Source organism: Triticum aestivum, chromosome 3A, assembly GCF_018294505.1.
Source record: "Triticum aestivum cultivar Chinese Spring chromosome 3A, IWGSC CS RefSeq v2.1, whole genome shotgun sequence".
Lineage (NCBI taxonomy): Eukaryota > Viridiplantae > Streptophyta > Magnoliopsida > Poales > Poaceae > Triticum > Triticum aestivum.
In genome coordinates, this window is record NC_057800.1 from 597545860 (window position 1) to 597617948 (window position 72089).

The 72089-nt window shown below is 44.9% G+C and overlaps 4 protein-coding genes across 4 annotated transcripts in view; 2 read left to right on the plus strand and 2 right to left on the minus strand.

Moving 5' to 3' along the window:
• Nucleotides 1–1907: 1907 nt before the first annotated feature.
• Nucleotides 1908–4015, plus strand: LOC123062472 (exocyst complex component EXO70B1; the record flags this gene model as incomplete). Its single annotated transcript, XM_044486005.1, is given in 1 exon segment — nucleotides 1908–4015. A coding segment is annotated over 1 exon segment (1779 nt), but the record flags the coding sequence as incomplete, so codon positions are not given.
• A 1362-nt stretch (nucleotides 4016–5377) lies between these two features.
• Nucleotides 5378–7458, minus strand: LOC123062473 (GDSL esterase/lipase At2g31540). Its single transcript, XM_044486006.1, has 3 exons — nucleotides 6509–7458; nucleotides 6132–6387; nucleotides 5378–5601 (listed from the first exon to the last, which is right to left on the minus strand). Exons 1-3 carry the CDS (start codon nucleotides 7319–7321, stop codon nucleotides 5414–5416), a joined length of 1257 nt encoding a protein of 418 aa, XP_044341941.1. The 5' UTR covers nucleotides 7322–7458; the 3' UTR covers nucleotides 5378–5413.
• Nucleotides 7459–22963: 15505 nt separating this feature from the next.
• On the plus strand, nucleotides 22964–24001 carry LOC123058737 (abscisic acid receptor PYL4-like). The gene has a single exon (XM_044481429.1). The coding sequence runs from the start codon at nucleotides 23192–23194 to the stop codon at nucleotides 23810–23812; it is 621 nt and encodes a 206-aa protein (XP_044337364.1). The 5' UTR covers nucleotides 22964–23191; the 3' UTR covers nucleotides 23813–24001.
• Nucleotides 24002–71387: 47386 nt separating this feature from the next.
• LOC123062474 (thiol protease SEN102) overlaps nucleotides 71388–72089 on the minus strand; it is a 1379-nt gene continuing 677 nt past the window's right edge. The window contains exon 1 of the mRNA XM_044486007.1: nucleotides 71388–72089. This exon is cut by the window's right edge and continues 677 nt beyond it. Coding sequence (XP_044341942.1) covers nucleotides 71580–72089 — 510 coding nt within the window. The 3' untranslated portion in view covers nucleotides 71388–71579.

The following is a 72089-nucleotide window of genomic DNA, read 5'->3' on the forward strand; positions in this document are numbered from 1 at the left end:
TCAAGAAGTATAATTGTACTGCTCACGAAAACACAGACCGTGCTTTGCCCTTTACGTCTCGTGGAAGCACATGTCGTGCTTCTTTTTTTGTCGGAGAAGGAGAATCATGTTTTTCCCTTTTAGGGAAGCATGGATGCATTTCTCGTGGACGCACAAGCTGTATTTCTCCTTTTCTCTTGGAAGAATAACTATGCTTTTCACTTTTCGAAAAGGAATAAATACAATTGTGCTTCTCATGGAAGCACATACTATACCTTTGTTTTCTTGGGAAGTATAATTGTGCTTTTCCTTTTAATAAATCACACTTTGCTCCTCGTGAAAGCATACGCTATCCTTTTCTTTTCTGGGGAAGCAAAATCATGTTTTTTCCTGTTTGAAAAGCACATGTTATGCTTCTGGCAGAAAAGCATGGCTTTTCAATTTTTTCCAATCAAAACCTTGGGAAAACCAAGAACAAGCTTGAAAAGAATTAAAACATATGAATAATAAGAAGAAATCTGAAGGTGAGCAAGTGCGTGACACGTGATGACAACTGGGCGCACTACTTGACGCGCTTCGATAAAATCTTAGACTTGAAACTATCGATCGCATTTTCTTGAATTTGTTTTAGGCCTTCCTGTGATGTGCGTTCAGTAAGGAAAGACGTTTCTATCAACTCACGAAGTCGTCAAGTTGTGACGACTTCGTCAATCTAAGATGTTGTGTTGGCTCAATATTTCAGAGTGTGCGTACGTATGTTCAGAGAGTACGCCATGATGGTTTCGGAAGTGAAGCGTCTTATGAGTGAAAGGGAGTGTCGTTTTGTTCATATTTCTCGAGAGCAGAAAAATGTAAGTCATGTGTTGGCTAACTTTGGAAGAACGGAAGACCGTACTGTGGTCTAGCTCTGCTCCGGCCCAAAAAATATCCCTAGCTTGTGTAAGGAGGTCCTTTTTAGCTCTTGAGTAATACAAATCCCTTTTATCCTCGCAAAAAAAAGTGTGCGTGCGTGTATGTGAACATGTGATCATCTGCGTTTTTTCCGTATTTAAAAGTAACTGGTTTTATTTAGGGCTTCTGTCGCGGCGTGCCCGTGGGTACGTTGCCAGCGGGCCTGCATTCGATTTGGGCTATGCGCCAGTCGAAAGCACAACCTGGGCTTTTCCTCCCTACGCAGCAACCCGAGCCCAAGTTAAGCAGCCAAATTCGTCTCAAAAAAAAAAGTTAAGCAGCCAACCACCTCCACTTTCCCGTTGATCACGCCATCCCCGCCGCACTTTGTCGCTAAAACCTTTCCGTGTCGACGCGACCAAATGTCCAAAACCCTAACACACCTACGCATCGTCGGCCGTGTCCCCACCTGTCAGCGAGAATTAAAACCCCTCACCGTCTCCCCGAGCGGTGTCGCTGCCTGCATTTATTCATGCTTTGCGGCCCGATCTCCCATCCTTTCCCCTCTCCCGAGGTCACCAAATTTTTACTCGACCGTTCACCCGGCGAAACAACACCCTAGTCCGCCGCCCACAACGAATTTACCCTCCTCTCCCCACGGTAATTTTTCATCCACACGTCGCAATTTACAGCCGTGCTCTGCTAGCAGGTGAGCGCCCAGTTCACGAGCTGTCGCTGTCCGGCACAGAACACCACCGCTCTCCCCCACCGCAGCCACTCCAACGAGTTCCCTCCGCCGACGGCGTGACCAAACCCTAGCTCGAGCCTCGCCGGGAGTGCCGTCCGGCGTCGGGTCCCTGTCGCGGCCGATGGCTGAGGACGGCGAGGAGAAGCTGCTGGCCACGGTGCAGCACATCGCCAAGACGCTGGGCCGCACCGGCACCATGACGGAGGACATACTCAAGGTCTTCTCCAACTACGACGGCCGCCTCTCGCTCGACAAGCTCTACGCCGCGGCGGCCGCGGCCGGAGGAGGAGGAGGAGGAGGGGCCGTGGAGCACTCGATGTCGATGCCGGCCTCCTCGCCGCCGCCCGTGCTGCCCTCGGCCGCGGCGGCGGCGATGCCGGCGCCGGTCACGTCGCTGGAGCGGACCGTGCGCACGCTGGACCGGCAGATCTCGCAGTTCGTGACCATGGAGAGGCTCGTCTGGGCCGACTCCGCCGACGCCGACGCCTTCCTGGAGGCGGTGGACGACCTCATCGGCACCGTGCAGGAGCTGGACGCGGCGGGGACCAACCGCGGGCTGCTCGACCGCGCCGACGAGCTGCTCAGCCGGTGCATGGCCCGGCTGGAGGACGAGTTCCGGGCGCTCATCGAGCGCCCCGACGACGCGGCCCCGGCGGCGCCCGGCGGGTTCGACTCCGAGCAGAGCGACGACGAGGACTACGACGCGGACGACGGCTACGGCGACGAGCCCATCCCCATCGCCAAGCCGGTCACGGATTTCGACGTGGTCATCGACGCCCTGCCCCCGGGGTCCGTCTCCGACGTGCACCAGATCGCGCGGAGGATGGTGGACGCGGGCTTCGGCCGCGAGTGCGCCGAGGCCTACGCGGCCGCGCGCCGCGGGTTCATCGACGAGAGCGTCGCGCGCCTCGGCATCCGCTCGCGCACCTCCGACGAGGTCCACTCCCTGCCCTGGGAGGAGCTCGAGTTCGACATTGCGCGGTGGATCCCGGCCTTCAAGATGGTGTTCCGCATCCTCATCCCCAGCGAGCGCCGCCTCTCCGACCGTGTCTTCGAGGGCCTCGCCCCCTACGGCGACCTCGCCTTCGTCGCCGCGGTACGCACCCAGGCGCTGCAGCTCATCTCGTTCGGCGACGCGGTTGCCGCTGCCAGCCGCGCGCCGGAGCGCCTCTTTCGTGTCATCGACATGTACGAGGCGGTGCGCGATCTCCTCCCCGACCTCGACCCTGTTTTCGCCGACCCCTACTCCGCAGCGCTCCGCGCCGAGGTCTCTGCTGTGTGCAACACCCTCGGCTCCTCCATCAAAGGTATATTCATGGAGCTGGAGAATCTTATCCGCCGTGACCCGGCTCGCGTTGCGGTGCCTGGCGGCGGCATACACCCAATCACTCGCTATGTCATGAACTATCTCCGTGCCGCATGTGGTTCAAGACAGACACTGGAAGAGGTGATGGAAGGTGACCTGGGTGCTCTCGGCGTGACCGCCATTGCCGTCGATCCTGACCGCCCCACTTCGTCGCTCGCGGTGCACATTGCGTGGATCATGGACGTGCTTCACAAGAATCTGGAGAGCAAATCCAAGATATACAGGGACCCGCCGCTGGCCTCCATCTTCTTGATGAATAATGGCAAGTACGTCATCCACAAGGTGAATGACAGTGAGCTTGGGGTTTTACTCGGCGATGACTGGATGAAGCAGATGTTGAGCAGAGTGCGCCGGTGGAGTATGGAGTACCAGCGCGGGGCGTGGGCGAAGGTGATGTCGGTGCTGCAGACCGGAGGCTCTGGGTTTTCTGGTCTCCCACCGAAGGCCATGCTTCAGAAACTTCAGATGTTCAATGGCTACCTGGAGGAGATTCGGGCGGCCCAGTCCGAGTGGGTGATCACGGATGATCAGCTGCGCGCCGATGTTAAGGCAGCAATAGCAGATTCGGTGCTGCCTGCATACAAGGGCTTGATTGCGAGGCTGAGATCGTCTCCAGATCCTCCGCAGGATCTGTTCATCAAGCATACCCCAGAGGATGTTGAGGCATGCATCCAACATTTGTTTGAAGGAATTGGGAAATGATTGGTTATCTTGTACTGTAGCATCTTATTGGTCGTGCCTGTGATTTTCGTATCATCATTAAAGTACTGTTGTGGCCGATATCTGAAGTTCTGAACATGGATAATGGGGAAATAATGGTACCACTTTGGGTTTGATGGTGTTTTGCCATGAGGTTAGGCTTTATATTAGACGCGCAAATCATTGTCTTCTCCAACTGTGTAAATTATTGTAGGCATTTCTCTGTCAGTTGTTAATGGTAGTCTTATTCAAAACATTATCTGTCTTCTTATTTATCGTGTTTCAGTGCCTGGTTGTTCAGGTGATGAAGGAGAAACGCTTATCTTAAGTCAGATCTGCCAAGCTTGGCTGTTGTCTGTTGTGATTGCGTGTGTGTGACCCAACTTTTATGATGGTTAGCCTAGTAGTATGGTTATTATAGAAAGCATGCAAGTTAATCTGGTCCCTCTCTCCTATGGGTGTGATATGCCCTGAGCAGATGGGTCTGTATTTCTCTTGTATTTTTTTTTCTTTTTTAACAATTTGCAATGATATTTTCCCTTCAATTTCTGAAAAAACTCTGTCATAAAGTTATTCAAATGAAAGGTTGTGGCTAAGGCCACAACTCTTGAAAATTCAGTTGTCAACACAAGTGTATATTCTTTTTGTAAAGCCCATATGGGATAACGGGTCTTCTCTTTATCATTTACTCCCTACTAACTTTGTACTAAATCAACGACACTTATTTCTGAATGGAGTACAATTTTGCGCTGTTTGTGGAAGCATGCCTTTTGACTCTTGAATGACTGGTGTTCCTTCTCTAAATTAATCACTTGATGCTTTCAAATTACTCTTCATTAAACTGTTGAATGCTGCTATCCTGAAGTAAGTTCGTTTTGACCCTTCGACAAATAGAGTTTGTCATTTACTGAATACCTCGTCTGTGTGTACATATGCTGATATCATGCACGACCGATGCTCCTTTTGCTAAAATGGTGTTCTGAGCTTGTGCACTATTTTGGAATATCAAATAACTGCACATGTAGTTATATATCTTAGTGCCACAGTAGGTGAAGAATGTTCTGTTCCTCAGTCTCTGAATTTGCCTTCACTGTGGTTTGTTTTGAACTCATTCTTTCAGAATGTGAGACATTTTAACTAGTCAACTTTGTCAGCTGCAGATTATTGATTGGACTGGATACCACATTCCTCTTTTATATGCTTGCACGGAGGAGTTGGGACTTGAGAGCTCCATTCATTCACAAGTTACAGATCTATTTGAGGTGAGAATGGTTACTCCCAATCAGTTCCCTTCTCTAGCTTCTCGAGTTTACATAACCTGATCATGGTGTTATGCCTTTGACTTTTTAGTTTCCTTTCATAAATTAATTGCTGAGAATGCTGAGCTTGCTATATTGTGTATAACATAACAAATGAAACACATGTTATGCCTTTGATTTCTTGATCTTCTTTCTTAATTAATTGCTGAGAATGCTGAGCTTACCATATTGTGTATAACATAACAAACGAAACACATGTTATGCCTTTGATTTCTTGATTTCCTTTCTTAAATTAATTTCTGAGAATGCTGAGCTTATCATATTGTGTATAACATAACAAAGGAAACACATGCCAGTGACTCTTTCTTACAAGGCAGACTTCAAGTAAAAGCCAAAAGATCGAACCAAACGCATTAGGTTAATTCGTTAATGCAATGAGAAAAAATATATCTTATTTGAGCATTTGATTCTTTAAAACTGTGGAATTACATTTTTCACTATGTAATCGGTTGCTATCCTATAAACCCTCTCTGTTGGGTGCACCGCATCATAAAATACATAGGATGACGCATTCCTGCAGATAGGGGTAAATCTGTTGCAAAGTATTCCGACCTCTGTGAGCCCAGTCCCACAACATCCCAGTGTTGTCTCTGTAAATCCTGTTATCATGGCAAAGTCGATGAGAACTGGTATAATTACAAGAAAGCATGTAGGGTGACAAGAATAACTCAAACTGATAACTCTGCTTTCTGCCATTAAACTGTTAGCTTTTTGGCTTTCTTCTAAAAGCTTCTAGTTGTACATGGCCAAGTATATCACCATGCTTTAATAATTCTTCTTTGGCTAGGATTATGATGCAATCTTGGTGTTTTCCAGCTGAACTAACTATTTGTAGCTTGCTAATTCTGATTTAGCTACTATTACTCAGTGTAGTTAGTTCTGAATAAAAACACCAAGAAAGCAGTAGTTAGTTCTTGGTGTTTTTATTCAGAACTGATTACTGCTTTCTTGGTGTTTTTATTCAGAAATAACTAATCAGTGTAGTTAGTTCTGAATAAAAACACCAAGAAAGCATATTAATCATAGCTAAAGCAGAATTAGCAAGCTACCGTGGAGTATTAGTGATCTTAGAGGTGTCCACTGTTACTAGATATAAGTTGGGAATCATGACATTTACTTGAAAACGTACCATATTTATTGGTGCCCTGAAGGATCACCGTCAAAGCTTCGTAGGCGTTCAAGTACACAATTTTGCTTCCTCTGAGTGAGCCTTGTAATGTTGGAATCAACTTCTGAAGTTTGGAGTTGTAGACCTGGGCCTCACTGTTCTGCTCATCGACACAGCCCCTCTCAAGGTCTCCACTCAATGTGATCTGCAAGGGTATGCAGCCAAATGGAGGAAGACCTGCCAAGATGAACTGCCGCCCCCCGAGGTTATACAGCTCCTGCATTCCAGTTCAGGTTTTATTATTTTGAGAAAATAAACATAGTTGTGGTTTATATGTTACAGAATACTTATAACAGAAGCAGCTTGGTAGACAAAGACCCAGAATTGCCTAATTTTACCTTGACATGAGCACGCACCAACTGGAGCACAGTATCTTGGTATTCACCAATGCCCAGCCTCCTCCTCGATGAACGGTAGTAATGAGTGAAATCATTGGTTCCCGCGTTGATGAACATCAGAGAGCTGGCAATGATCCTGGCAGCCTCCTTGTCCCCGGCGATGCTCCTGAGGCGAGGAAGGTACTCGTCCCTGAAGAGGTCCACCTGCGCCGACAATGGCATGGTGTTGGCCAGGTGCGACGTCCGGTCGTCGAACCCGGACCCGGCCGACGCGAAGTTCACCCCCGTCATGATGTCCTTGTCGGACAGGCTTCTGTCCAGGAACGGCGGCGCGAACTCCTTGAGCTGCAGCCTCTCGTTGAGGAGGTCCGGTACGAGCCGGCCATTGGAGAACCTCCCCGTCGGCCTGCTCCCCGGGAAGTCCCTCCCGTATGGTGGGTGGTTCGCCAGGCCCAGAGTCGGGATGTGGTTGTTGTTGCCGGTGTCGAAGATGGAGTCGCCGAAGTAGAAGATGGCCGGGAACTTTGGCTGCTGGGTTCTCTTGGTGGATGAAATGGCGGGGGAAGCAAGGAGGAGGAGGAGCGCCAGGAGGAGGATGGCAGGGTGCGCCATGGGAGAGGTTCTTGCCTGGGCTGAGGTTCTAGGCCTCTGCAACTGGTCCTTAGGTATAATATTTCGAGAGCATCGTGAATGACTGGTAATAACTCTGCAAAAGATCCTGCTGATTCGTTGTGACTCGCTCACATCTTCCTGGAGTAATATAGTAGCATTTCTTGCACGAAATGAATATTGGATACTCTTGTTTTTTTGCATGAAACTAATACTCCTGCACTAATAAGGTGCTCGATCGGAAGTTTTTCGCAAAGAAAAAGAGGCGCTCCTAATGGAAATCCTTATCTTTCTGGGTACTACTCCTTATTATTGGCCCATGATGTTGTTGTTTTCGGCAGGATTGGAGACTTTGTAACCTACTCCTCGTGGGGTGTATGCGACGCAGGTCGTTGTTGGTTACTGTACAAAGTGGGGAATTTGGCACAGAGCTACTCCCTCCGTTCCGAATTACTTGTCTTAGATTTGTTTAGATACGGAGGTATCTAGCACTAAAATAAGTCTAGATACATCGGTATTTAGACAAATCCAAGACAAGTAATTCAGAACGGAGGGAGTAACATACAACATTGCTCCCGAGGAGCAACTTAGCCGAAGTAGGAGCGTACACGAAATGTGGTTGTGCGTGCCAATCTTTTAATCGGGCTGCAAATGTTCTGCTGATCCACGAAACATTCTTGTTCTGGAAAAGGGATTGTGCGCTGCACAAAGAAACAATGTAGTACGTGCGGACCAGTGTTTTGCTGCGCGACAAACTGTTATCTGTGTGCCGACTTCTGATGGGAGGATGGTGGGTTTGGCGGCATACGAGTGCCGTGTCGATGGATTGGGCAGGGAAGACGGGGTTGGTCATGCATGGGAACAAGACGCAAGTTCACGGGCCGGTGGAACTTGTAGCGTACAATCCTTCCAGAAATTTTTGATACGTGATGGCGACACGGCAACAACGAGTGATCCGGCAGAAGTCAGAAGCGGGCGAAATCGAGTTGCGCGGGAGTTTTGGTACCTACTTTTTTTTTTGAGGGGAGTGTTGGTACCTGCTTGGGACTCGCCTGAAGCGCTTCCGTCAATGGGCCGGCCCAACTATCGGATTGCAAATGTTCCGCTCGTTGCAATTATATTTCTATCTTCTCTCAAAGCAATATATTTTTCTATCTATACTGGCTTGATTGGTTCAGTTTTCATACGGTTTTTGTCGGTTTTCTATGTTAGTTTATTTCTTCCCCTTTTCAAGTTTTCTTTACGGTTTCCATTGGACTTAGAACCTTTGGTTGTTTTTTTTCTACAAGTCATGCGTACCGGTTTTCTGTGTTTTTCTTGCATTTCTTTCAATGATTCTTTTTGTGTTCCTTCATCTTTTTTCTACGAGTCACGTGTACCGATTTTCTCCCTTTTTAATCAAGATTGTATAATCATTTTAATAAAAATGTCACACACATTATTTTAGTTGTATGAAACACTTGTTTTGAATTACGTCAAGTTTTTTCCCATCACATAATTTATTTCAAATACACAATGAACATTTTTTTCCTGTATGCAACACTAACATTCTTTATACACATTTAACATTTTTCACATACGTAATTAACATTTTTTCAAATATATGTTTTGACATATACTTTTTATCATACAATTTTTACATTTTTCATGCACATTACGAATATTTTTTATAAAATTTAATATTTTTCAAATCCATGATTAGGATTATTTTTGAACATATCTTTTCATGTCTGCTTTTTCATACAGGTTTACATATTTTGTATGTATTGGGAACATTTCTTATATAGGTTTAATATTCTTTAAATACATGATTAAAATTTTTTTCAAATATATTTTTTATGTCTACTTTTTTCGTACACCATGTGCATTTTTATACAACTTTACCCCTGTTTAAAATACATATTTGTTCATATATATTTTTTCATCCACGATCAATCGCGGAGCTAGAAATTTTGTGAAGCCTGTGCAAACTTGAGCCTAAATATCTGGTCTAGAACACAATTGGGTGTTACAGTACACAACGTATAAAATAGCTCCAAACATCTGAGTTTGGTCCAAGGAAGGAGAGAGGGGCATAGGCCCCCTCAACCTCAACATAGCTCCGCCAGTGAATATGAAGTCAAAATATAAACATAGTAGTCGTGCAAATGTTGTTATGACTACTATGTTTATATTTTGCATGACTACTATATCATAGGACCACGGCCTAGCACTTCCTCTGCACCAAGGCCTGCCTCCGCTTGTCGCCAATCTGTCTCAAGATACGTACAAACGGACAGCTAAAGTGCGGACAAGGGTTGTGACTGCTCGTGTTCCTCTCAAGTAATTATTCTGGAAAGAGCAAACTTAGCACCCTATGACTGTTGAACATTATGCTTGATATAGGCCAAGTTTTTTAAAAAGCATAAGTGTGAAAAAATAACTTACATAATATTCCGCTTCATTATTATAAAAACATCATTAAGTTTGTGCTAACTTAAATTTGCCACTATGATTGCCAATAAAATAAAATAGTAATAATTTCACCAGAAGAGATCTTAACTGCAAATTCTCTTTTGATGTATATTATCATGATTTTCGAAGCAAGTCGCCTCACATTTAACTTCAAGAAATCAAATTATCATGTTTAACAAATAAATAAATTTTGTGGTGTTTGGCGACTTTTTCTCTTATGCATCAGATTTTTTTTCTTTTTTCGAAAAGGGGGACTCCTCGGTCTCTGCATCAGAACCATGCATACAGCCACATTTATTAGCAAGTAAAAAGGTTCAACAAGGTCTTTAAGTCTGTGAACAAAAAGGATCGGCTAGCTCACACAGAGCGTCAACGCCAAAACAGAAAACCTGACAAGCCACAACCGGCTGGCAAAATAACAGATAGGTAAACTAATCGCCTATCCTATTACATGACCGTCATCCAAACCGGTTGAAGATATCCCGCGCTACCATCTCCCACTGGACAGATCCAGTAACCAAACGCTCCCTGGCCTCCGTCGGAGTGAGTAAGGACCACATACGGATCAGCGCAGTAGCCCGGAATATAACCTGCAAAAAATGAATAGTTGGTGTTCTGTTAAATGCCAAATCATTTCTGCAATTCCAAATTGCCCATAACAACGCACACACTTCTACACGAATGTGTCTAGCTGTTTCTGGCTCTATCCCAGCAAGCCACGTCCCGAATAAAGTGTTGACCGAAGTCGAAGGAGTAATGTTAAAGGCAATTTGCACAGAGCGCCACAACCCTCATGCCAACGGGCAATCAAAGAAGAGGTGCTTGATAGTCTCTTCCCGATCACAGAAGCTACACCTAGTAGAGCCTGTCCAGTTTGGCTTAACTAGATTGTCCTTTGTTAAAATTACTTGTTTATGAACAAACCACATAAACACTTTGATCTTCAAAGGGACCTTGACTTTCCAAACCTCTTTGGAACTAGGAATCACACTAGAGTTAATAATATCGATATACATCGATTTAACTGTGAACTCCCCAGATCTAGTAAGCTTCCACCGCAACTGATCGGGCTGAGGAGTTAACTGAACCTCCATCAGTCGACGAACCAAGTGAAGCCATGCTTCCCACCGATCACCCACAAGCACCCTCCTAAACTGAATGTTAAGTGGAATGGACTGCATGACCGTAGCAACAAGAGCCTCGCGACGCTGAACAATACGATAAATGGACGGATACTGGGTCGCCAAAGGCGCGTCACCAAGCCACGTATCTTCCTAGAATCGAGTGTTGTTGCCATTACCGACAATAAACCTAGTTCTGTTAAAGAAGGTAGCTTTGACTCTCATGAGCCCCTTCCAGAACGGCGAATCAGTTGGTCTGACAGTGACCTGGGATAGGGTCTTGGACTGCAGATATTTACTACGTAAAGTCTGCGCCCATGTTGCCTCTGTCTCAAGTGACAACTTATACAGCCATTTACTAAGCAGGCATCTGTTCTTGACCTCTAAATTTTCAATACCAAGGCCCCCCTGGTCCTTTGGTCGACAGATAATATCCCATTTGGCTAGTCGGTATTTTCTCTTAATTTCATCGCTCTGCCAAAAAAATCTGGATCGATAGAAGTCCAGTCTTTCCCTAACCCCAACTGGGACCTCAAAGAAAGATAATATGAACATAGGTAAACTCGTGAGCACCGAGTTAATAAGAATCAACCGGCCTCCATAAGACATGAGTTTTCCTTTTCAGCAACTCAGTTTCTTCTCAAACCGATCCTCTATGCACTTCCACTCGCTGTTTGTTAGCTTACGATGGTGAATGGGAATACCTAGATACGTAAAAGGTAAAGCTCCCACTTCACAACCAAACAATTGTCTATATGTCTCTTGTTCGTCTTTGGGTCTACCAAAGCAGAACAGCTCGTTTTTATGGAAATTAATCTTAAGCCCCGTCAATTGTTCAAATAATCATAACAATAACTTCATGTTTCTCGCTTTAGCCAAATCGTGTTCCATGAAGATGATTGTATCATCATCGTACTGCAGGATGGACACACCACCATCGACCAGATGAGGCACCAAGCCACCCACCTGACCGGCTTCTTTTGCCCTCCCTATCAGGATCGCCAACATGTCAACCACAATATTGAATAATATTGGAGACATAGGATCGCCTTGTCTCAACCCCTTATGCGTTTGGAAATAATGACCTATATCGTCATTCACTTTAATTCCAACACTCCCTTTTTGCGTGAATGCTTCCACCTGGCGTCGCCAAGCTTCATCAAAGCCCTTCATGCGTAAGGCCTGTTGAAGGAACGGCCATTTGACTTTATCATATGCCTTCTCGAAATCCACTTTAAAAATAACTCCATCAAGTTTTTTCGTGTGGATCTCATGGAGCGTTTCATGAAGGACCACAACCCCTTCCAGGATGTTCCTGTCCGGCATGAAGGCTGTTTGAGTAGGCTGCACCACGGCGTGCGCAATCTGTGTTAGCCTAATCGTCCCAACCTTGGTAAAAATCTTGAAACTGACATTCAGAAGACAGATAGGCCGAAATTGCTCGATTCTCACGGCCTCTGTTTTCTTAGGGAGCAGGGTTATTGTTCCAAAATTTAGCTGGAAAAGCTGCAAATGTCCCGAGAACAAATCATGGAACATCGGCAACAGGTCCCCTTTAATAATGTGCCGGCACTTCTTATAAAACTCAGCCGGGAAACCATCCGGACCGGGTGCCTTATTATTTTTCATCTGGGATACGGCCTCGAACACCTCCTTTTCTGAAAAAGGGGCGGTTAATATATCATTCTCCACAGCCGTAAGTTGAGGTACATCGTCGACTCTAGACTCATCCAGAGACACACAGTTCTCCTCTGGTGGTCCAAACAATCGTTTGTAATACTTAGTAATGTAAAGCTTCAAATTTTCCTGACCTATAATCGTACCCTCATCTTGTTCTAGCTGGAAGGTTCTCTTCTTCCTATGTTTGCCATTGGCAATCATGTGGAAGAATTGAGTGTTCGCGTCCCCCTGGACCACTCTTCGTACCTTGGCCCGCAGAGACCACTTTAATTCTTCTTCACGAAGAAGTTCCTTCAGCCTCATCTCAGCGTCAAGCTTGGTATGAAGCTCGGTGGCAGGCAACACCGTGGTTTCGGCTTTAACATCTAAGGACTGAATAAGGGCAAGGAGCCGTTCCTTTTCAACCTTATAGATCCCACTGAGATGTTTAGCCCATCCACGTAGGAAACTTCACAGATGCCTAATCTTATTCTGCCAATGCTCAAGCGCATTCCTACCACCTGCATCCTTAGCCCACTCTCTGGCTACGAGATCCAGGAAGCCTTCTCTTTCAAACCACGCAAGCTCGAACGAGAACAAATTCTTGTTGCCCGAGTAGGTAGCCCCACCAGAGTCAAGAAAAAGAGGCCTGTGATCAGAAATCCCGCGAGAGAGAGCCTGGACTGTTACACAGGGAAACTTCTGTTCCCATTCGACACTAGCGAGTATCCGATCCAACTTTTCAGACGTTGGATTTGGCATGGCGTTAGCACAAGTGAACTTCCTACTTGAAAGCTCAATCTCTCTCAGATCGAAGCTTTCAATGATAGTGTTGAACATGAACGACCATCTCCCATCAAAATTATCATTGTTCTTCTCATCACGTCTCCTAATAATGTTAAAGTCTCCCCCAACGAGAATGGGGAGCTGCTCAGAACCGCAAACTCTAACTAGGTCGGCCAAGAACTCTGGTTTTAGTTCTGCCTGCGCGGCCCCATACACCGCCACCAGAGCCCAGTCAAAACCGTCAACCTTGGACCGCACCCTGAACTTTACAGCAAAATCTCCCATACCACACTTCGAACTTCGAGAGAATCGCATCGAACACCAAGTAAGATTCCTCCCAATCTCCCTCTCGGTGGCAAACAATGCCAGTCAAACTCAATACCCCCCAAAAGAGTGTTGAGAAATTGTGGCGAGAAATTCGCTCTACCAGTTTCCGACAGCGCAGTAAAATCCAGACGCTGTTCGATGGATGTATCTGCAAGAAACCTTCTTTTAGCCAAGTCCTTAAGACCTCTGCTATTCCAAAAGCTTCCTCTCATATCTCGTCGTGGAATTTTTTAGCCGTGCGGATCCTAGCACTCCTACGCACTGCGAACATTGGGTAAATCTTGCGCTTCCATTTGCGCTTAGGGATGGTCCTCGCGTCCGCCCGGTCCACTCTCCCCGTTTCAGGGGGTCTAACACCATCCATCTTGACACTCTCATCCTCCTCCTCCGGCTCCAGGAGGGGAGGCGCGAGATCGGCACAAAAATCATCGAGCACCCGGATTCCCAAAGCATCAATCTTGAAATCATTCATGGGTTTGATGGCAGCTAAGTTTCGAATCACATCTAAAGCCCTCTCAGCTTCTAGATCTAGCAAATCATTGATGGAATTAGAAATTTCACCATCGTTACTACCTAGTGAAATTCCTAATTGGTTTGCATTATCAATAATCTCATCGTTCGAAAAATGCAAGATGGAATTAGAAGTGTTCACTGACATACCAGTAGTGACCTGGACGTCATGAAGCTTGGCCGCCCTCACAGCGCACCGCTGCTGCATGTCGTCCACCTCCGGACGACCCTGAAGACGACAACTCAACCGTCAGCCCTCAGACGCCTGGTCCGGAATCCCGCCGAACTGAATAACCTCCTCCCGAGTGAAGTTGCCCGGGGACTGACCTCCTTTCACCCCCAACACTCAACCGGTCTCCATGACCAGGAGAGGGCGCCGAGACAGCTGATGGGGAACCAAGGGCCTCCTGCCCCCACTCCCCGCCCACCCGGACTGTAGGTCAGGAGTGGTCACCGGCGCCAACGGTGGGGCGGTCCCCCTAGGCGCGGAAGGTGGAGAGGACCCCGAGGCCAACCGCCCCAAGCCCCCTCCAAAGACTGGGCCTGCCTCCTGCAACGTCGGACTAGGGATAGGAGAAGGGGGCGCCGAGGCCACCTGCCCCGGCCCCCCTCCCGAAGGTGACCCCTCCCTCACGGTAGCACCGACCGGAGCGAGAGGAGAAGGGGGCGTCGAGGCCACCTGCCTCGACCCCCGTGCACAGCTCAGAGCCACCACCTGCAGTTCTGCTGTCTCCACAAAAACCGAGGGGGGCGAGATCACTATCTCCAAACCCTCCTCCGCGCAAGGGCCCTCCACACCCAGACCCTCAAAGTCCAATGCGGGTAAAGAGTGCTCAAAATCCTCCACAGACTCCACCCGCTCGCTCCAAAGTCTCGAAGGTGCAGAAGCGGCCTCAATAGATCCAAATCTCAGAGTGGTCGACGACAGTGAGGAGGGAGGCGCCGTCCTATCTCCGGTCGTCTGAGCAACAGACCCCGGTCCCTCGGACATCTCTCGTCCAGGGTCAGCGGTCGGAGTCTCCTTAACCCCCGCACCCTCATCATCCTCGTGCATATCAACATCAGTGGCAGCAGGTGCCTCAGCAAACAGGCTGTCATCCTCAAACTCAATCTGAAGGTTGTAAACCTGGCCTCGATAAGCCCACTTGACCACATCAGGCACAAACTTGATGTCCAAAATACTGACAAGTAAGCGAGCAACCCCATGGGCTCTAGTAAATGCCATATCCACTCTCTCAGGCTTTCCCACCATGATGCCCAAACTAGCAACAACCCTAGCATCCTGCATAGGTTTGGAAGGAGCTCCCGAAAAACGTAACCAAGCCTGGGTAAGAGGTTTCTTATGCATCGGATATCTTATGGCCAATAAATTTTGTTTCAATCCGTGCATGCACTGGTGCCCAGGTAAACCAGGACCAGCAGTAAAATCTGCCCATTGTTTATCAAGCATGTGCAAGTGCCCGGGGTGGCTGGGCGCTGGCTCCACCCCTGTTCACGATGTACATTCTTCTTATCCATTAGAAACATTTTTCTATGCAGGTTTAACATTTTTCAAATGCATGATTTTTTTTATGTAAAGTGGTTTTTGTAATAGAAAAAGGTAAAAAATAAAGAAAAAATAAATTGTGAAAAAGGATGAAAAAATGACCGCTTAAGGCCTGTGGTCCTCCCGCGCGCTGGTCCAACCAGTGTCGTAGGCACTTTAGGGGAGACCCTTTTTAGTGTCGCAATAGGGGACACATAGTCGTATCCTGGAAAATACACCATTTTTTTTGCTAGCACACAAATTATGTACCATATTTTTATAGAAGGCAAAAAATATGTCACAAGAGATGCTAGAAGCAAAACAAGCTAAGCTACCGACAGACATCCACACACCCACAAGAATATTACAAGCTACTCTCTCACAAAGATTTGAAAACACCACTCCTGCAGTTCTCCAAGTCTGAACCTCATCTAGAATAAGGTTTACAAACTGAGGGATGTTGCATTGCTGAGCAACATTCCCAAACACCCTGGCATTGCTTTATTTCCATAGGCTCCATGCAATAAGAACAACAATTGAATCAAAGCTCTTATTGAATGGTTTTAACAAAGTTTGGCGTGAATAACAATAAGATACACCATTCAGAATGGGCTCGCTATAAAGGAAGAAAGACCCAAGTTGGTTGAGCGGCAGGGCAAATCCTATATGAACTTATTGCATCAGATTATCATTCGAATGCACAGAAGAAACAGAGCTAACTATTGATTTGGGACGACCCACAAGTGACTACTATAACCGGTTTTGGGAACCTTCTAGAGGTTTCCTGATTTTTTTCCCTCTTGTTTTCTTTACTCATTTTTTGACATCTCTTTTGGTTTCTTTTTTTATATTTCTTTTTTCTCTTCTTTTCTTTGAAGTTTTGGAAATTCAAAGACTATTCATAAATTTTAATTTTTTTAAAAAAAATTTACAAAATTTTCACATTTCTAAAAAGATTTTGGAAATTTAAAATTTGTTCCTCATTTTTAAATGCTTAGCATAACAAAATTTGTTTGCATCTTTCACAAAAAGTTAAAGTTTTTTACAAGTCATTGAGTTTATTTTTTCCCCAATTTTTAAAAAGTTCTTGCTTTATTTTTTCACAAAATTTTAGAAAATATTTACCTTTTCAAAATATATTGATGTTTCAAAAGAATGTTTGCAAATTTGAAAAATGTTTGTATTTTCTACAAAATTCTCATTTTTTCATAAAAAACAAACTTTTTAAAATATACCTTTTCCATGATTTCTTCGAAAATAGAATGAAAAAAAGAGTGCTCCAATCAATAATTTGCTTAAATAGTCAAACTCTCTACTGTTCCTACCCGTCGTCGCTACCGTATCCGATCGCCATAGTGTGCGGAAGTGGGCCGACCGACTCGGGGATTGTCCTTTGCGGAAAGGTGGCAATTTGGCGCTATAAGCGTCCGGGGATCCCATTTGGCGCGCGGGTCGTTGGTTAGCGACCGGCCGACCGCGCGCTTCCATTCTGTGTACGTTTGGACCGGCCGAACTTAGCTCTAGAACTTTCCCCAACTGGTTTTATTCGTTTTTCTTATTTTTCCATTTTTTTTCTCCTTTTTCATTTTCAATTTTCCTTTCCTTTTTATTTTTCGTCTTTAATTTTATTACATCTTTGATTTTACTTGTAATTTCTTAATTTTGTGAACAATTTTAAAATTTGTGAACTTTTTTAAAATAGTGAAATATTTTCAAAATCATGAAGATGTTTCAACTTCGTGATTTTTTGAAATCGTGAACATATTTTCAAATTCATGGAGATTTCGTTACAAATTCGTGAACATTTTTTACAAACCCATGAACATTTTTTATTCAATGAACTTGTTTTAAAATTTGTGAACAATTTTTGAAATTTACGATTTTTTTTGAATTTTGCGAACATGTTTAAAAAATCATAAACATTTTTTGAATTCATGAACGTTTGTTATCAAGTTCATGAACATTTTGGGAACATGTGAACATTTTTTGCTTTGACGAGCATTGTGTTATAAAATTGTTAACATTTATCTAATCCACAATCATTTTTTTGAAACTTGTGAACAATTTTTAAATATATGAACATTTTTTGAAATCACGAACATTCCTGAAAATGTCTGTACTAGCTTGGGCTGGAAAGTCTTGTCATGTGTTTACCCTGGCCATAAATCCATGCACGTGTTGAGCCTGGCCCGGGTGTTGGAAGTTTGACACCTGTCTTATGCAAAATTTGTCTAGGGCCCACTAATCAAGTCTTAGCATATGTATATAGCTTGTTTCGTAGCCATTGGGCTAGAACATGAACCAAACGTCTAGATCATAGGCTAGCCTGATCAGGCAATAAAATGACATATTTTCAGGTGAAGTCCAGGCAACGATTTATTGCAGGTATGAAGTTATGTTCATCAACTAAACTAGCCCATAGACTTTTTTGCTTTGCCTGGACTAGGCGCCAATTTGCCATCTAACGAGAGCCTATGCAAGACCAGGATGTCAAAGAAAAAAAACCGCAAGGCCAACTACCCCTCCAAACTCCAGGGACACATTTGGTAGCCTGTAATTTTTTTGCCTCCTTGCATATGTGACCGAGTTGGGCCTGACTGACTGAATACAGGATAAAATTATGTTTTGCACATAGTTTTTGGTTTGCATCCTCCTTAGCCTGGCCGAGAAGAAACACACGCATGGTATTTGGATGCAGACCTGTTCCAGGGAGATGCAGAGTATGTGGTGTGTGGTTACATGCAACACATATGGTGGTAACCTCTTGTTGGAGTGGTGAAGTTACACGCAGAGATGAAAACGGAGCGGAAACAAACGTAATTGAGTGCTACCACATTTGTTTTCATATCATTTTGCTGAAGCGAAAACGAATACAGAAACCACGGAAATGAATACGGCAATAGATACTATCAGAAGCGGACACAGACCAAATACAGAGTGGACACAAAAACAAACGTGGGTGCTGACCGAAACTTAAAAACCCTTGAATCATAGAGAAATACAAACCTAAACAAACAAATTTAATGAATTGTTAACGTGGCTACAAATTAATATGATTATGTTAGCAACTTAGTGTAGTATTTTAGTACTGAACAATTGCGTATGGGGTCTAGTTGAGTACGTGTGTGATAGTAGAAGCTGAGAATAAAAAATGATCCTTTCTATTCATAGTGTCATTGTGTGTTGTTTGGTGGTTGGGCTACAAAGCAGCCATAGGCCTATAGTAAAAACGGAAATTGCATATTTACGAAAACACAAAGTTCCATTTTCGTGTCTTTTCCCTCAAAAAACATCATTCCAATTTTGTTTATGTTTCCGTATAAAAAATCCATTTTCATTTCTATTTTGCAAATTTCCGTTTCCATTTTCATATTTTCTCACCGTTTCCATTTTCCCTCCAGAAACGCAGAAAGTTTTCAGTCCATTTTCATCCCTAGTTACATGCACACTCACATACACAACCCATAAACCCATAAATAGACATAGCATAAACCCATAAACCGGAATCTTAACGCAACCATATTTTTTAAGGAATCTTGGAGGATTCTAATTTTTTTGTTTTTTTCCTTCTATTTTGGTTATTTGATTCCTAGGATTACAATCCATATCTTTTTTGTAGGACTCGCTAGTACTAGCTTTCATAAAACTTTTTTCATCCATTCCAACCTAGAATATTACGTATTCACGTGTCAAATCAAATGTCCTATACAAGTCTTGTAGCATTAAAGATGGCATGCCACTTCATTCTTGTGTTTGTCCTATTCCTACATTTAAGATATCTTGTAATCAAAGAGGTTTTAAATAACCAATTTGAAACACCACGTTAGCACCTTCAAGAAGGAGGCAACACATACGACAACATTACCAAAATTAACCAGTGAATGCTAGAACTTAGGTTTTCACCATAACGTTGAAATTCCAAAACAACACTTCTAGGAAGAAAATGCCGTGCGGGTGATGTCGTTGCCATATCTAACTAATGAAAACCACATCAAGGAATTCATCTCAGTGTTCAAAAACCCAACATCAATTCTCTGTGGTCTCTTCAAAGTTCACCCAAAATATATGACTACTAAAATGACCGCAGGGACCATCTATTGCCCGTATTAGTGAGAAACCTCGTGGAAGTGAGCGTCGTGACATCATGATACATGTGCAAACCAACAAAATGCTCCTAAAAAGCACCCGTGCCACCCTCAGGACCACACAGCCAACTGAATTAGAACACCGTTCTAGGAACCGAACCGGCATGTGTGATGTCCTAGAAACCTTGCTGACCGACGGCAACGAGGAGAGAGAAGCGCTCTGCTACCATAGGAGCAACAAGGGCTATCACACACTCACGGCCTGTAGCCAATTAAGCAACCGACAATTATATGAAACAAGTGGACCTAACAAGTTTATAATTTAGATACTTTATTATACAGGACACCGGGCTAACAAAGTTTAATGTACATCCATCCATGCCATCTTCCACGCAAATTCAGAAGTCACTCTGGATAAAATAGTTGCAATAATACAAACACCAAGCACCAATACAAAAACGTTTCACATATTCCTTTCTATTACCAAGTGGCTAAGGATTCCCGTATCCATGAGCTACATGCTAAACAAACCTTTCATTAATCAGTTTTGCCGTCGTACTCCGTACTAAATATTTTGCCATCAATTATCGATGCTTCAAGTGGCAGTTGCTATATATATCAAAAGGTCAATCCCGAACAACATGCCAACATGGATCATACTTTAGTATTTTGTCTACGACCAAGTGGCACATCAGTTTAGCTCATTACACTAAATACTACCTCCGTATCAAAATATAAGACGTTTTTACAGGATAAAATAGCCTACAAAAACATCTTATATTTTGGTACGGAGTTTCATATTTTCAGACGAAAACCTTAAGATAGCATTAGGAAAACTGACAACTATTTACGGCGATGTTTACACGGTTGGGGTAGGCGGCCAATATATTTTTACCTAACATGGATGACGACATAGCCTACAGATAAACACACCCCCCACATCGCCTTAGGCTAGCATAGTGGGATTAACTTAGCTACGCACCCAAGACAAATATGCTTATGTGGCAAGAAGTTGATGAGGAGAGAAGTGTTTGTGGTAACATAATATGTTACAGTAACATAACACCCCAATGTAAAATGAGTCTACAACCTAAAGAAGGCTTGCACGACACTACATTCATGTTATTACCCACTATGAAGGTATTATCATATACTAATAACATATGCATGTTAGTAATCCAAGTTACTCCTCACTATGACTAGTCTTAGACATTGTCTTAGTCTTGTACGACTTTACTCTTTGCCAATGTGACCTTTTATCTGTATGCGCACGCGCGCGCAATGCTGTTTAGTTTGTGCATCTTAATCAAGCACATTCGAGGTATGTACTCGTTGCGTTTTTATCCCCTTGATATAACATTATGAATCAATAAAAATCGCCTTTTATTAGAAAAATGAGCAATAGGAGGTCACCAACACCAGTTAGGTCAGCTTTCTCTTGCATCATCGGTGTCAATATACATGTCAATACAAATGCATAATTCGTTTCACATTTTTTTTATCTCAAACGGTTAATGTTTTTGTTAATAGTATTAAATGATGCGGTTAGAATAGATAGGAATACACATGACCACATACAATGGATAGAGGCATAGAGCAATAATCTCTAGGTGATCTTTTTAAGAGAAGACAACCTTACACATCTCTTTCCTCCTAGTGGCCGAACTAGCCCATGTTGTAAGACTGAGGCTACGATAGACAATGGTTGCCCTGCAAATCTTCACAGCCAACCCTCATGTGCTTATTAATTGCTAGCCGCGGATTTGTAGATGAGATCGGGCAGAATGACATATCTCGAGGTTCACTCCGCCATGCTTCCCCCTCAATAAATATAGGCCCCAAATTCTAAGTTTAACTTTGATCAACAAAATAATATAAATCATGTGGTATAAAAGTACCATTGGATACCTAATTGAAAGTGATTTCTAATGGTATATTTTTTACGACATATAACTCGCTAATCAAAATTATTCTCAAAATTCTAAAGGGGAGGAGGGGAGTATTTGACAAAAAACTACCACGTTTCACGTCAGTGTCCCACGGAACTACCACATTTTAAAAAGTGGCCGAAAACTCCAGATTAGTACTAATTTTATGACAAAAAACTACCAGGTTGAGTTGATGACCGTTTTAATGATTTTAAACTTGTTTATGACATGCGAGACCCGTGTGCCAGAGCTGACGTGGCGGGAAAGTCAACTCCGTTTATTTTGGCAGTCACGTTGGCCGTTATTACAGGTGGGTCCCACACATTATTCTTCTTCCTCCTCCTCCTCTGGCATTTTAACAAATACCTCATGTGCATCATCCGGCGAGAGGAGCTCGTCGTCGCCACCTCCATCATGGAGCTCGAGCGCGGTCCATGGCCAGGCGCATGACGCCCAACTCGCCGCGCAGCATCTCCCGCCCTATGATGATACTTGACTTTCCCGCCACGCCATCCAGCGAAGTACGTACATGCAGCTGGCACCACACCATGGCTCCGATGGAGAGCTCGAGCAAATCGCCACTGGGGATGGAGCAAGCAAGGCAGGGCTTCCCAGCGGTGGCTGTCCTGCCTCAGCTGGTCCGCGCACTGATGGAGTACTCGGCTCGCTGCTGCGCTCGGCCTCGGGAGCACCCGCCCCTCCATCCCCCAGCGAAGAAGCCGGCGGCGCCGCGGGACCCGCCCCTCCATCTCCCAGCGAAGAAGCCGCTGGCCACCGGCGCCGCGGGATCCGACGAGCACTCATCCCGCCATCTCCCGACGAAGAAGCCACTGGCCGCCGGCGATGTGTGATCCAGAGACCCGGCTGCTGCTGGTTCCCCGCCAACGCTGCCGCCGCGCTCCTGTTCCAGCCAACACCGGGCTGGTGGTTCCCCGCCAACGAGGATGCAGAGCTCGACAGCGTGCCCGTGCCCTGTTTCATCATGTGGGCACGAACACTAGGTGTTCGTTGAAATGCCTAAGAGAGAAAGAGGATGAGGAAGAAGGTAGATGCTGACATGTGGGACCCACCTGTAATAACGGTCAATGTAACTGTCAAAATAAACGGAGTTGACTTTTTCGCCACGTCAGCTCTGACACACGGGCCCCGCATGTCATAAATAGGTTTAAAATCATAAAAACGGTCATCAATTCAATTTGGTAGTTTTTTGTCACAAAATTAGTACTAATCTGAAGTTTTCGGTCACTTTTTAGAATATGGTAGTTCTGTGGGACGGTGAAATGAAATGTGATAGTTTTTTGTAAAATACTCGGAGGAGGAGGAGGAGGGGGGGGGGGGGGGGGGGGGCGTTTACTACCCTTCTAGAGTTTCTCAAACTAACCACCCCTGTTTAGGCTTCACTGTCCATACTACCCATTCATTAGAAACAATCCCTAAACTATCGCATCAACTTGCTTCTCCCACCACAAAGTAACGAAAGCAAGTGCAACCTCCTAAAGAAAATTAACTAGGAGTACTAGTATTTAACTTGCAACCATCCACCTCTTGGTTTCCCATTTGACATATATAGCACATCCAAGACTAGAGAACTTCCTCCGTTAATCCTAAGTTCCTAATCCACCCACTCTTCTTCACAGCGATAAAACTCAGAATCTCGATCCGCTCGCGGCTTGTCTGCGATGCCGTACGCAGCTGCACGGCCGTCGCCTCAGCAGCACAGCCGGATCAGCTCCGGCTGTAAGGCGTTGGTGGCCCACGGCGCAGCGGTGCCGGGCGAGGTGGCGCGGTACCACGAGCACGCGGCCGGCGCGGGGCAGTGCTGCTCGGCCGTGGTGCAGGCGATCGCGGCGCCCGTGGAGGCGGTGTGGTCGGTCGTCCGGCGCTTCGACCGGCCGCAGGCGTACAAGCGCTTCATCAAGAGCTGCCGCATGGTGGACGGCGACGGCGGCGCGGTGGGGTCGGTGCGGGAGGTGCGCGTGGTCTCCGGCCTGCCCGGCACCAGCAGCCGCGAGCGGCTCGAGATCCTGGACGACGAGCGGCGCGTGCTCAGCTTCCGGATCGTCGGCGGCGAGCACCGCCTCGCCAACTACCGGTCCGTGACCACCGTGAGCGAGGTGGCGTCGACGGTGGCCGGGGCGCCGCGGGTGACCCTGGTGGTCGAGTCGTACGTGGTGGACGTGCCGCCGGGGAACACCAGCGACGAGACGCGCCTGTTCGTGGACACCATCGTGCGGTGCAACCTCCAGTCGCTGGCGCGCACGGCGGAGCAACTCGCGCTGGCCGTGCCGCACGTCAATTGATGCCCGTCATGCACTCCGGCAGACCAGAAAGGTACCGCCGGCCGTAGACCGTGCCATGCGCGCAAGGTTGGGGCTCTGGAATCTGGAGTGACATGATTTGCACCCTAAACTAGCCCTAGTGTCATGTGATTATTTTTGGCTTTGTGCACCTGGTTGTTTTGTGTAAATCATCTCATCTTGTTAACTTAACTAGTGGTTGAATTAATGTGCAGTACTGATTCGACTACATATTACTCGAGCTTTGCATATGATATCAGTGAGATCTTACATATACGTGTAAATCTAACTATACAACAAACTAAATGATGAAGTACGTATATGTGGCCGTGTGCCTTCCTCGTGTGCTTAATCCTAATCAAATGAACCGCGTGCACCTCCTAACATTATCCGTGTTGCTGTCTAAGTCGATCTCGCCGACGCGAAGTTTTGCCCAACGGCGACTCACGCGTAGAAACGCTCTCGGGGACGAACTGTACCTCGACGGTGACCGATGGATCCAAAACTATTAAACAGATCACAACTAGTAGCCTGCATGCGCCTCACTTGGACACTACACTGCACCTTCCAAGTCTCCCATTATCACGATCGTGAAATTCTCGCGAACCCACACCCACTTGCACCGCGCGCATACATTTCAAATAACAAATAAACAACTTGTTCCAAGCTCAATTCAACAAAGTTGGAAGAAAAACCAGAGCGGGCCGCCCCCCTTGTACGGGGAGTATCTTTCCCTGGCCTGCAATCGAGTAATTAGTAGTACCACCTTGCAGCGTATGGGACTAGTCTTAGGGCAAGTGGCCTAAAGAAACTCCATGATGCGAGAGGCTCGCTTTTGATTGTGCAAGTTGCTCATTTTTCTTCTACAAGTCGATGTACGTGCGTAGAATCTGGTCGACGGATCTATAGATAGCTGAATAGCTGATGCATGTCGATGCCCCCCAGTTTCTCTGGTTGGTAGCTAATCAGTGGCGTCATGCATGAGCAGTTTACATGGAGCCGATTAGCTAATCTGCTCTTCTCGAATTAGTAACCCCGGCAAATTTTGCCGGCCTAGACGTCTGTACGGCTGTTTTGGCTACGTGCTGGGTCAGGCAATGTGGAGTATTGTATTGTTCATTGTAAATTAGCCCCGGTTTGTACAGTCTGTAATAAATATTTAGAGCCTCTTTGATTCACATGATTTTTTTAGGACACTGATAACACCCATATGTGAGGCGTTAAGGGGTCTACCCACACATTTTGTGGGGTGTCTAAAAGGATCAGCCCACACGCCTACGTGTGGACAAAACAAGTAATGCCCACACGTCTTTTTTCTTCTTCCGGCCCCTCTCACGCGTTTATGTGTGGGCAAAATAGATAACACCCACACGCTCGTACGTCAGGTCTCCTACCTCATGGTCCTGCACGCCCCGCGTGACAGTCACCACACGCCCCGCAGTTGTCATGGTCCGCACCCTCTTCCATGTTTGTTTAATTGCAGTTGCCATGTCACTGAACTACAATTACCATGTCGGACAACTACAGTTGCCATGGTTGTTCAACTGCAGTTGCCATCTCAGGTCAAGTGCTAGATGCCATTTTTGGACAACTACAGTTGTTGCCATGTATGGTCTGGTTTACTATAGTTGTCATGATTTGAAAACTTTAGGGTTGCCACCTACTAACACTACGTAGTTGCCATGTATGGTCTGGTTTACTACAGTTGCCATGATTTGAAAACTTTAAGAGTTGCCACCTACTAACACTAGGCAGTTGCCGTGTAGCTCTACAAAGAGACATGGCAAAATAACATGTTCGGGTAAAGAGAGAGTTGTCATTTGCTTACAAGCACACTAGGGCAGTTGCCATGTACCCTGCAAAACACATGGCAACTGACATGCTCGGGTAAAAGAGAGAGTTGCAATCTGCTTACAAGCACACTAGGGCAGTTGCCATGTACCCTGCAAAACACATGGCAACTGACATGCTCGGATAAAAGAGAGAGTTGCAATCTGCTTACAAGCACACTAGGGCAGTTGCCATATACCCTGCAAAACACTTGGCAACTGACATGCTCGGGTAAAAGAAAGAGTTGCAATCTGCTTACAAGTACACTAGGGCAGTTGCCATGTACCCTGCAAAACACATGGCAACTGGCAGCTTTGGGTGTGGGAGAGGAGACGGATGTGTGGGTGAACTGATAAATGCCCACACACCAGTCCCTATGCGTGAGTGAAAACTGACGTGTAGGCGAACTGCTAAACGCCCACACACCCGTCCTTCCGTGTGGTGAAAACGGACGTGTGGGCGACCGGATAAATGCCCACATACCAATCTAGTCCTACGTGTCATCATAAACATGCCAAGATTCGTGCAACCACAACCGGACATGGATCCACACGTGTGGGCGAGATGCAAACGCCCACACGTTTATTTGCAGGATACAAAAAAGCAAAGAATAGAAAACCCATAGAATTTGAATGGCGTGCTCATCTCAATCCCACGGAATTTTGGGTTGTTTGATTGCATTATATGAAAAACAAGGGATTTTTTTCGAAAAGATTTGAGTGGATACTAAAAATCTTATGAAAAGTAGTAAAAGAAAATCCTTAGAAAAGATTCCTATATGATTCAACCCTGTGAATCAAACTATCAACATATGATTTTTTTTCAAGGATTATAATCCTTCAAAATCCCTATGAATCAATGGAACCCTTAATTTGTCGGCAGCAAACGTTCCTTGGTCGACATAACGTTACAGAAGTCGCATCGGTGAAGCGCGGAAGGGAAAAAAGAATGGGAAAAGAATGCGCGAGGAGCGTGGAAACCAAGGGAAGGATCGCCGTTTTGACGTGATGCTCTGTCGGCCATTTTTATAGCGTCCCGTTAATGCATGGATGCAAAATTTCCAAACGCCTTTGTTAATTAGAAACAGAAAAAGGAAGGATAAAGATGATGTGTTGCCGACTGCCGTGGGGCCTGGTGATTGCGCGATGGAGATGTATATGCCCGCCGACCAATTGATCATTGACATGCAAAAGTAGTGGGATGAAATGCAAATACACAAAGAGCATCAAAAATAGCAAAAAATACATTCAAATTCGTAAACCACCTATCGACGAATACAAGCACTAGAGCGAGTTAAAGATGTGCTCCCTCATTGCCCCTCCCTCACCGGAGCTGAGCAAAATTTATTATAGTAGACTGTCGAAAATTCGTCGTGGCCCTACAAAATCAGCGCATTAGGACAACAACCGTCGCTATTGGAAAGAACTATAGATCTAAAGGATCCAACCAGCATACTAGATCTAAAGGATAGGATCATCTATGATACTAATATACGAAGGTAGTCATACACCATAATTCAACCCGGAGCCCTGGCTCAGTTGAGCCCGATGAACCTTGATTTAAAATAGGAAAAAGATTCCAAAAAATTTCAATTTTTTTTGTGGTGCAAGATGCTCCTGTCGTGAACTCCATGCAAAATTTTGTGAAGTTTGGACATTCGAGGAGCTCGTGGCAAAAAAGAAAAATCAGGCATGAACAGTGCAATTTTCAAAAGTTTATCAGACATCCAAATTTTTTCTTTTTTGTCACAAGCTCCTCGAATGTCCAAACTTCACAAAATTTTGCACGGAGTTCACGCATAGGAGCATCTTGCACCACAATTTTTTTTGGAATATTTTCAATTTTTTCAATTTTAAATCGCGGTATCGTTCATGCTTGGGCTCATCTAAGCCCGGGCACCAAATCACCGCTCTCATATCATGCACTAGTATCATATGCATGATACTAAGTTATGATACTACCCACTACGAGCAACCTGAGTAGCCTTATAGGGCTCAAATCTGAAATCTTATCAACCAATGCGGATGGTGAGTGCAGGAATGTATCTCGTATTTTACAAAACTAACCAAATTAAAGTGATGCATTAATGTGGATCAATTGCAGTGCATGCATGCTTGGCCACTAGATGAGGAGGAACATTACATGCATTGGTGAGTTCCTCTTTAATTCTTGCATACAAAGATTTAATACACATCGAAATCTCAATAGGAGATGGAGATGAGCCCTTTTAAATCGGAAGAACCAAAAAGTTGAGATAAGCCCTCTAAATCGGAAAGGAGGGAGTACATTTTAGCAATTATTACTAACAATATGCTAGATTTCAAGAGGGAAAAACATTCTAAAAAAACTTTGGCCCTGCACAATAGACAAAAAATCTCAAAAGTTTTGTTTTTCCATGTGGACCTCACAAGTAAAACCAGATTTCCATGATTTTTTGCTCACCTTATTCTCGCATAATCACATCTAGACATGGATTTTTCTTGGAATTTACCGAGACTTGCAGGGCCATTTCCTTTTCAAGATAGAGGCTCTTTGAAGTCGACATCTCTATATTGGTTGTTCATATCTTGATATTCCACAATCTCTGCCAATGAAACTGAAAAATACCTGCCATGCACTAGCTATAATAACATTATATGTTTTGGAAAGTCGAGTGAGTCGTCCAACCCAAAGGTGGGAGCCTGAAGTTTTTGAATGCACTATGCATAGCTGGGGACACACCTGATGTGTTTTATCAAGTAATGGATTTGGTAAGTTGTCGTCGTTGTAGTGAAGCCGATATAAGGGAGGGGACGTGCACTGGTCGTGCTACGGGTCGTCATACTTTAATAGAGAAGACACTCAAACTTTTATACATGTTCAATTCCAGAAAATGCGGTGCCTTGTTGTGCTCTTGAGAAGATCAAGGAAGATCGTTGAGTGGCGAGAACGAGAATCCCATTAAGAGGATAAATTAGGCATCCTTTTCAAAACATCTCACCTGCCCTAGAAGAGATGGTAGAGGCTTGCACCATGAAGAAGAGCTCTCAACACCACTATTTACGTGAAATATACTTTCATAAGAGTGATATCATTCACAAATGACCAATCAATGCATTTTATAGGCTCTTGGCCTTGTACAGATGACCACCAATACCCTTGATGGTAAAGGAAATATAAAGTTAAAACAGTATATTCTAGATAACTCACAAATGCCATTGGAAATGGTGAAACGTCAATGATATCTTAGTAAAATTTGGTCACGTGCATTGGTTCATGTAAGAGGGGTTGCCATGGTCTATGGGAATGGACATGAATGGGCATAATTTTATACCTCCTCCATTGGGTTTCTATTGGAAAATATGCCCTGGAGGCAATACTATTGTATTATTATATTTCCATGTTCATAATTATGACTTTATATTTCATGTTATAACTGTTATGATCTTGGAATATGCGATTCAGTGCAAAACTAATATGCACGTGTAGAATAATAAATGGTAAAGAATAGATTCCTAGTCTTGCCTCTAAGACTGGCACAAGTGTTGTTGATGATCATGTTTTCCGGATCTTAGGATATCGTTAAGCGTAACGATAGTCCTAAAACAACATTGAGAGTATGACGTTAGAAGAACAATCATATTGAATCGACCCAAACTTGTTTGTTATACTTTGAGATAATATCGCCTGAAATCAATTGTTATAACATGGAGTGTTAACCTGTGTTTTTAGTTCCTCAGACCATGAGATTATTGTAGTCACTTCTGTTGGGGAACGTAGTAATTTCAAAAATTTCCTATGCACACGCAAGATCATGGTGATGCATAGCAACGAGAGGGGAGAGTGTTGTCCACGTACCCTCATAGATTGAAAGAGGAAGCGTTAGCACAACGCAGTTGATGTAGTCGTACGTCTTCACGATCCGACCGATCAAGTACCGAACGTACAACACCTCCGAGTTCAGCACACGTTCAACCCGATGACGTCCCTCGAACTCCGATCCAGCCGAGTGTTGAGGGAGAGTTTCGTCAGCACGACGGCGTGGTGACGACGATGATGTTCTACCGATGCAGAGCTTCGCCTAAGTACCGCTATAGTATTATTGAGGTGGACTATGGTGGAGGGGGGCACCACACACGGCTAAAAGATCAAATGATCAATTGTTGTGTCTCTGGGGTGCCCCCTACCCCTGTATATAAAGGAGCAAGGGGGGGTGCGGCCGGCCTAGAGAGGGGCGCGCCAGGAGGAGTCCTACTCCTACCGGGAGTAGGACTCCCCCCTTTTCCTTGTTGGACTAGGAGAGAGAGGGGAAAGAGGTGGGCGAGAAGAAGGAAGGGGGGCGCCGCCCCCTCTCCTTGTCCTATTCAAACTAGGGGGGAGGGCGCGTGGCCCATGCCCTGGCCGCCTCTCCTCTCTTTCCACCAAGGCTCACTAAGGCCCATTAAGTCTGCGGGGGGGGGGGGGGGGTTCCGGTAACCTCCCGGTACTCCCGTAAAATCCGATTTCACCCGGAACACTTCCGATATCCAAACATAGGCTTCCAATATATTAATCTTCATGTCTCGACCATTTAGACTCTCCTCGTCATGTCCGTGATCACATCCGGGACTCCGAACAACCTTCGGTACATCAAAACATATAAACTCATAATATAATTGTCATCGAAACGTTAAGCATGCGGACCCTACGGGTTCCATAACTATGTAGACATGACCGAGACACGTCTCCGGTCAATAACCAATAGCGGAACCTAGATGTTCATATTGGCTCCCACATATTTTACAAAGATCTTTATCGGTCAGACCGCATAACAACATACGTTGTTCCCTTTGTCATCGGTATGTTACTTGCCCGAGATTCGATCGTCGGTATCTCAATACCTAGTTCAATCTCGTCACCGGCAAGTCTCTTTACTCGTTCCATAATACATCATCCCGCAACTAACTCATTAGTTGCAATGCTTGCAAGGCTTAAGTGATGTGCATTACCGAGAGGGCCCAGAGATACCTCTCCGACAATCGGAGTGACAAATCCTAATCTCGAAATACGCCAACCCAACAAGTACCTTTGGAGACACCTGTAGAGCACCTTTATAATCACCCAGTTACGTTGTGACATTTGGTAGCACACAAAGTGTTCCTCCGCTAAACAGGAGTTGCATAATCTCATAGTCATAGGAACATGTATAAGTCATGAAGAAAGCAATAACAACATACTAAACGATCGGGTGCTAAGCTAACGGAATGGGTCAAGTCAATCACATCATTCTCCTAATGGTGTGATCCCGTTAATCAAATGACAACCCATGCCAATGGTTAGGAAACTTAACCATCTTTGATCAACAAGCTAGTCAAGTAGAGGCATACTAGTGACACTCTGTTTGTCTATGTATTCACACATGTATTATGTTTCCGGTTAATACAATTCTAGCATGAATAATAAACATTTATCATGATATAAGGAAATAAATAATAACTTTATTATTGCCTCTAGGGCATATTTCCTTCAGTCTCCCACTTGCACTAGAGTCAATAATCTAGTTCACATCGCCATGTGATTTAATACCAATAGTTCACATCACCATGTGATTAACACCCATAGTTCACATCGACATGTGACCAACACCCAAAGGGTTTACTAGAGTCAATAATCTAGTTCACATCGCTATGTGATTAACACCCAAAGAGTACTAAGGTGTGTTCATGTTTTGCTTGTGAGAGAAGTTTAGTCAACGGGTCTGCCACATTCAGATCCGTAAGTATTTTGCAAATTTCTATGTCAACAATGCTCTACACGGAGCTACTCGAGCTAATTGCTTCCACTTTCAATATGTATCCAGATTGAGATTTAAAGTCATCTGGATTAGTGTCCAAATTTGCATCGACGTAACCCTTTACGACAAACCTTTTTGTCACCTCCATAATCGAGAAACATATCCTTATTCCACTAAGGATAATTTTAACCGTTGTCCAGTGATCTACTCCTAGATCACTATTGTACCCCTTGTCAAAAAACAGTGTAGGGTATACAATAGATCTGGTACACAACATGGCATATTTTATAGAACCTATGGCCAAGGCATAGGGAATGACTTTCATTCTCTTTCTATCTTCTGCCGTGGTCGGGCTTTGAGTCTTACTCAGTTTCACACCTTGTAACACAGGCAAGAACTCTTTCTTTGACTGTTCCATTTTGAACTACTTCAAAATCTTGTCAAGGTATGTACTCATTGAAAAACTTATCAAGTGTCTTGATCTATCTCTATAGATCTTGATGCTCAATATGTAAGCAGCTTCACCGAGGTCTTTCTTTGAAAAACTCCTTTCAAACACTCCTTTATGCTTTGCAGAATAATTCTACATTATCTCCGATCAACAATATGTCATTCACATATACTTATCAGAAATGCTGTAGTGCTCCCACTCACTTTCTTGTAAATACAGGCTTCACCGCAAGTCTGTATTAAACTATATGCTTTGATCAACTTATCAAAGCGTATATTCCAACTCCGAGATGCTTGCACCAGTCCATAGATGGATCGCTGGAGCTTGCATATTTTGTTAGCACCTTTAGGATTGACAAAACTTTCTTGTTGCATCATATACAACTCTTTTTTAATAAATCCATTAAGGAATGTAGTTTTGATTATCCATTTGCCAGATTTCATAAAATGTGGCAATTGCTAACATGATTCAGACAGACTTAAGCATAGATACGAGTGAGAAACTCTCATCATAGTCAACACCTTGAACTTGTCGAAAACCTTTTGCAACAATTCTAGCTTTGTAGATAGTAACACTACTATCAGCGTCCGTCTTCCTCTTGAAGATCCATTTAATCTCAATGGCTCGCCGATCTTTGGGCAAGTCAATCAAAGTCCATACTTTGTTCTTATACATGGATCTCATCTCAGATTTCATGGCCTCAAGCCATTTCGCGAAATCTGGGCTCATCATCGCTTCCTCATAGTTCGTAGGTTCGTGATGGTCAAGTAACATGACCTCTAGAACAGGATTACCGTACCACTCTGGTGCGAATCTCACTCTAGTTTACCTATGAGGTTCAGTAGTAACTTGATCTGAAGTTACATGATCATCATCATTAGCTTCCTCACTAATTGGTGTAGTAGTCACAGGAACAGATTTCTGTGATAAACTACTTTCCAATAAGGGAGCAGGTACAATTACCTCATCAAGTTCTACTTTCCTCCCACTTACTTCTTTCGAGAGAAACTCCTTCTCTAGAAAGGATCCATTCTCAGCAATGAATATCTTGCCTTCGGATCTGTGATAGAAGCTGTACCCAACATTTCTTTTGGGTATCCTATGAAGACGCACTTCTCCGATTTGGGTTTGAGCTTATCAGGTTGAAACTTTTTCACATAAGCATTGCAACCTCAAACTTTAAGAAACGACAGTTTAGGTTTCTTGCCAAACCATAGTTCATACGGTGTCGTCTCAACGGATTTAGATGGTGCCCTATTTAACGTGAATGTAGTTGTCTCTAATGCATAACCCCAAAATGATAGTGGTAAATTGGTAAGAGACATCATAGATCGCACCATATCTAATAAAGTATGGTTACGACGTTCGGACACACCATTACACTGTGGTGTTCCAGGTAGCGTGAGTAGTGAAACTATTTCACATTGTTTTAACTGAAGGCCAAAGTCGTAACTCAAATATTTTACTTCTGCGATCATATCGTAGAAACTTTTATTTTTGTTACGATGATTCTCCACTTCACTCTGAAATTCTTTGAACTTTTCAAATGTTTCATACTTGTGTTTCATCAAGTAGATATACTCATATCTGCTCAAATCATCTGTGAAGATCAGAAAATAATGATACCTGTCGCGAGCCTCAATATTCATCGGACCACATACATCAGTATGTATGATTTCCCACAAATCTGTTGCTCGCTCCATTGTTCCGGAGAACGGAGTCTTAGTCATCTTGCCCATGAGGCATGGTTCGCAAGCATCAACTGATTCATAATCAAGTGATTCCAAAAGCCCATCAGCATGGATTTTCTTCATGCGCTTTACACCAATATAACCTAAACGGCAGTGCCACAAATAAGTTGCACTATCATTATTAACTTTGCATCTTTTGGCTTCAATATTATGAAAATGTGTATCACCACGATCGAGATCCAACAAACCATTTTCATTGGGTGTATGACCATAGAAGGTTTTATTCATGTAAACAGAACAACAATTATTCTCTAACTTACATGAATAACCGTATTGCAATAAACATGATCCAATCATATTAATGCTCAACGCAAACACTAAATAACATTATTTTAGGTTTAACACTAATCTTGAAAGTATAGGGAGTGTGCGATGATGATCATATCAATCTTGGAACCATTTCCAATACACATCGTCACTTCACCCTTAACTAGTCTCTGTTCATTCTGCAACTCCTGTTTCGAGTTACTATTCTTAGCAACTGAACTAGTATCAAATACTGAGGGGTTGCTATAAACACTAGTAAAGTACACATCAATAACATGTATATCAAATATACCTATGTTCACTTTGCCATCCTTCTTATCCGCCAATTACTTGGGGTAGTTCCGCTTCCAATGACCAGTCCCTTTGCAATAGAAGCACTCAGTTTTAGGCTTAGGTCCAGACTTTGGTTTTTTCACTTGAGTAGTAACTTGCTTGTCGTTCTTCTTGAAGTTCCCCTTTCTTCCCTTTGTCCCTTTACTTGAAACTAGTGGTTTTGTTTACCATCAACACTTGATGCTTTTCTTGATTTCTACCTTCGCCGATTTCAACATCATGAAGAGCTTGGGAATCATTTCCGTTATCCCTTGCATATTATAGTTCATCATGAAGTTCTACTAACTTGGTGATGGTGACTAGAGAATTCTGTCAATCACTATTTTATCTAGAAGATTAACTCTGACTTGATTCAAGCGATTGTAGTACCCAGACAATCTGAGCACATGCTCACTGCTTGAGCTATTCTCCTCCATCTTTTAGCTATAGAACTTGTTGGAGACTTCATATCTCTCAACTCGGGTATTTGCTTGAAATATTAACTTCAACTCCTGGAACATCTCATATGGTCCATGGCGTTCAAAATGTCTTTGAAGTCCCGATTCTAAGCCGTTTAAGCATGGTGCACTAAACTATCAAGTAGTCATCATATTGAGCTAGCCAAACGTTCATAACATCTGCATCTACTCCTGTAATTGGTTTGTCACCTAGCGGTGCATGAAGGACATAATTCTTCTATGCAGCAATGAGGATAAACCTCAGATCACGGATCCAATCCGCATCATTGCTACTAACATCTTTGAACTTTGTTTTCGCTAGGAACATATCAAAAATAAAACAGGGGAGCTAAACGCGAGCTATTGATCTACAACATAGATATGCTAATACTACCAGGACTAAGTTCATGATAAATTTAAGTTCAATTAATCATATTACTTAAGAACTCCCACTTAGATAGACATCCCTCTAATCCTCTAAGTGATCACGTGATCCATATCAACTAAACCATGTCCGATCATCACGTGAGATGGAGTAGTTTCAATGATGAACATCACTATGTAGATCATATCTACTATATGATTCACGCTCGACCTTTCGGTCTCAGTGTTCCGAGGCCATATCTGTTATATGCTAGGCTCGTCAAGTTTAACCTGAGTATTCCGCGTGTGCAACTGTTTTGCACCCGTTGTATTTGAACGTAGAGCCTATCACACCCGATCATCATGTGGTGTATCAGCACGAAGAACTTTCGCAACGGTTCATACTCAGGGAGAACACTTATACTTTGATAATTTAGTGAGGGATCATCTTATAATGCTACCGTTAATCAAAGCAAGATAAGATGCATAAAAGATAAACATCACATGCAATCAATATAAGTGATATGATATGGCCATCATCATCTTGTGCTTGTGATCTCCATCTCCGAAGCACCGTCATGATCACCATTGTCACCGGCGCGACACCTTGATCTCCATCGTAGCATCGTTGTCGTCTCGCCAATCTTATGCTTCCACGACTATTGCTACCGCTTAGTGATAAAGTAAAGCATTACAGGGCGATTGCATTGCATACAATAAAGCGACAACCATATGGCTCCTGCCAGTTGCCGATAACTCGGTTACAAAACATGATCATCTCATACAATAAAATTTAGCATCATGTCTTGACCATATCACATCACAACATGCCCTGCAAAAACAAGTTAGACGTCCTCTACTTTGTTGTTGCAAATTTTACGTGGCTGCTACGGGCTAAGCAAGAACCGTTCTTACCTACGCATCAAAACCACAACGATAGTTTGTCAAGTTGGTGCTGTTTTAACCTTCGCAAGGACCGGGCGTAGCCACACTCGGTTCAACTAAAGTTGGAGAAACTGACACCCGCCAGCCACCTGTGTGCAAAGCACGTTGGTAGAACCAGTCTCGCATAAGCGTACGCGTAATGTCGGTCCGGGCCGCTTCATCCAACAATACCGCCGAACCAAAGTATGACATGCTGGTAAGCAGTATGACTTATATCGCCCACAACTCACATGTGTTCTACTCGTGCATATGACATCTACGCATAAAACCTGGCTCTGATACCACTCTTGGGAAACGTAGTAATTTCAAAAATTTCCTACGCACACGCAAGATCATGGTGATGCATAGCAACGAGAGGGGAGAGTTTTGTCCATGTACCCTCGTAGACCTAAAGTGGAAGCGTTAGCACAACGCGGTTGATGTAGTCGTATGTCTTCACGATCCGACCAATCAAGTACCGAACGTACGACACCTCCGAGTTCAGCACACGTTCAACCCGATGACGTCCCTCAAACTCTGATCCAGCCGAGTGTTGAGGGAGAGTTTCGTCAGCACGACGGCGTGGTGACGATGATGATGTTCTACCGATGCAGGGCTTCGCCTAAGCACCGCTACGGTATTATTGAAGTGGACTATGGTGGAGAGGGGCACCGCGCACGGCTAAAAGATCAAACGATCAATTGTTGTGTCTCTGGGGTGCCCCCTGCCCCCGTATATAAAGGAGCAAGGGGGGTGCGGCCGTCCTAGAGAGGGGCGCGCCAGGAGGAGTCCTACTCCTACCGGGAGTAGGACTCCCCCCTTTTCCTTGTTGGACTAGGAGAGAGAGGAGAAAGAGGTGGAGGAGAAGAAGGAAGGGGGGCGCCCCCCCCTCTCCTTGTCCTATTCGGACTATGGGGGAGGGGGCGTGGCCCATGCCCTGGCCGCCTCTCCTCTCTTTCCACCAAGGCCCACTAAGGCCCATTAAGTCCCTGGGGGGGGGGGGGTTCCGGTAACCTCGCGGTACTCCGGTAAAATCCCGATTTCACCCGGAACACTTCCGATATCCAAACATAGGCTTGCAATATATCAATCTTCATGTCTCGACCATTTAGAGACTCCTCGTCATGTCCGTGATCACATTCGGGACTCCGAAAAACCTTCGGTACATCAAAACATATAAACTCATAATCTAATTGTCATCGAAACATTAAGCGTGCGGACCCTATGGGTTCGAGAACTATGTAGACATGACCGAGACACGTCTCCGGTCAATAACCAATAGCGGAACCTGGATGTTCATATTGGCTCCCACATATTCTACGAAGATCTTTATCGGTCAGACCGCATAACAACATACGTTGTTCCCTTTGTCATCGGTATGTTACTTGCCCGAGATTCGATCGTCGGTATCTCAATACCTAGTTCAATCTCGTTACCGGCAAGTCTCTTTACTCATTCCATAATACATCATCCCGCAACTAACTCATTAGTTGCAATGCTTGCAAGGCTTAAGTGATATGCATTACCAAGAGGGCCCTACCTCTCCGACAATCGGAGTGACAAATCCTAATCTCGAAATACGCCAACCCAACAAGTACCTTCGGAGACACCTGTAGAGCACCTTTATAATCACCCAGTTACGTTGTGACGTTTGGTAGCACACAAAGTGTTCCTCCGGTAAACGGGAGTTGCATAATCTCATAGTCATAGGAACATGTATAAGTCATGAAGAAAGCAATAGCAACAAACTAAACGATCAAGTGCTATGCTAACGGAATGGGTCAAGTCAATCACATCATTCTCCTAATGATGTGATCCCGTTAATCAAATGACAACTCATGTCTATGGTTAGGAAACATAACCATCTTTGATCAACGAGCTAGTCAAGTAGAGGCATACTAGTGACACTCTGTTTGTCTATGTATTCACACATGTATTATGTTTCCGGTTAATACAATTCTAGCATGTATAATAAACATTTATCATGATATAAGGAAATAAATAATAACTTTATTATTGCCTCTAGGGCATATTTCCTTCAGTCTCCCACTTGCACTAGAGTCAATAACAAGGTTGTCAGAATCGCGATTCTGTTATACGATTCTACGACTTTACGATCCAAACTAACCCCTATGATTCTATGATTTTAGTTCATAGAATCTACGTTTCTACAATCCTGATAGTGAAGATTTTACGATTTGCGATCTTACCATCGGAGCTCCGATCCGATTCAAAATCGCGATTCTGACAACCTTGGTCAATAATCTAGTTCGCATCGCCATGTGATTAAATACCAATAGTTCACATCACCATGTGATTAACACCCATAGTTCACATCGACATGTGACCAACACCCAAAGGGTTTACTAGAGTCAACAATCTAGTTCACATCGCTATGTGATTAACATCCAAAAGGTACTAAGGTGTGGTTATGTTTTGCTTGTGAGAGAAGTTTAGTCAACGGGTCTGCCATATTCAGATCCGTAAGTATTTTGCAAATTTCTATGTCAACAATGCTCTGCACGGAGCTACTCTAGCTAATTGTTCCCACTTTCAATATGTATCCAGATTGAGATTTAGAATCATCTGGATCAGTGTCAAAATTTGCATCGACGTAACCATTTACGACGAACCTTTTTGTCACCTCCATAATCGAGAAACATATCCTTATTCCACCAAGGATAATTTTGACCACTGTCCAGTGATCTACTCCTAGATCACTATTGTACTCCCTTGCCAAAAACAGTGTAGGGTATACAATAGATCTGGTACACAGCATGGCATATTTTGTAGAACCTATGGCCAAGGCATAGGGAATGAGTTTCATTCTCTTTCTATCTTCTACCGTGGTCGGGCTTTGAGTCGTACTCAGTTTCACACCTTGTAACACAGGCAAGAACTCTTTCTTTGACTGTTCCATTTTGAACTACTTTAAAATCTTGTCAAGGTATCTACTCATTGAAAAACTTATCAAGCGTCTTGATCTATCTCTATAGATCTTGATGCTCAATTGTGACGCGCGGATAATTAATCTACAGAAATCTCTGCTAACAATGCCACGTCCGGTTGTTAATCTCGCGATGATTCAATCCCGTTCGGATTCAAAATTCAAATTCAAGTTCAACAATAAAAGTTTTCAAATATTAAAACTAAAATGTTTTGGATGTGACAAATAAATCATAAGTAATTATGGTGGTGAAATCAACATTTAATAAAATATTTAAATGCCCTAAAATAAAGAGGGGTCAAAACAATGTTTTAACCACCTAAAAAACTATAAAAATTTGAAAGCTTTTCAAATGCCTTCCGCAGTGCTATATACTTCAATGTTATTTACGGGACTAGTTACATATTTTATAAAATCCAATTAGTGGCTAAAGAAATTACAATATAAAAAAACAAAAAGTAAAAATAAAAGAGAAAAGAGTAAAACCTAGTGTGCACTGGGCCTAAGTGCACAGTGCACATCTGGCCCAGCCCAGCCGCACCTCTCCTTCCACCTCCTGCTATAGGAGGCAGGGAGTGCGTGGTGGCCATCCAACCGCCCCGCCATGGCCGATGGCTAGGCGACGTGCCGGCCATCCCACGGCCCTTGCTAGGGTTAAAGACATCGTTCGCGACCTACGCCGAACCCTAGCCACTTTTCCCCCTCCCCATCGTCTCCCACCTTCGCTCTCGAGCTTGCCCGCGCGCATCCATGGCCACGCCATCAACATGCGCGTGGCCATCGGCCACCGATTGCCATCTCGCGCTATCCGCTAGATACATCACGTCGCGCTCGTCCTCGCCCGCTACTCCATTTGCATCGGGAGGCCCCAAGACGATGTCACGGTCATCTTCTTCACCGCCACAGCGCCGCGCCACCGCCGTCGATTCGCTCGATTCCGACCATCCCCGACTGTCCTGAGCACCTCCCCGAACTCGCGGTGAGCCCCTCCACCGGTCCCCCCTCTTTTCCCCCTTGATCCGTCGCCTTAACTGCCGAAGCCGAACAACCGCATCTCGCTGCCCGTGGCCGCGCTCCCTCACCCCTAATAACCAACCCGCGTCCGGCCGGGCATGGCTCCTCCCGCAACCGCCCGCGCGCGCTGCCTGTTGCTGCTGCTTACGGATCCGCCTGCTACCGCGCTTGCGCTCATGCTGCTCTCGCCTGCCGTGTTACGCTGCTGCCGCGCCGACTGAACTCGCTGCTGCACTGCCTTGCGCCGCCGCGACCCGCTGCTGCTCTGCCTAGCCCCCCCCGCCTAGCGCCACCACTTCCCGCAGCCCCCGTGCCGCCGATGCCCTGCGCCGCCGCTTCCGCCTCCTGCCGCGCACTAGCTGCTCCTCGTCTCTGCCGGTGCCGTGTCGCCCGCTTGTCGGCCGCCGGAGCTCCCCCTAGTGCCTGACTGCGTGCGTGCCCATCCACTGGAGCCGGCCCTGTTAGAATAGGATTAGTGATTAGTTAGTTTAGGTGTATATGACATGTGGGTCCCACCTTATTTTAAATTAAATAAAAACAGTTTAGAAATTAGTAGGACACTCACATGTGGGACCCCCACACACTATTCACTCTGTTGACCAGTCCTTGTTGACTGGGTCAATTGGGCCATTTGACCCCACCAGTCAGCCCCTGGTGCACCTCTGGGTGCACTGCACCGGGTGCACCCAGCCCGTTTCTGATTATTTTTTGAATTAGTTAATTGTAGCAATTTCAGAAAATATTTAAAACTTTAAAAATTAATATAAAATAATCTGTAACTCGGATGGAAAAACTTTGTACATGAAAGTTGCTCAGAACGAAGAGACGAATCCGGATTCGCAATCCGTTCGTCCATCACACATCCCTAGCATAGCGAACACGCAACTTTCCCTCTCCGGTTCATCTGCGCGAAAACGCGAAACACCAGGAATACTTTCCCGGATGTTTCCCCCCTTCGCCAGTATCGCCTATCCCTACGTTAGGTCACCCCTAGCACAACGTATTGCCGCGTCTTGCTTTGTGTTACATTTGATTGCTCTGTTATTTATTGTGTTCCCCCTCCGATACTCCTTTCCGGTAGACCCCGAGACCGCTGCCGATGTCTGTGTGTTCGACTACATCGAAGATGACCCCTCCTTCTTGCCAGAGCAACCAGGCAAGCCCCCCCTGATCACCAGACATCGCCTACTCTCCTCTATACTGCTTATATTAGAGTAGTGTAGCCTGTTACTGCTTTCCGTTAATCCTATTCTGATGCATAGCCTGTCATTGTTGCTACAACTATTGATACCTTACCTGCAATCCTAATGCTTAGTATAGGATGCTAGTTTATCATCAATGGCCATACATTCTTGTCCTTCTGCCATGCTATACTATCGGGTCGTGATCACTCGGGAGTTGATCACGGGTATATACCTATACATAATATATGATACTTGTGGTGACTAAAGACGGGTCGGCTCGTAGGAGTACCCGCGAGTGATTCACGGATTGGGTCCGAAAGGACGTTTGTCCCGAGTGGATCTTTGTGGCGAAGCGACAGGATAGGTTGAGACGACCTAGGAGAGAGGTGGGCCTGGCCCTGGTCGGCATTTGCGGTTATTTCAAGATAACACGTTTAACGAGATCTTGGTATTTGATCTGAGTCTGGCTACTGGCCTATACGCACTAACCATCTACGCGGCGACAGTTATGGGCACTCGACGTCGTGGTATCAACCGAAGCCATCGTGACGTCAGTGACTGAGCGGCGCGCGCCAGGTTGGACCGCGTAACACAACTTCCTTTGTAATGGAGGTTGCTAGGTCTGCTCACCGGCCGCGTACACAACATGCAGGTGTGCAATGGGTGATGGGCCCAGACCCCTGCGCCATAGGATTTAGACCGGCGTGCTGACCTCTCTGTTGTGCCTAGGTATGGCTGTGATGTGTTGATCTTCCGAGGCCGGGCATGACCCAGGAAAGTGTGTCTGGACAAAGGGGATCGAGCGTGTTGGGAAATGTGGTGCACCCTTGCAGGGAAGTTAATCTATTTGAATAGCCGTGATCTTCGGTAACAGGACGACTTGGAGTTGTACCTTGACCTTATGACAACTAGAACTGGATACTTAATAAAACACACCCTTCCAAGTGCCACATACAACCGGTGGTCGCTCTCTCACAGGGCGACAAGGGGAGTATCATCGGTTAGGATTATGCTATACGATGCTACTTGGTGAACTTACCATCTACTCTCTTCTACATGCTGCAAGACGGAGGCTGCCAGAAGCATAGTCTTCGATAGGACTAGCTTTCCCCCTATTCTGGCATTCTGCAGTTCAGTCCACCGATATGGCCCTTTACACATATACCCATGCATATGTAGTGTAGCTCCTTGCTTGCGAGTACTTTGGATGAGTACTCATGGTTGCTTTCCTCCCCCCTTTTCCCCTTTCCTATACCCGTTTGCTATGACCAGACGTTGGAGTCTAAGAGCCAGACGCCACCGTCGACTACTACTACTACTACTACTACTACTACTACTCGGGAGGTGCCTACTACTACGTGCAGCCCGCTGACGGCGACCAAGAGTAGTTTAGGAGGATCCCAGGCAGGAGGCCTGCGCCTCTTTCGATCTATATCCCAGTTTGTGCTAGCCTTCTTAAGGCAAATTTGTTTACCTTATGTCTGTACTCAGATATTGTTGCTTCCGCTGACTTGTCTATGATCGAGCTCCTGTATTCGAGCCTTCGAGGCCCCTGGCTTGTAATATGATGCTTGTATGACTTATTTATTTGTAGACTTGTGTTGTGATATCTTCCCGTGAGTCCCTGATCTTGATCGTACATGTTTGCGTGTATGATTAGTGTACGATTGAATTGGGGGCATCACATCAATATGTAAGCAGCTTCACCGAGGTCTTTATTTGAAAAACTCCTTTCAAACACTCCTTTATGCTTTGCAGAATAATTCTACATTATCTCCGATCAACAATATGTGATTCACATATAGTTATCAGAAATGATGTATTGCTCCCACTCACTTTCTTGTAAATACAGGTTTCACCGCAAATATGTATAAAACTATATGCTTTGATCAACTTATCAAAGCATATATTCCAACTCCGAGATGCTTGCACCAATCCATAGATGGATCACTGGAGCTTGCATATTTTGTTAGCACCTTTAGGATTGACAAAACCTTTTGGTTGCATCATATACAACTCTTCTTTAATAAATCCATTAAGGAATGCAGTTTTGTTTATCCATTTGCCAGATTTCATAAAATGTGGCAATTGCTAACATGATTCGGACAGACTTAAGCATAGATACGAGTGAAAAACTCTCATCGTAGTCAACACCTTGAACTTGTCAAAAACCTTTTGCGACAATTCTAGCTTTGTAGATAGTAACACTACTATCAATGTCCGTCTTCCTCTTGAAGTCCATTTAATCTCAATTGCTCGCCGATATTTGGGCAAGTCAACCAAAGTCCATACTTTGTTCTTATACATGGATCTCATCTCAGATTTCATGGCCTCAAGCCATTTCGCGAAATCTGGGCTCATCATCGCTTCCTCATAGTTCGTAGGTTCGTCATGGTCAAGTAACATGACCTCTAGAACAGGATTACCGTACCACTCTGGTGCGAATCTCACTCTAGTTTACCTATGAGGTTCAGTAGTAACTTGATCTGAAGTTACATGATCATCATCATTAGCTTCCTCACTAATTGGTGTAGTAGTCACAGGAACAGATTTCTGTGATAAACTACTTTCCAATAAGGGAGCAGGTACAGTTACCTCATCAAGTTCTACTTTCCTCCCACTTACTTCTTTCGAGAGAAACTTCTTCTCTAGAAAGGATCCATTCTCAGCAATGAATATCTTGCCTTCGGATCTGTGATAGAAGGTGTACCCAACATTTTCTTTTGGGTATCCTATGAAGACGCAATTCTCCGATTTGGGTTTGAGCTTATCAGGTTGAAACTTTTTCACATAAGCATTGCAACCTCAAACTTTAAGAAACGACAGCTTATGTTTCTTGCCAACCATAGTTCATACGGTGTCGTCTCAACGGATTTAGATGGTGCCCTATTTAACGTGAATGTAGCTGTCTCTAATGCATAACCCCAAAACGATAGTGGTAAATTGGTAAGAGACATCATAGATCGCACCATATCTAATAAAGTACGGTTACGACGTTCGGACACACCATTACACTGTGGTGTTCCAGGTAGCGTGAGTAGTGAAACTATTTCACATTGTTTTAACTGAAGGCCAAAGTCGTAACTCAAATATTTTACTTCTGCGATCATATCATAGAAACTTTTATTTTTGTTACGATGATTCTCCACTTCACTCTGAAATTCTTTGAACTTTTCAAATGTTTCATACTTGTGTTTCATCAAGTAGATATACTCATATCTGCTCAAATCATTTGTGAAGATCAGAAAATAATGATACCTGCCGCAAGCCTCAATATTCATCGGACCACATACATCAGTATGTATGATTTCCCACAAATCTGTTGCTCGCTCCATTGTTCCGGAGAACGGAGTCTTAGTCATCTTGCCCATGAGGCATGGTTCGCAAGCATCAACTGATTCATAATCAAGTGATTCCAAAAGCCCATCAGCATGGATTTTCTTCATGCGCTTTACACCAATATAACCTAAACGGTAGTGCCACAAATAAGTTGCACTATCATTATAACTTTGCATCTTTTGGCTTCAATATTATGAAAATGTGTATCACCACGATCGAGATCCAACAAACCATTTTCATTGGGTGTATGACCATAGAAGGTTTCATTCATGTAAACAGAACAACAATTATTCTCTAACTTACATGAATAACCGTATTGCAATAAACATGATCCAATCATATTAATGCTCAACGCAAACACTAAATAACATTATTTTAGGTTTAACACTAATCTCGAAAGTATAGGGAGTGTGCAATGATGATCATATCAATCTTGGAACCATTTCAAATACACATCGTCACTTCACCCTTAACTAGTCTCTGTTCATTCTGCAACTCCTGTTTCGAGTTACTATTCTTAGCAACTGAACTAGTATCAAATACTGAGGGGTTGCTATAAACACTAGTAAAGTACACATCAATAACATGTATATCAAATATACCTATGTTCACTTTGCCATCCTTCTTATCCGCCAATTACTTGGGGTAGTTCCGCTTCCAGTGACCAGTCCCTTTGCAATAGAAGCACTCGGTTTCAGGCTTAGGTCCAGACTTTGGTTTTTTCACTTGAGCAGTAACTTGCTTGTCGTTCTTCTTGAAGTTCCCCTTTCTTCCTTTTGTCCCTTTACTTGAAACTAGTGGTTTTGTTTACCATCAACACTTGATGCTTTTCTTGATTTCTACCTTCGTCGATTTCAGCATCACGAAGAGCTTGGGAATCATTTCCGTTATCCCTTGCATATTATAGTTCATCACGAAGTTCTACTAACTTGGTGATGGTGACTAGAGAATTCTGTCAATCACTATTTTATCTAGAAGATTAACTCCGACTTGATTCAAGCGATTGTAGTACTCAGACAATCTGAGCACATGCTCACTGCTTGAGCTATTCTCCTCCATCTTTTAGCTATAAAACTTGTTGGAGACTTCATATCTCTCAACTCGGGTATTTGCTTGAAATATTAACTTCAACTCCTGGAACATCTCATATGGTCCATGACGTTCAAAATGTCTTTGAAGTCCCGATTCTAAGCCGTTTAAGCATGGTGCACTAAACTATCAAGTAGTCATCATATTGAGCTAGCCAAACGTTCATAACATCTGCATCTACTCCTGCAATAGGTTTGTCACCTAGCGGTGCATGAAGGACATAATTCTTCTATGCAGCAATGAGGATAAACCTCAGATCACGGATCCAATCCGCATCATTTCTACTAACATCTTTCAACTTAGTTTTCTCTAGGAACATATCAAAAATAAAACAGGGGAGCTAAACGCGAGCTATTGATCTACAACATAGATATGCTAATACTACCAGGACTAAGTTCATGATAAATTTAAGTTCAATTAATCATATTAATTAAGAACTCCCACTTAGATAGACATCCATCTAGTCCTCTAAGGGATCACGTGATCCAAATCAACTAAACCATGTCCGATCATCACGTGAGATGGATTAGTTTCAATGGTGAACATCACGATGTTGATCATATCTACTATATGATTCACGCTCAACCTTTCGGTCTCCGTGTTCCGAGGCCATATCTGTTATATGCTAGGCTCGTCAAGTTTAACCTGAGTATTCCGCGCGTGCAACTGTTTTGCACCCGTTGTATTTGAACGTAGAGCCTATCACACCCGATCATCACGTGGTGTCTCAGCATGAAGAACTTTCGCAACGGTGCATACTCAGGGAGAACACTTGTACCTTGATAATTAGTGAGAGATCATCTTATAAAGCTACCGTCGAACTAAGCAAAATAAGATGTATAAAAGATAAACATCACATGCAATCAAAATATGTGACATGATATGGCCATCATCATCTTGTGCCTATGATCTCCATCTCCAAAGTATCGTCATGATTTCCATCGTCACCGGCATGACACCATGATCTCCATCATCTTGATCTATATCAATGTGTCGTCACATGGTCGTCTCACCAACTACTGCTCATGCAACTATTGCTATCGCATAGCGATAAAGTAAAGCAAATATTTGGCGCATGCATCTTATGCAATAAAGAGACAACCATAAGGCTTCTGCCAGTTGCCGATAACTTCAACAAAACGTGATCATCTTATACAACAACTTATATCTCATCACGTCTTGACCATATCACATCACAACATGCCCTGCAAAAACAAGTTAGACGTCCTCTACTTTGTTGTTGCAAATTTTACGTGGCTTCTACGGGCTTAGCAAGAACCGTTCTTACCTATACATCGAAAACCACTACGATAGTTTGTCAAGTTAGTGTTGTTTTAACCTTCTCAAGGACCGGGCGTAGCCACACTCGGTTCAACTAAAGTTGGAGAAACTGACACCCGCTAGTCACATGTGTGCATAGCGCGGCGGTAAAACCAGTCTCGCATAAGCGTAGGCGTAATGTCGGTTCGGGCCGCTTCATCCAACAATACCGCCGAACCAAAGTATGGCATGCTGGTAAGCAGTATGACTTATATCACCCACAACTCACTTGTGTTCTACTCGTGCATAACATCAACGCATAAAACCTAGGCTCAGATGCCACTGTTGGAGAACGTAGTAATTTCAAAAAAATTCCTACGCACACGCAAGATCATGGTGATGCATAGCAACGAGAGGGGAGAGTGTTGTCTATGTACCCTCGTAGACCGGAAGCGAAAGAATTAGCACAACGCGGTTGATGTAGTCGTACGTCTTCACGGCCCGACCGATCAAGCACCGAAACTACGACACCTTCGAGTTCTAGCACACGTTCAGCTCGATGACGATCCCGGACTTCGATCCAGCAAAGTGTCGGGGAAGAGTTCCGTCAGCATGACGGTGTGGTGACGATCTTGATGTTCTACCATCGCAGGGCTTCGCCTAAGCACCGCTACAATATTATCGAGGATTATAGTGGAGGGGGGCACCGCACACGGCTAAGAGAACGATCACGAAGATCAACTTGTCTGTCTAGAGGTGCCCCCTGCCCCTGTATATAAAGGAGCAAGGGGGAGAGGCCGGCCGGCCCTTGGGGCGCGCCAAGGAGGGGGAGTCCTCCTCCTAGTAGGAGTAGGACTCCCCTTTCCTAGTCCAACTAGGAAGAGAGAAGGGGGAAGGAAAGAGAGGGAGAGGGAGAGGGAAAGAGGGGCCGCGCCCCCCTCCCCTAGTCCAATTCGGACTCCTCATGGGAGGGGGCGCGCCACCTCCTGGGCTGCTGCCCTCTCTCTCCCCTTAGGCCCACTAAGGCCCCATACTTCCCCGGGGGGTTCCGGTAACCCTTCCGGCACTCCAGTTTTCTCCGAAATCACCCGAAACACTTCCGGTGTCCGAATATAGCCGTCCAATATATCGATCTTTATGTCTCGACCATTTCGAGACTCCTCATCATGTCCGTGATCATATCCAAGACTCCGAACAATCTTCGATACATCAAAATATATAAACTCATAATGAAACTGTCATCATAACGTTAAGCGTGCGGACCCTACGGGTTCGAGAATAATGTAGACATGACCGAGACACGTCTCCGGTCAATAACCAATAGCGGAAACTGGATGCTCATATTGGCTCCTACATATTCTACGAAGATCTTTATCGGTCAGACCGCATAACAACATACGTTGTTCCCTTTGTCATCGGTATGTTACTTGCCCAAGATTTGATCGTCGGTATCTCAATACCTAGTTCAATCTCATTACCGGCAAGTCTCTTTACTCGTTCCGTAATACATCATCTCGCAACTAACTCATTAGTTGCAATGCTTGCAAGGCTTTAAGTGATGCGCATTACTGAGAGGGCCCAGAGATACCTCTCCGACAATCGGAGTGACAAATCCTAATCTCGAAATACGCCAACCCAACAAGTACCTTTGGAGACACCTGTAGAGCACCTTTATAATCACCCAGTTATGTTGTGACGTTTGGTAGCACACAAAGTGTTCCTCCGATAAACGGGAGTTGCATAATCTCATAGTGATAGGAACATGTATAAGTCATGAAGAAAGCAATAGCAACAAACTAAACGATCAAGTGCTATGCTAACGGAATGGGTCAAGTCAATCACATCATTCTCCTAATGATGTGATCCAGTTAATCAAATGACAACTCATGTCTATGGTTAGGAAACATAACCATCTTTGATCAACGAGCTAGTCAAGTAGAGGCATACTAGTGACACTCTGTTTGTCTATGTATTCACACATGTATTATGTTTCCGGTTAATACAATTCTAGCATGAATAATAAACATTTATCATGATATAAGGAAATAAATAATAACTTTATTATTGCCTCTAGGGCATATTTCCTTCATCCACTCCCCCTCTAACCTATATATACTTGAGGTATTGTGCCTATTGTCTACACAGCCTCCTCTAGTTCTAGTTTTAGTTGGTCATAGTTGACTAATTAGAGCTAGACCTAGTTCCTCTAATCCTCATAATTATAAGCACAGTGTCCTCTAATCTCCTCCCTCTAATTATCCAACGATGATTAGCTCTGAACGGCGAAGCTGCCGGATCGTGAAGACCGTACGCTTGCAACCAAGTAGAGAGGTCATGCTTTTGGTCTTCCGTTCAAGTGAACTTTCGAGTACGGTTCGCGGGATCGTCATCAACGGTTTGAGGGACTCCAAGTACGATCTACACTGACTCGTTTACTTCCGCTGCAACTCCAGAGTCGGTAACAATCGTTGTTCCAAACCCTATATGCATTTTCATATTGTTCCTGGGTGATCGCAGGGAGATTTTTTTTTGTTTTCCACTATGTTTCCTGATAATTTCTTTTTAGATTGTGATTGACTTTGTGATTTCACTGTCTCTTCTATCTTTCCCATTTCTTCATCGCATGGTGATGTTGTTCGCGTGATGCCAGGCATTGAGAGCCCCCCCGATCAAGAGCCGATTTTCCTCCTTACAATACTATCTAATAAAATTAGGATTAGTTGGAATCCTACCCCCACATATCAGGTTGTTGTATTCTGATTTAGTTTTGTACATGTAGGGCATACTCAGTAGCTCTACAGTTGGCAGTTCTCCAACTTCGTGGTCAGGGATAGGGCGAATGCCCTAATTCCGTGGAATTGAGAAGGAGAAGTTGGTTGTCCGCATAGTGGAGTTTTGGAGGAGTTGGGGAAGCTAGTGATTTGCATCTCTCCGAAATTAGAGGAGCCATAGTTGCATAGTGTTACCCTCCAAAGCCACTCATAAGTTGCAAAGAACGTTTCAGACTCTCTCTCTCTCTACTTCCTATTCGTTTCCTTAATGAATCTCCTGCATTACTATTCTCCGCCCAACCTATCCCGGTGCTTCGCCACAAGCACGCAAATCCTCGATCAACGCGCTCAAGCTGCCCCACTCGTTAGCCGTCTCGATCCCTCCTAACATTGTTCCCTCAAGCATGTCCCTCACCGAATACAAAGGTGACACCAATGCCAACCAAAGGCAGCCATAGCGAGGGCTCCGTCGAGGCAGGGATGGATTCAGGGGGGCAGGGGGGCGAGACCCCCCCCCCTGACGATCGTGTCACCATTTAATAGCGATCAGTTTTGTGCGCTAATTTTTCTCACTATAACTGCTCGTGGCTTGCTTTGCCCCCCCTATGGCTCCCTTAGCCAAGGCCGTGTATTTTTTACAAGCGGATTTCACGCACAAGGCCCAAATTCCAGAAAAGCCCATAGTGGAAGTAATACGCACGTACGAACCGTTTTTAGATCTGGATCTCTTGTGACTGCTTTGTTTCCAACATGTTTTTCGAGCCCGCCGCCGGCCGCCATCCGCCGTATAGAACCTCTCTGTCGAGAAGGCAAGGGGATATGCAAACGCCTCGTGTTGATCGGCCGCACATTCTGGCCGCCGGCCGCACGGATGACCGACCAAATTAAGGTTAGTTTAGCATTAGATCAGTTCGCGTCTTTTAAATCATATAAGTGTCTCATGAATCAGAGCGACCAAATTAAGGAGTAGTAGATATACAAACATTAACAACTAGCTACTAAATTTTGATCTTTGATAGTGTCTCATAAATCAGATTTTGAATTAACTATCTAGGGGCTTGTACTGTGTAACGCCCTCGATGCGGCTATATCTCCTACGTGTCTAAGCACGACTTAGAGGCATAATCGCATTGAAAGCAATGTCGCAAGTGAGGTAATCTTCACAACAACCCATGTAAATAAATAAAGGGGAAAAGTACATAGTTGGCTTACACTCGCCACGTCACACAAATACATAAATAAGTCATTACATTCATCCAATACACTCAGGGTCCGGCTACGGTACCAAAATAAAGATCAACCCCCAAATGCGACAAAGTCCCCGATCGCCCCAACTGGGCACCACTACTGATCATCTGGGAAAGACACATAGTAACGACAAGAGTCTTCATCGAACTCCCACTTGAGCTCAAGCGCATCGTCTGGAGCGGTATCATCGGTCCCTGCATCTGGTTTTGGAAGTAATCTGTGAGTCACGGGACTCAGCAATCTCACACCCTCGCGATCAAGACTATTTAAGCTTATGGGAAAGGTAAAGGTATGATGTGGAGCTGCAGCAAGCGACTAGCATATATGATGGCTAACCAACGCAAAAGATAGCGAGAAGAGAAGGCAAAAGCACGATCGACCAACTATGATCAAGAAGTGATCCTAGAAGAACCTACGTCAAGCATTACTCCAACACCGTGTTCACTTCCCGGACTTCGCCGAGAAGAGACCATCACGGTTACAGACGCGGTTGGTGCATTTTAAGTAAGTTAAGTTTCAGGTTATCTACAACCGGACATTAACAAATTCCCATCTGCCCATAACCGTGGGCACGGCTTTCAAAAGTTCAAATCCCTGCAGGGGAGTCCCAACTTAACCCATCACAAGCTCTCACGGTCAACGAAGGATATTCCTTCTCCCAAGACAATCCGATCTCGGCATCCCGGTTACAAGACATCCTCAACAATGGAAAAACAAGTCCAGCAACACCGCCCGAATGTGCCGACAAACCCCGATAGGAGCTGCACATATCTCGTTCTCAGGGCACACTCAGATTGTCCAACCTTCCGGTAGTCCAGCCCAGAGTTGCCCCTGGTGGCCACCGGCGGCTGACAAGGTGGACCAACACTCAGAGGAGCACTGGCCCGGGGGGGTTTAATAAAGATGACCCTTGGGCTCCAGAAACCCAAGGGAAAAAGAGGCTAGGTGGAAAATGGTAAACCCAAGGTTGGGCATTGTTGGAGGAGTTTTATTCAAGGCGAACTGTCAAGGGGTTCCCATTATAACCCAACCGTGTAAGGAACACAAAATCCGGGAACATAACACCGATATAACGGAAACTAGGGCGGCAAGAGTGGAATAAAGCACCAGGCATAAGGCCGAGCCTTCCACCCTTTACCAAGTATATATGTGCATTAAGATAACAAGATAATATTGTGATATCCCAACAATAAACATGTTCCAACAAGGAACGATCTCCAATCTTCACCTGCAACTAGCAAGGCTATAAGAGGGGCTGAGCAAAGCGGTAACATAGCCAAACAACGGTTTGCTAGGACATGGTGGATTAGAGGTTTGACATGGCAATGTGGGAGGCATGATAAGCAAGTGGTAGGTATCATAGCATGGGCATAGCAAAAGAGCGAGCATCTAGCAAGCAAAGATAGAAGTGATTTCGAGGGTATGGTCATCTTGCCTGCAAAATTCTCAGAGTTGTCTTGATCCTCGTAAGCGAACTCAACAGGCTCCTCATTAACAAACTCGTCTCTCGGATCTACCCAAACAAGAACAACAAGCAAAAGGGAACACAATCAACCACGTGCAATGCTCAAACAACATGATGCAAGCATGGTATGATATGCGGGATGCGAGATGTGATGCATAGGCATGATTTGGAAAGTAGTGATTGAACCTGGCCTCAAATTGGAAATCCAAGAGTGCCACTGGAAAGGTGAGGTGATTTCGGTTGAAATCGATATAAAGATCACCGGAATCGGATGCACGGTTTGGAAATGGCAAGCAAAACAAATATGGCACCGATCTGCGATATTCAGCAAGTGACCAACTAAATGCATCAAGATAAATATGCTACGGCACTCAAACATGACAACCAAATACATGGCAGGGATCCACTCATAAAGCTTGACAAAAGATGAACACTGATCTACAGCTAATTCATCCATTAACAGGTTCAAACTAGCATGACAAAAGTGCAAATGATGACAGGTTTCAGACTTAGTGAAATAAGAACAAATCAGGAATTTATTATCAGGAAGCAAACTTTAGAGCATGAAAACTACATGCTACAGGAACATATCATGGCAAAGAAAGGCATGGAATGAATCTACTCTAAGGATATAATAAAAGTCCCTTAGTGACCTTGAGCCGAAAGGGATCAGAAAGTACAATTGCAAGCATGTGAACATAGCAAAAACATAAACAGATTCAGACTTAGTGAAAAACTAGAGCATGCAAAACAGTTAATGAGTAGGCATGTTTACAAGCTCGATGCACTCACTACAGAGCATAGCATGACAAACTAAGCATACACCCATCAAGAAGACATATTATAGAAGCTAGACATGCAAGAAAAACAACATAGCATGCACGGATCAACAACAACATCCTCGGCAAAATCGCTAAACATGTTAACAATATGCCAGGAACATTTATAGCAAAAGTAGAGCTCGATTGACTCAAGCTAAGGTGCTCCATAATTGCAAAAAAAAGACATGGATGGATATAGCACCACAATATTAACAAAACATCCTTACTGATCATCCTCAAAAGAGGCACGGATCACTAGGAAACAACATGAACATATGGCATAAAAACAAAAACAGGACAAGGACTTAGTTAAGTTCTGTCCCTGAAATTAGCATCATTGAGTAGGCTACTTTGCATGCTTGTTCTAGTCACCACAAATATCACAAAAATACATGGCATACACCTCTGTAAAGATGGCATGGCATATAACAAAACACATGTAGAGCTCAGGATCATAGCATGCACACATTAATCATGGCAAAAATGACAAAAGGCCATTTGCTGAAACAGATCTGAAATATTCCTCACATAGCCCTCTTCCAACAGCATTTCTGGCATCAAGATGAGATCAAATGAAAATGATGCAATAAGATGAAAGGATGTACTCGTCGAGACGAACATTTTGATATGCCACACGCATGAATCGGAGCTACGGATGCAGAGTTATTGCATGTCAAAGTAAGCAAAATATCTAGGGTTTTCAGAGGAACAGTCAACCGAGATTTGAACTGGATCCAGATCTGGCCCGATGCACTGTTCACGGGCGGAGTCCGAGGTCGCCGGAGATGGAGCGGGACGTCGCCGGAGTCGACGAGGGAGGCCGGAGGAGGTGCACCGGCGAGGGAAGGAAGCCGGGACAGCGTGGAGGCGGCGCTGGCACAGTTGGTGGCGTGCAGGGCGGCGTGGTCGGCGGTTAGGTGACGGCGAGGTCGGCGGTCCGGCGGCGGCGAGGTCGGTGGTCCGGCGGCGGCGAGGTCAGCGGTCCGGTGGACGTCGGCGTGGACTCCGGGCGGCGGCGCGGGAGTCGGGGGAGGCGCGCGGCCGCGGAGGAGAGGCGTGGGGCGGCGCTCGCATCGGGCCGGGGAGGGCCCCGCACGGGCCGCGTGAGCCGGCGCGGGCAGAAGCGGTGATGTGGGGCGTGGGGGACACATGGCGCCCCCGGATTGGCGGCAGCGACTGCGCGGACGTGTCCGTCCTGGTTCGGACGCGTCCGACGGCGGAGAGAGTGGATTTCTAGGGTTTGGGGAAGAAAAGACCCAGGATTTTCGGAGGGGAGACTATTTATAGAGGTAGAGGGGGCTAGGAAGCTCCAAATGGAGTGCGGTCTTCGGCCACGTGATCGTGATCGAACACTCTAGATGATGGAAGGGGTTTAGGTGGGTTTTGAGCCAGTTTGGAAAGGTGTTGGGCTGCAACACACACGAGGCCTTTTCGGTCCCTCGGTTAACCGTTGGAGTATCAAACGAAGTCCAAATGGCACGAAACTTGACAGGCGGTCTACCCATAGTAAACTAAGGCCGCATGACAAGTCTCGGTCCAATCCGAAAACGTTTAACATCCACACATGAAAAGAGGTAGAAAGGACCACCGGAGGACATAGGAGCGCCATAATGCAAAACGGACAACGGGGAAAATGCTCGGATGCATGAGACGAACACGTATGCAAATGCAATGCACATGATGACATGATATGAGATGCATGACAAAGACAACAACACACGGAGACAAAAACCCGACAACGAGGAAATAAAATAACTTAGTTCCGGATACGGCAAGAGTTGGAGTACAGATAAGGTAAATTACATCCGGGGTGTTACAACACTCCACCACTACGAAAGGATCTCGTCCCGAGATCTAGGACTGGAAAAACTCCGGGTACTCAGAACGGAGGTGATCCTCGCGTTCCCAGGTGGCTTCACGTTCGGAATGATGTGACCACTTGACTTTGAGGAATTTTATTGACTTGTTGCGAGTCTTGCGCTCAGCTTCTTCAAGAATAGCAACTGGGTGCTCATGATAAGACAGGTCTTCTTGGAGATCAATGTCTTTGAAGTTGACGGTGCGGTCAGGGGTCTTGAAGCACTTGCGGAGTTGAGACATGTGGAACACGTGTTGCACATTTGCAAAGTTGGAGGGAAGCTTGAGTTGATAGGCGAGATCGCCTCTCTTGCTGACGATCTTGAAAGGACCCACGTATCTAGGGGCAAGCTTCCCTTTGATACCGAAGCGACGAGTACCTTTCATTGGAGAGACGCGGAGGTAAACATGGTCTCCGATCTCAAAAGCCAAATCACGATGCTTACTATCATAGTAGCTCTTCTGGCGCGATTGCGCTGCTTTGAGGTTATCACGAATGACTTTGCACATCTCTTCTGCCTCTGTGATCAAGTCATTGCCAAGAAGTTGACGTTCACCAGTCTCTGACCAGTTAAGAGGAGTACGACACTTCCTGCCATAGAGAATTTCAAATGGGGCCTTGCCCGAACTCGCTTGGAAGTTGTTGTTGTAGGAAAACTAGGCATATGGAAGACAATCTTCCCACTTCATACCGAAAGAGATGACGCAATCCCTGAACATATCTTCGAGAATTTGATTGACACGCTCAACTTGGCCACTAGTTTGAGGATGAAAAACTGTGCTAAAACGGATGTTGGTGCCCATGGCCTTCTGAAAAGAATCCCAAAACTTGGAGGTGAAGATGCTGCCACGATCTGAAGATATCAACTGCGGAATGCTGTGCAGAGAGACAATCCGGGAGGTATATAGCTCTGCCAATTGATCTGCTGTGATGGATTCTTTGATAGGCAGAAAGTGAGCCACTTTAGTGAGTTTGTCGATGACAACAAAGATAGCATCATTGCCACGCTTGGACTTTGGAAATCTAGTCACGAAGTCCATCTCAATGTGGTCAAACTTCCATTCTGGAATGGCAAGAGGTTGGAGGAGACCAGCTGGTCGTTGGTGTTCTGCCTTCACTCTTCTACAGACATCACATTCATTCACGAACTGAGCAATCTCGCGCTTCATTCGAGTCCACCAATACGACTGCTTGAGGTCCTGGTACATCTTTGTACTTCTAGGGTGGATAGAGAGGAGTGAATTGTGAGCCTCGTCCATAATGACTTTACGAAGTTCACCTTTAGGCACAACAATGCGATCCTCGAAGAATAGAGTATCCTTGTCATCAAGGTGATAGCACTTGTACTTAGGTTGACTCTTGGCAATCCCAATCTTCACCTTCTTCACCATAGCATCAAGAAGTTGAGCCTCGCGAATCTGATCTTCCAAAGTAGGAGAGACTTGGAGGTTGGCCAGAAATCCTTGAGGAACAACTTGCAGATTGAGTTTGTGGATTGCTTCACAAAGTCATCCTCCTCATTGAGAGAAAACAGACGGATGGTATTATCCCTTGCGGCAAAGACAATTACATCCTCAGACGAATGAGTCAATTGAATCTGCCTGGCAGCACAATCAAGCTGAGCCTTGTGCTTAGAAAGCCAGTCCATTCCAAGAATAAGATCAATATCCGAGTTACCAATGACCATTGGAGAAGCCAGAAACTTGAAATCACCCATCATGATAGAAATATCCGGAACCTCGTAGTTTGTAAGCAAACATTTACCCGGTTAGACAACTGCTAACGATTTATGCAAAACTTGAGAAGACAACTCATGCTTAGATGCAAAAGGTCTCGAGATGAAACAATGTGATGCACCAGTGTCAAAAAGTACTTTTGCAGGAACATCGTTAACAGGAAGGTTACCCATGATGACATCTGACGAGTCCTCTGCCTGAGCTGCATTCATCAAGTTGACCTTGGCGTGCTTGGGGTTATGCTTGACCACAGCTGTACTTGCAGATCTCACAGGAGGAGGAGGAAGACGCCTCTGATTGAAGCATTTGTTGGCATAGTGACCCTTCTGTTGGTACTTGTTGCACGTGACCTCCGAGAGGGGATGGTGATAAGGAGCACTTGATCTTGGAGCTTGAGACGAAGTCTTGTTCTGAAAGCCAGGGTTGGGTGGGTGGGAAGATCCACTGCCACCTTTGCTCTTCTGCTGATAAGGCTAACGGAATGGAGGAGGAGGTAGCCAATACTTTTGCTGCTTAGCCACTTGAGTTGAGGAATAAGGAGTTGCATCTCTGACTCGCTTCTTGGAAGCATCGCACTTCAGTTGGGCAGCCTCTTGCTTCATTGCCATGTTGTAAAACTCATCGTACTTCTTGGGCTCAAAAAGGACGAGAGCTAGCTGGAGTTCTTCTCTGAGACCACCCCTGAACTGGTATATCATGCTCTTCTCGTCAGGGACGTCTTGCTTAGTGAAACGGGCGAGCTTCTGAAACATGATGTTGTACTGGTAAACAGATATAGTGCCTTGCTTCAGGTTGCGGAATTCCTCACTCTTGCTTTCAACCACACTCTGAGGAATATGCTGAGCTTTGAAGTCTTGATGGAATTCATCCCAAGTAATCACACGGCCTCCTCTGGAATCTTTGTATTGCTGAAACCATTCTGCAGCTTGGTCTTTGAGTTGGAAGGAGGCAAACTTGACAAAGTCCTCATGCCTGACATTACTGCACTCGGAATGCTTGCATATGTCCATGAGCCAATCATCAGCGTCTGAGGCCTCAACACAGTTGCTGAAGGTCTTTGGCTGATTAGTGAGGAACTAGTTGAGTGTAGCAAAGTGATTCTGATTGTTGCCATGGCCTTGGTTGCGCTCTTGCAGAATTTGCATGATCAGCTGCGTGTTTGCATTGGTAGCGGCCATCACAGCTTGCCATGCCTTCGGAGGTGGAGGTGGTGGTGGCGAATCCTGATTCTGATTGTTGCCCTTAGCAGGATCCATCCAGGAGAGGTTGACATCCGTTAGCATCTTGACAGGCAAATATTTAAGCTGAATCAAACGGGTAGAAATTGCAACATATAGTCTTCACATCCGAACAAAATGAACGAATGCATTCCAATTGAAATGGTCACATTTCCATAAATTGAGAAGCCACTTAGATAGAGGTAGAAGAATAAAACAACAAGGTACGAACAAGAACAAATACTTGGTAAGGATTACCCAATCACAAACCAAATATCCACGGAAGAAGAACTAGAGCTACAAGAATTCCCACCTATGAAACTCCCGAACCTTTCCGGTTATGCAATCAGGTGTTGGGGATACAGGGGAAGCATAATATCTCACCAAAGCTAGCAAATCCTACATCCAGCTGTATCCATCCTTCAACACATAACCAAGAAACCTTCGAAAATCATTTACCTCAACCTTTGAAAAGCATCCGTTATACAAGTTATGGAAATACTCCCGAACTCCCGCCCCAGTACTGGGTGGCGTCGAGGTTATCTCACCAACAACTGCATAAAAGAGATTTTCGATGTCGGCGAAACTCAGGTATTCCAGAATCTCAACGATAAAATTGTGACGACAACACCTCGGAGCTCAACTCCCCAGGACACTGCCACAACCCCTAAATGTCAGGAGGCACCAAGAACAATGTTCTCGTCACAAAACCATCGGAACAATTCCAAGATGCCCGCGTGATCCTAAATTTTTTTTAGTGAAATTTGACAAGAGAAGAGTCAAAACTCTACGTTGGGATGCCTCACCAGAGTGACAAAGGGACCGAGGAGTAAAAAGAATTCCTAACTCTCCGATATATATAATCCTAGATGACTCAAAACATTTTTCTAGACTCAACAACGCCAACGATTCGATCAAGCAGGGGGCTCCTAAGGTCAGGGAAGGCTCTGATTACCAACTTGTAACGCCCTCGATGCGGCTATATCTCCTACGTGTCTAAGCACGACTTAGATGCATAACCGCATTGAAAGCAATGTCGCAAGTGAGATAATCTTCACAACAACCCATGTAAATAAATAAAGGGGAAAAGTACATAGTTGGCTTACACTCGCCACGTCACACAAATACATAAATAAGTCATTACATTCATCCAATACACTCAGGGTCCGACTACGGTACCAAAATAAAGATCAACCCCCAAATGCGACAAAGTCCCCGATCGCCCCAACTGGGCACCACTACTGATCATCTGGGAAAGACACATAGTAACGACGAGAGTCTTCATTGAATTCCCACTTGAGCTCAAGCGCATCGTATGGAGCGGTATCATCGGTCCCTGCATCTAGTTTTGGAAGTAATCTGTGAGTCACGGGGACTCAGCAATCTCACACCCTCGCGATCAAGACTATTTAAGCTTATGGGTAAGGTAAAGGTATGATGTGGAGCTGCAGCAAGCGACTAGCATATATGGTGGCTAACCAACACAAAAGAGAGCGAGAAGAGAAGGCAAAAGCACGGTCGACCAACTATGATCAAGAAGTGATCCTAGAACAACCTACGTCAAGCATTACTCCAACACCGTGTTCACTTCCCGGACTTCGCCGAGAAGAGACCATCACGGTTACACACACGGTTGGTGCATTTTAATTAAGTTAAGTTTCAGGTTATCTACAACCGGACATTAACAAATTCCCATCTGCCCATAACCGCAGGCACGGCTTTCGAAAGTTCAAATCCCTACAGGGGAGTCGTAACTTAACCCATCACAAGCTCTCATGGTCAACGAAGGATATTCCTTCTCCCAAGACAATCCGATCAGACTCGGCATCCCGGTTACAAGACATCCTCGACAATGGTAAAACAAGTCCAGCAACACCGCCCGAATGTGCCGACAAACCCCGATAGGAGCTGCACATATCTCGTTCTCAGGGCACACTCAGATTGTCCAAACTTCCGGTAGGCCAGCCCAGAGTTGCCCCTGGTGGCCACCGGCGGCTGACAAGGTGGACCAACACTCAGAGGAGCACTGGCCCGGGGGGTTTAATAAAGATGACCCTTGGTCTCCGGAAACCCAAGGGAAAAAGAGGCTAGGTGGAAAATGGTAAAACCAAGGTTGGGCATTGCTGGAGGAGTTTTATTCAAGGCGAACTGTCAAGGGGTTCCCATTATAACCCAACCGTGCATGGAACACAAAATCCGGGAACATAACACCGATATGACGGAAACTAGGGCGGCAAGAGTGGAACAAAACACCAGGCATAAGGCCGAGCCTTCCACCCTTTACCAAGTATATAGGTGCATTAAGATAACAAGATAATATTGTGATATCCCAACAATAAACATGTTCCAACAAGGAACGATCTCCAATCTTCACCTGCAACTAGCAACGCTATAAGAGGGGCTGAGCAAAGCGGTAACATAGCCAAACAACGGTTTGCTAGGACATGGTGGATTAGAGGTTTGACATGGCAATTTGGGAGGCATGATAAGCAAGTGGTAGGTATCATAGCATAGGCATAGCAAAAGAGCGAGCATCTAGCAAGCAAAGATAGAAGTGATTTCGAGGGTATGGTCATCTTGCCTGCAAAATTCTTAGAGTTGCCTTGATCCTCGTAAGCAAACTCAACAGGCTCCTCGTTCACGAACTCGTCTCCCGGATCTACCCAAACAAGAACAACAAGCAAAAGGGAACACAATCAACCACGTGCAATGCTCAAACAACATGATGCAAGCATGGTATGATATGCGGGATGCGAGATGTGATGCATAGGCATGATTTGGAAAGGAGTGATTGAACTTGGCTTCAAATTGGAAATCCAAGAGTGCCACTGGAAAGGTGAGGTGATTTCGGTTGAAATCGATATAAAGATCACCGGAATCGGATGCACGGTTTGGAAATGGCAAGCAAAACAAATATGGCACCGATCTGCGATATTCAGCAAGTGACCAACTAAATGCATCAAGATAAATATGCTACGGCACTCAAACATGACAAACAAGTACATGGCAGGGATCCACTCATGAATCTTGACAGAAGATGAACATTGAGCTATGGCTAATTCATCTATTAATAGGTTCAAACAAGCATGGCAAAACTGCAAATGATGACAGGTTTCAGACTCAGTGAAATAACAACAAATTAGGAATTTATCATCAGGGAGCAAACTTTAGAGCATGAAAACTACATGCTACAGGAACATATCATGGCAAAGCAAGGCATGGACCGAAGCTACTCTAAGGATATAATAAAAATCCCTTAGTGACCTTGAGCCGAAAGGGATCAGAAAGTACAATTGCAAGCATGTGAACATAGCAAAACATAAACAGATTCAGACTTAGTGAAAAACTGGAGCATGCAAAACAGTTAATGAGTAGGCATGTTTACAAGCTCGATGCACTCACTGCAGAGCATAGCATGACAAACTAAGCATACACCCATCAATAAGACATATCATAGAAGCTAGACATGGCAAGAACAACAACATATCATGCACGGATCAACAACAACATCCTCGGCAAAATCGCTAAACATGTTAACAATCTGCCAGGAATATTTTATAGTAAAAGTAGAGCTCGATTGACTCAAGCTAGGGTACTCCATAATTGCAAACAAAGACATGGATGGATAGAGCACCATAATATTAACAAAACATCCTTATTGATCATCCTCAGAAGAGGCACGGATCACTAGGAAACAACATGAACATATGGCATAAAAACAAAAACAGGACAAGGACTTGGTGAAGTTCTAAGTCCCTGAAATCAGCATCATTGAGTAGGCTACTTTGCATGCTTGTGCTAGTCACCACAAATATCAGAAAAATACATGGCATACACCTTTGTAAAGATGGCATGGCATATAAAAAATACATGAGAGCTCATGATTATAGCATGCACACAGTAATCATGGCAAAAATGAGAAAATGCCATTGGCTGAAACAGATCTGAAATATTCCTCATATAGCCCTCTTCCAACAGCATTTCGGGCATTAAGATGAGCTCAAATGATGCAATGAGATGAAATGATGTACTCGTCGAGATGAACATTTTGATATGCTACATGCACGAATCGGAGCTACGCATACAGAGTTATGGCATGTCAAAGTAAGCAAAATATCTAGGGTTTTCAGAGGAAAAGTCAACCGAGATTCGAACTGCATCCAGATCTGGCCCGATGCACTGTTCACCGGCGGAGTCCGAGGTCGCCGGAGATGGAGCGGGACGTCGCCGGAGTCGACGAGGGAGGCCGGAGGAGGTGCGCCAGCGAGGGAAGGAAGCCAGGACGGCGTGGAGGCGGCGCCGGCGCAGTTGGTGGCGTGCAGGGCGGCGTGGTCGGCGGTCCGGTGGCGGCGAGGTCGGCGGTCCGGTGGGCGTCGGCGTGGACTCCGGGCGGCGGCGCAGGAGTCGGGGGAGGCGGCGCGGCCGCGGAGGAGAGGCGCGGGGCGGCGCTCTCGTCGGGCCGGGGAGGGCCCCGCGCGGGCCGCGCGGGCCGGCGCGGGCAGATGCGGCGATGTGGGGCGCGGGGGACACGTGGCGCCCCCGGATTGGCGGCGGCGACTGCGCGGAGGTGTCCTACCTAGTTCGGACGCGTCCGGCGGCGGAGAGAGTGGACTTCTAGGGTTTGGGGAAGAGGAGACCCGGGATTTTTGGAGGGGAGGCTATTTATAGAGGTAGAGGGGGCTAGGAAGCTCCAAATGGAGTGCGGTCTTCGGCCACGCGATCGTGATTGAACGCTCTAGATGATGGAAGGGGTTTAGGTGGGTTTTGGGCCAGTTTGGAGATGTGTTGGGCTGCAACACACACGAGGCCTTTTCGGTCCCTTGGTTAACCGTTGGAGTATCAAACGAAGTCCAAATGGCACGAAACTTGACATGCGATCTACCCGTAGTAAACCAAGGCCGCATGACAAGTCTCCATCCAATCCGAAAACGTTTAACACCCACACACGAAAAGAGGTAGAAAGGACCACCGGAGGACATAGGAGCACCGGAATGCAAAACGGACAACGGGGAAAATGCTCGGATGCATGAGACGAACACGTATGCAAATGCAATGCACATGATATGAGATGCATGACAAAGACAACAACACACGGAGACAAAAACCTGACAACGAGGAAATAAAATAACTTAGTGCCGGATACGGCAAGAGTTGGAGTACAGATAAGGTAAATTACATACGGGGTGTTACATACTGGTCAGATCCCCGAAGTGCTTGACCAAACTTTTGGTGTTGACCAAAGTGATAGTTCTGTTTGATTGAGATCCAATAATTTCGCTCTCCCCAGCTTCATTACCTCATCCCGTTTATACAACCAAATTTTTTACAGGCATTGGAACCTTGGAGACCTTGGAGATCCTTTTCTCCACCAAAATTTTGGCATGAGTTTTCTTTTTTGAGAGAGAAAAATTTTGGCATGAGTTGGTTGGTTGGGTGACACGGGACAATTGAAATGGATCCTACATCTTTCAATATAGTACAGTATGTATCTACCCCATGATTTTTAGGCTTCTAGTTCCTGCCCCCCCCCATCTCTATTTCCTGGCTTCGTCCCTATGTCAAGGTCTTGTCGGAGCTGCTCGTGAGGCAAAATTGACTTTAGCTAAAGGAGTCTAGATACCTCCTGGTGTTGGGGTGCATGGAATTGGAGAGCCTTTTCATTATATGGTTTACCTTTTTTTCCCTTCAGCCTAATGCATGAACATCTTCAAAATTTGCTAAGATTTTATGAAAAAATCGCTAGTACTCTCCAAAATTGTGAATGTTTCTAAAAAATCATGAGAAAATTTTAAATTCATGATTTTAAAAAACATCATGAACACTTGAATTGTACCTAACGAACATTTGTAATTTTATGAATTTTTAACATTTCTGTATATTTAAAAAAACACAATTTTCAAAAAAAAATTGAAAATTTCACGAATATTTGGTTTTTGTATTTTTTTTTATTTTAGTCTGTCCAAAAAACTTATAACATTCCTGAGTTTTGTTCCAACGAAACGATATATTAGACGGGTCCATTCACACTTTATAGCCACTATTCATCCCTCTAGGTGTGCCCCCTCAATAATGGGAGCACATGTTAGTTACTTGGGAAGCACAAGTTAGTACGGTTTAGTTGCACGAGTAGTACACAGAACAGAATAATACAATTTTGTGAACACATATTATTATAGCTTGCGAGCACATGTTAGTACAGTTTGAGGGCATAGTTCAGTACAATTGTGCTTCACTACTTACGGGAGCACAAGTTACTTCACTTGGGAGCATACCCAGAACACTATATCCGGCAAAGAATTTGCCTCCAGGTTTACCCACTTGGGTGAAAGCAACTTGAGAAGCTATCAAGTGCAGCCACGTGTATTAATTTGGGCTCCTAGAGGGTACGATTTGGTGGTGACTTTACTCTTTGGGTGTAAATTTTGTTAACATGGTTTGTGTTTTGCGTGTGTGTTTGCGTGTGGACCATGTCGTCCTGTTTACCCGTAAGTTTTCCAAATGAGATTCTCAAACATGCAATCTGTCCTCCCTGGTGTCAGGCGGTCAATTTGGCAGCAAGTGCATGGATGCATGCACGCAGTGGTGAGAAATGACTTGCCTACGTACATGTAGGCCCGGTTCCAGCGTTTTCTGGACAGCTGATTAGTATAGGCGGTCGCTGTTTTTTTTTCAGTTTGTTATTATCTTCTCTGTGTTTTGTCTCGAAAACTCTTCATGCATATCTCAATCCCATCGCCCCCACCCGGCCGCTCACCGCAGTAGCTCCATATAAAAGGCCTCCAGCTCCTCCGGAGGTGGAGGTCACCAGTGTTCGCTCGCACTTCACTGAAGGCGCCGGCCAGCGTCTTGCCGAAAATTCTACCGCCGCGCCCTTATCCTCCCTTCCTCTTTTCTCTCTGCCGGAGCCTGAGGGTAGGCTGCACGAGCACAAAGCACGTCGTGCACGGGAGCTCCGGCTTCTACAAGCGGGAACATGAGGTATGCAGGGATGTGGTGGCGCGGACGAGGGGCGGTGGCACGGTATATGGTGTGGAGAGAGATGGGTCGTAGTCCACGGGCCGACGGCGGCGGCGGCGACGACGATCTCCACCGCGCCTGTACCCGCGGCGATGGCGCCTCGAATTTCCGCAGGGCGGCTGTCGGTAGCAACATGGCCTCCGTGTCGTGGCTCTCGACTCCGGAGATCCTATGGCCTCTTCCTCCTCCCCACAACGACACCCATGTCTTTCGGCTTCAGCGGGGGGTGGATTCAGAGCGCGGGTCGCCATGGCGGCCAGCTGCGTGGAAGTTAGGCCTCCACCTTGAGCCAAGGACGGGAGACACGCGTATGCAACCCAGCACGCGAGGCTGGCGACCTCGGCCCCTAAGGTGACGACGACGCATGAGTTCGGCGCGACGCACGCGAGCATGCCCTGGACACGACGAGCATGGACTGCCAGGCCTTGGGCAACGATCAGATATTACGTGCTTCCGGTGCAATTCATGCAAGGTCGACGTGCTGACGACCGCCAAGAGAAACTGGAGGGCCGTGGCCAGTGACGACGACGCTACCCTCGCGCTCCTCATTCTTGCCTATTGCCTCAACTGCTGCGGCCTCCGTGTCAACGCCGCTGTGGCGACTGCCGTTACTACTGATCGCTTATTATTTCTTTCATTGGGGACGGGATGGTTGATTTCATGATTCGGGTTGAGAGAATGAGATTTGACAAACCCTATGAGACAAGAGTCAAGCAATTTTGTCTTTTGCAGTAATTTCGATATACTTGTGGTCTTACCATATTAGTTTCCATTACAGGAATACAGGGTGAAGACTGATGATGCATGCTTCTTTGTTCAATGGTTGGATGCAAAATGTGAGTGCAGGAGCTGTGACTATATTTTCCATCACAATTCTTCATGTGCTTGCTCAAAATGTTAAAATTTATTTGAATATATATTGAAACTGCAGTCATGATTACCGTTGGATCATGACTTATTGTGTCATCCTTCTGGTCAGTATTTGTGAGATATCTACCGATGATGGCAAGAAGGCTGTTGCTTCTCATTTCTTGGTGTTTCAGTAGTTAAGGAGCTAGAGACATATATGCATACTTTTTTTCTTATGGGAAACTAACTGAAACGTCTCTTTGGGATTAAGGTGAATATATGGTTTCTACTTTCCTATACTACCACTCACTATCACAACCAGTGGCGAATCTAGAAAATGATGGAGGGGGGGCTGGGCTGCCTGGGTCATGCAAATATGTGTTGGATTGGGCCTGCAAGTGGCTGGGTTGGGCCTTAAAACTAGTAGTAAATACAAATTTTACATCACTAGAGGGGGAGCTTGAGCCTGTTAAAGCCCCCCTAGTAGATTCGCCCCTGATCACAACTAAATGTACCTAAAATGATGCAAGTGAGTATAGTTCGTTTGTTATGGGAAACTAATCAGTCAATAGACTACAAAATACGCAGTATCCTTTCTTCAACCGCGTGGCGTGTCGCCGCATATATGATACCACATACAGATGTTTCTGTGTTTCCATTCAAAGTTAATTGTTAGTCACATGTGATGATAACACCGAGATTTACATATACTTTATTTGAATAACAGTTCACAGTAGTTGATGTTACCATTAACAACACCATACATTTTTGTTAACTTGGCATTGAGGGAAAAGAACTGGACTCTTTGGTGACTTGGTATCGTCAATACATTTCCGAAAGAAATATATCATGTAAGCATGTATTTCCATCTATTTGAGGTTATAAGAACATATCAGATAGACTGTTTTTGCATCATTTCATTTTAAGTGGGCTAATTAAGAAGAGACAGAATCGTTGGTTCTTTGATGCTATTGACAGGATCAGCATATAGTATGGTGGTCTGTTGGCGTTGGCAGTTCTGAAAGCATGTAGAAAATAATGTAAGCCTACGCGTCACTGGAAAAGAGTTTCCGTTAAAAAATATGAAAAGCAAAGTGCATATCATAGTAGCCACTAACAACAAGTCCAATGAAGCGACTCATTTCATCCGCAAAAACGACGGCCCAACGCAAAGATTCATTTTCATCCTAAATTTGAGACTGAAATGCGTTCGAAGCGGACACAAAGCGGGCGCTTTTGATGGCTTCTTCGTCCGGCGGCGTCCGCTACAAATGCATGCTGGCCCATCTGTCATCCAACGAAAGAGTCTACTCATCCATCCCATCCCTTTCTCTCTCCTCCTTTCCTCTGTCGCCACCCACGAGGGCGCGGGCACAGAGCACGCCGCGGTTTCGATGTAGCTGGGCACACCACCGGTGCAGCAGCTCTCCCTCCGGTGGAATCCGACGCCGTGACGACACCGCTAGGGAAGGAGCAGCAGTAGTTGGCCGTGCCTGCCTTCCATGAACAGGCAGCAAGGAGCTCCGCATCCAGCGTCGATGCCGTCGAGTCCAAAAAGCCATAGTACACCGGCGAGTCAGCTAGCTACTTGTTCGTTGGCTGATGGATTCGTTGGCTGATGGATTGGTGTTGACCGATGCCATCAAGCTACGGCAACCCGGCCTCGCGCTCGCGACCTTGCCTGGGGCTGCTACACGGCGCTCGCCCTCGCGCCCATGCCCGGCCTCGCCCTCGTGCTCGCGCCAGCGCTCGTCCGGCTACGCGCCCGTGTCCAGAGATGCTGCACGGCGCTCGTCCTTCCGCGGTGTCGGCGTGTTCCACCGCTTCCTCGGCCGACGGTGCTGCAGCCGGTGGCCTCGCCAGCGCCAGCGCCCGGCCTCGCCTCGCTCTGGCGCGAGCGCCCGTCCGGCTTCGCGCCCGCGCCCGGGGCTGCTGCACGGCGCTCGGCCTTCCGCGGTGTCGGCGTGCTCCACCGCGCGCCCGGCCGGTGCTGCTGCAGTTCGCCATGCTCGTCGTGCCGTGCCGCGCTCGCCCTGCCTCGCTGCGAGCTGCCCGCCTGCTACGTGTTCGATGAAATGCTGGAACGGACATGCACAAAATGGGTTTGCCTCCCGTTGGGCACACCTGTTGACCCAAACGAAAAAGCAGACATGCATATTCGCTTGGCCGACCCAAACGGACAAAAAGCGGACAAAATCCGTGTCCGTTTGGGTCACGCCGTTGGAGTTGCTCTAATATGTTACCATAGTTTAGGAGCATATGTTAGTTCACTTTGGGAGCACACATTTCGTGTGAAAAAAGTTTCATTGAAAAATTGAGCATGGAATCTAGTTTTAAAGATTTTTGACACAAGAATGCAACAATGAAAACGGTTCATAATTTGGATGCACGATTCATGGGATATTTTATTTTTTAAAGATAAATCTATGAAAGAAAAACGAAAACAACCAACCTCCCATCCCTTATATGCGGGTGAGAAAACCCATCAAAGCTCTTTGGTAGCGATAATTGACTCAGACCACCAGCCAAGTTTGAGGATAATCCTTAAAAAATGTAAATTTTTAAATTGTTTGTATTGCTTACTATACATGTCACGTGGTTAAAAAGATGTACGCCTTCACTAGTGATTTCACACAAAAAATGAAAACTCCTATCAAGTGTGTTACACGCGGGATGGCAAGCAATCAATACGTAGGCTAGAAGGAGGACAACTGGACAAGCGCTCACTTAATCTAGCAGAGAGAAGGGGGAACACAGAGTAGAAAAGAAGATGAAAAAACCAGAGTTGATTTATAAATGTTTCAAAAAAAATGTTGGTAAATCTTAAATAACATTTGTAAAATATAAATGTCAATTGTTTTATAAAATAATCAGGAATTTAGTAATGTTCATGAATTTGAAAATACTGAATATTTTTTACAAATGTTCTTGAACTTTGAAAACATTCTAAACTAAAAAATGTCCACAAATTTAAAGCATGTTTAGAAACTTTTAAAATGTATTCACGAATTAAAATTGGTTACAAAGAGAAGGAAAATAAAAACATAAAAATTAAGTACTAAAAAATTAAAAATATCTCAAAACCAAACCCAGTGAAACAAACAGGGAAAAACATGTAGAAAAGAAACTGATTGAAAGCTTGCCAAAACCATGGACGAAACAGTGTGCTATGGCTCAGCCTATGTGGATGGGTGCCCGTGGGCTGGCCCTAAATACACGGAATAGGAAATTGGGAGAAGAATACCTGGAGAGATGGCGAAACTATTTAGCAGGCTGGTCGACGGGCGCAACTATGTCTCGCTGCAAGCAAGACAAAGTCAGCTCTCGCTGAAGGCACAGTAAGACAGAGTCAGCTATCGCTGAAGGCAGCTGCCTAAATACACCGGCCCAGGTCGCGCGAGGCTACTGCCTCTTTTTCGGGTTTATTTGTTTGAATTTTAGTTTTATTTTTTATTTTTTATTTTGTTTATACTCCCAAAAATTCTAAACATATATATTACAAAATATAATTTTCATGATATTTTGAAAAATGTTAATCATGCATTTGAAAAATGTTAAAGTGTATAGAAAAAATGTTGACCATGTATACGAAAAAATCACAATGGGCGTGAAAAAATTGATCATGTATTTAATATATATAGAACAAGTATTTGAAAATTGTTAGTCAAGCGTTTCAAAAATATTGAATGTGTATAGAAAAATGTTGACCATGTACTAAAAAATAATGAAATCTTTTGATCATGTATATGAAAATATCAATCAAGCATTTTAAAAAATGTTGAAAAAATATTTGGAAAATATCAATCAAGCATTTGAAAAATATTAAATGTGCAGAAAATGTCGACCATGCATTAAAAAAATAAACTCTTGCATTTGAAAAACGTTGATAAAAACATTTGAAAATGTTAAATGTTCATATAGAGAATGTTGACCATGTATTAGAATAATGTTAATATTGTATTTGAAAAATGTTAATCAATCATTTGAAAAAGTTCAAAGTGTATAGGAATAATCTTGACCATGTACAACAAAAAGGTTAAACTTTTATTTAAAGATGTTAATCAAACATTTGAAAAATGTTTAAAATGTGTATAGAAAAATGTCGACTATGAATTAAAAAATGTTAAATTTGTATTAGAAAAAGATTAAACATGTATTAGAAAAATGTTGTTGATATATACAAAAAATGTAGAATGAAAACCAAAAGAAACAAAGAAAACCAAAAACGAAACCCGAAAAGGAAACAAAATAAACCAAAAGAAAGAAAGGAGAAGACATAAGAAAAGAAAAGTCTCGGAAGAATGAAGAAAAAAGAAAAAAACCAGTGAAACCTAGGTTCATTTCGCCTCCACCACATCCCGCCTACTACTTGAACAGAATCCCAATGCTAGCCCGGTGACTAGCACCGTTGAAATTTATCTAGGAAACCACGGTTCGAATCCCCATGCAAGGCTTCTTTTTCACTTTTTTCTTTTGAAGTGTGTGCGAGTGAGCCGGCCTGTAACTGTTGAATGGGCCATGTGACTCCCCTATGGGCTTCCTTCTCCTGCGTAGTCTGGCTAAGACTCCTACAAAGAAATAATAAAAAAAGTAACCTATGTACCCAATCCCGCCAAACCTACCTTTCGCTAAGGGTTTAACCTAGCGAATCCAATCTCTGTAGAGAGTTCATTGTGTTTTATGAATGGGATTCGATCTACTGCCCTGGTTCTATTCAAGGAGGGGGGGGGGGCAGGAGGGACCTTGGCTTCACTTGGGAGGATTTGGCAACATTGAAGGAGGAGTCATCTTCATCGACAAGTGCATGGACTTGCTGATGTAATGATTGGAAGGGCAGAGGTAAAGCAATTCGAGGCGAAAGCCCGGTGGCTTGGAATCATACGTCTTCATCCTTCACCTATTTCATACGTCGTCCACCGTACACTCGAACATTTTATCGACGGGTGCATGGACTCGATGATGTAAGGATTGGAAAGGCAGAGGTAAAGCAATTCGAGGCGGAAGCCCGATGGCTTGGAATCATACGTCTTCATCCTTGTGGCAAATCTGGCATCTCCTCTAATAGCAAGGAGCGCGCGAGATTGTTGCTGCCTCAGCGACCAAGGTCAGTCGAGGACGCAACTGAGTATAGGACCGAAGCCTAGGCTAAATGTGATTTGGTTTTCAAGAAGGACACATAGTAATCCCTTCGTTGCATAATGTAAGAAATTTTTGCAAGCTAATATAGCTTGCAAAAACTTCTCACATTATAGGGTGGAGTAGTAGTTTTCAGTACTTTCAATAAAAAAATAGATTTCTAGCTTCATATTATTATGTGTACCCGTTGCAACGCACGATCATATTTTTATAGTATACATAAATAATTGATCCCCACTACCTTTAATTCTTTCAGCATGTAGTCTTCCACCTCATCAAGTGTGCCGCGTAAACAGCCATTAACATTATTATTCAGCCAAATGCAAACCACTCGTGCATACTCTCTTTGGTCACACACAATGAAAGTATGAAACGTGTCTACATTTAAAAAAGAGTAGGTTTTGATTTAGATCGGTTTCTTTACACATAATTCATCTGAAAATAATCTTTCAATAATGATTGTACAAATGTTTAATTATTAAATATGAGTGAGGTTTCACAAAAAAAAGTGACAGGATATATAATGTAAACCGTTTAGATACAAATCGGTCGAAACCGCAGTACATGTATGATAATTAAGTATAGTGCAACTAATATATGTGATGGGTACATATCAATTGATTGTTTATTTATTTTTCCCTTGCGATAATGCCCTGATCATGCATATTAGGGGCCAATAATTAGTTAGATAATCGATGAGAGATTCAGACTTCAGAGCTCGTCATGGGCACCGGCATGCTTCGGGTTGGCTGAGGTCTTGACGGGGTAGGATGCCTCCATGGCGATGCCGCAGAGCCCCTCCTTGTCTTCCACATCGCGCTTCATGCGGATGTACCCCTTCTCGCCCCACTCCGGCCCCCACGAGTTCTTCACGATCCAGTACTTGGTGCCGTCCACGGTGGCGCCGTACCCCACCGCCGTCACGCCATGGTCCAGCTCCGTCCCGCACTTGCCCGCGAACACCCCCTCCGAGTAGAACTGGAAGTGCGACCCGCTAGCCTCGATGGCCACAGCCACCGGCTGCGCGGCCACCGCCTTCTTCAGCGCCGCTTCGTCGTTGGCCGGAACGTCCTCGTACCCGTCGATGGTGACCACGGCAGACGGCTTCTTGTTGCAGGAGGAGGCCTGCCGGGCCTTGTAGGGGTACGCGTCCTCGGCGGCCACCCCGCCGTGCTTGGCGATGTACTGGAAGGCGTAGTCCATGAGGCCGCCGTTGCAGCC

What these genes read in the sequence shown, in the direction of transcription:
- LOC123062473 (XM_044486006.1), bottom strand. Translation starts at nt 7,321, where the DNA reads ATGCAAAAAAACAAGAGTATCCAATATTCATTTCGTGCAAGAAATGCT. An exon ending in TGGTGCGTGCTCATGTCAAG is followed by an intron (nt 6,388 to 6,508) that starts GTAAAATTAGGC and finishes ACTGGAATGCAG; the next exon opens with GAGCTGTATAACCTCGGGGG. An exon ending in TCAGGGCACCAATAAATATG is followed by an intron (nt 5,602 to 6,131) that starts GTACGTTTTCAA and finishes CCATGATAACAG; the next exon opens with GATTTACAGAGACAACACTG.
- LOC123058737 (XM_044481429.1), top strand. Translation starts at nt 23,192, where the DNA reads ATGCCGTACGCAGCTGCACGGCCGTCGCCTCAGCAGCACAGCCGGATC.